This window comes from Rutidosis leptorrhynchoides, chromosome 7, assembly GCF_046630445.1.
Source record: "Rutidosis leptorrhynchoides isolate AG116_Rl617_1_P2 chromosome 7, CSIRO_AGI_Rlap_v1, whole genome shotgun sequence".
In the NCBI taxonomy this organism is placed as follows: Eukaryota; Viridiplantae; Streptophyta; class Magnoliopsida; order Asterales; family Asteraceae; genus Rutidosis; species Rutidosis leptorrhynchoides.
Window position 1 is genome coordinate 115,943,400 of NC_092339.1, and position 72,089 is coordinate 116,015,488.

At 32.8% G+C, this 72,089-nt stretch overlaps 4 protein-coding genes across 4 annotated transcripts; 2 read left to right on the forward strand and 2 right to left on the reverse strand.

The window, feature by feature from the left end:
- The first annotated feature begins 17,423 nt into the window (after positions 1 to 17,423).
- Positions 17,424 to 17,774, forward strand: LOC139859539 (uncharacterized mitochondrial protein AtMg00860-like). The gene has a single exon (XM_071848317.1). The coding sequence runs from the start codon at positions 17,424 to 17,426 to the stop codon at positions 17,772 to 17,774; it is 351 nt and encodes a 116-aa protein (XP_071704418.1).
- Positions 17,775 to 18,956: 1,182 nt separating this feature from the next.
- Positions 18,957 to 19,496, forward strand: LOC139859540 (uncharacterized). The gene has a single exon (XM_071848318.1). The coding sequence runs from the start codon at positions 18,957 to 18,959 to the stop codon at positions 19,494 to 19,496; it is 540 nt and encodes a 179-aa protein (XP_071704419.1).
- A 935-nt stretch (positions 19,497 to 20,431) lies between these two features.
- LOC139859541 (uncharacterized mitochondrial protein AtMg00810-like) lies at positions 20,432 to 43,874 on the reverse strand. Its single transcript, XM_071848319.1, has 2 exons — positions 43,826 to 43,874; positions 20,432 to 20,889 (listed from the first exon to the last, which is right to left on the reverse strand). Exons 1-2 carry the CDS (start codon positions 43,872 to 43,874, stop codon positions 20,432 to 20,434), a joined length of 507 nt encoding a protein of 168 aa, XP_071704420.1.
- An 11,140-nt stretch (positions 43,875 to 55,014) lies between these two features.
- Positions 55,015 to 56,225, reverse strand: LOC139858279 (ethylene-responsive transcription factor 1B-like). Its single transcript, XM_071847144.1, has 2 exons — positions 55,719 to 56,225; positions 55,015 to 55,150 (listed from the first exon to the last, which is right to left on the reverse strand). Exons 1-2 carry the CDS (start codon positions 56,193 to 56,195, stop codon positions 55,058 to 55,060), a joined length of 570 nt encoding a protein of 189 aa, XP_071703245.1. The 5' UTR covers positions 56,196 to 56,225; the 3' UTR covers positions 55,015 to 55,057.
- Between the last annotated feature and the right edge of the window lie 15,864 nt (positions 56,226 to 72,089).

Genomic DNA, 72,089 nt, shown 5'->3' on the forward strand with positions numbered 1-72,089 from the left:
GAACAAGCAACTGTTAAGGAGATGTCTAATGACATGCAGATGTTCATGGTCTACAACGTGTCGGATGCAATTACTATCCTTTGTAGGAGCAATAGTAAAGATCACCCTATAATTTTTCGGTCTGGCACAAGGTCCTATCTTCGACCATGCTATGCAACCAACGTTCTTACGGTTGACACCCGATTTGGTTCAGGTGACCTAATGAATTCCAGGTGAATTCCTAGGATTTTACGTTCAATGGTAATGAACGCATTGAAAATAGGTTTTCAGAAAACAAATCGGTTTTAATTTGATCAAAATATTTTCTCGTTCAAGCTCGAGTTTAGATATAATCGAATTCCATGAGTTTGTAATTCTCAATCTTTAAAGTCAATCTCAAGGATTGAGTAATATCAGTCTTAAAAGCTGATTTTTAATCTTTAAGGAGATTATCCTTTCTGGAGGTCTGATTCATTAGTCTTATCAAGCTAATTTGCACGGCGTCCTCCCCATTTTACGAGACAGATCCTCTCATGGATAGGATAAGTCTGACCACTTGGCGACCCTGTTTGATGCTGAGGTCCGTGGATTTCCTGCTGATTTTAGAGATGACTTTTCTAGATTTTTCGTCAACCTACAGCTGGTCTGGACGACAAATTCATGACCTAAATCAAGAAGCGCGTGTCTTTTTCGAAAGACTTTACTTCCTTTTAATGATGGAATTGATTCATCGTGTAGATCCATCTTTCATTACAGTAAATCGGGTAAACCAGTTAATTTAGTTCAAAATAAAAGCGCCTGCAATACTTTACAAAAACATGTGATAGATAGTTTTTAATTGAATAACTTGGTACATTCTCCCCACACTTGGCTTTTTTCATGCGTCTTTTTATATCTTAATAAATAAATTCAAGCGTTTTAGTTGTTTCTCAATTTATGTCCTTTCCGAGGTAACGATAATTTCGGTATTAACACCTAGTTTTCATCGTTCATAAATATGTATAAACATGATTTTGAATTCATTTAGTTGAAATTTTTTTTTTTTAAATTTTCACAAAATTTAGAAAATAAACCAAGTATAAAACCGAGATAATTTATAACTCTTCCCCACACTTGAGATCATGCAATGCCCTCATTTGCATGAAATCAGACTCTAATTATAAATTCATGAGGGTGATTAGTGTAGAAAAGTGATTAAAAATACCCAGTTTGTAATTACAAAGCTTGTCGAATGATAGATGGCGCGCCTCATCGTTCATCCCTTCTTGTTTTATCACACATGTTTTTTTTCTTCAAAAACTGCTGATTTTCTGAGCTGTTAGTTAATATTTAAAAATGCGTCTTTTACCCTAATTTATTATGCATGTTTATTAACGAGTTATGCACTAACCCGAACCCCAAATTTAACGTTAAGTGGGGTTAGACTTCCCCACACTTAGCTGATGACATGTGAAGTCGGTAGAATAAGTTCCACGAATTAAAATAGTGAGCCAGTTATTTACATCTCGGGTGGTGTATAATATATCAATGGGTTTAAAGTTTAGAACCACCCGATCTTCACTACTTAATTCTTTTTTAAGTGTAGCTTTTAGTAAATGGATACGTCTCTTTTCTGGTTCTTGGTCAAATGGATCGATATACACCGACATACATATTTCTATAGGGTGGACAATTCCTAACATTTCCTTCCGTTCATTCTCGGGATCAAAGTTTTCACCTCTATTACCCAATTGGGTGAAATTCGAGGTGTCAATATCTATTATAGCTTGTAGTTCATCTTTGGTAGATGACTCGTCTATTGAGAATATTGGGTTGGAAGGTTGTGGAATGGTGAATTTCGGGATCGAAGTAGATTCTTTTTCATTAACGGCACTTATCAGTCCCACCACTTTGGTCTCGGGGGTAAAGTTTTCAACGTTATTGTTTTCCCAAGAGTACCAATTTGTCACCCTTACTTCTTCTTCATTCATTGATTGATCGATGATTTCGTCGGTAGAGGCTAATGTGTCGATATGTTGTGAAATTGGTAAAGCTGAATAAAAAGTATCATCGAGATAATTGGTGATTTCGGAGCTCTCGAATTCATCAAAATTCGATGATATGAGATTTTCTTGCACAATACTCCTCAGATCAACAGGTGTGTAATCTGATAGATTTTCAGCTTGCCGATTTACAAACTCTCTCATTTATTCATTTTGAGCATCGAGTTCTTCGAGTTTGATTTTCATATTGTCTAAAAGATTTTCAGACACATAATTTTTCTCGCCTTCTGGTTGTTGAGTTTGGATATATTCTTGGGAATAATCCCAATTTGAATTGTATTCTTCATAATCGTTCCATTCAGGTTCCGTGGGTGCGTAATTTTCCATAGGAACGTAAAAATAACATTCCCATGTTGAGCGATAATCTCCACAGATTTCACAACCAGTTATTGTTTCGTTATTCGTGATCCAAGATTGACCGAACGAATTGTCATCAACATCCGTTTGAGAGTATTGATTAAATTGATTTCGGATGTCATAAAGAGTTTCCAAAATATTCTCCAGATTTTCCATAATGCGCTTATTACCAAATTTTAGCTACAATGTGGTGCATTTACTTAATTATCCTATTAGTTATAAAAATAAAAATTATATAAGTTATCAAATTAATAGACTTTTCTGCTTTTGTCCACGTTTCGAATAGCCAATAGATGCAGCAGGGAGCCAGAACCCTTTAAATCGAAAGCTCACAACTCAGCCACTAACAAATCCAACTATTACTACGAAGCAGAAAATTTGGATGTCTATCAATTTAACCGCTTAAAATAATTTTTCGTTTTTGAAATATTAGAGAAGAAATAGAAAATTCTTTGTCCTAAAAACTAGATCGTCGAGAAATAAGAAAGAAAAAGAACGCGTCGAAAAACGTCGAAAAAGAAAAGGGTTGAAAAATAAAAGGCGTCGAAAAATAAAAATAAGAAAGTAGCGTGTCGAAACTTAAAAAGGAACTAAAAACTAAAAATTAAAAGTTGCGTCTAAAAATATTAAAGTTTAAAAGAAAAACTATATCCCAAATGGCAATATCTTAAAAAGGTACTAAAACTTAAAAAGGGCGTCGCAAAATTCTAAAGCACCTAAATCTTAGTCTAAAGAAAAAGCACTTAAGGGATTTTACGGCAAAGCCTAAAAATCTAGAAATAAAAATAACTATGGCAAAAACTATGTCTTAAAACTAAATATGAACGGAAAATACAAATATTACGCTAAAAACAATTAAAAAGGAACAAAATATAAAAATATACTAAAAGTTGTAAAAATTACAATTTTTATAAAAATATTATTTTTATATTATTTATTTTTATAAAAGTATTAATTTTATAATTTATAAAACTAATTAAACTTAAAAATACAAATTAAATAAATAAAACTAAACTAATTAATATTAATTAACTAATAAACCCTAATTAGGGTTTTAATAATAATAATTAAAATATACTCCGTAATTAATGCAGTTGCAGAGTCAAACCTGGCGTGTTAGCTGGCTTCATGCGATCGCATGGTTTTAAGGCACCCGGCTCATGCGATCGCATGGGTCTGGGTTCCAGGTTTTTTTTTTTTTTTTTTTTTTCTAAAAATTATATACAATTATATTTTTACAAATATATATTAAAAATATAGCGTTTCACCGATTCCCCGGCAGCGGCGCCAAAAACTTGATAGTTAAAGCTAAGGGGTATAAAATACTATTAAATTTTACAAGGAAATACTATTAAATACGATACAATTTTACACAAGATATTTATTTATTTATTGAATGGATATACTTAAACCTTGCTACAACACTTATAGGCAGTGTACCTAATCGTACAGTAGTGTAGTTTTTAGTAAGTCCGGTTCGTTCCACAGGGAATCTTTTTAAACAAAGCTTAACGCTATATTAGTTTACTTTTATAAAAATACAAATATATATATATAAGTAATATTATTATTATAAAGGGGGGTTTTTACCGTTTAATGACCGGTTTGTCGATTTTAAAACTTTAGTCGCAGTTAAAACCTAATGTAAAATATTAAATAAATAAAAGACTTAATTTAAAGCGTAAAATAAATAACGATAATGAAATTGCAATAAATAAAAGTGCGATAAAATAAAATTGCGATAATTAAAAAGTACGATAATTAAAAGTGCGATTAAATAACAATAAATAAAAGTGCGATAATTAGAAGTGCAATTAAATATAAAATAAAGGAAATTAAATATGAAATAAAAGAATTATGCTTATTTAAACTTCCGTAATCATGATGTTTGACGTGTTGATTTTAGTTTTATGCCCATGGGTTAATTGTCCTTTGTCCTGGATTATTTAATATGTCCGTCTGGTTTTTGTCCATAACAGTCCATCAGTCATAAATATAAAGTGCGAGTGTCCTCGTCAAATTATCCTTATACCCGAAGTTAAATATTCCAACTAATTGGGGACTTAAACTGTAACAAGATTTTAATACTTTGTTTAATAATTACACCAGGATGTCGACTGAGTGTAACCCAAGGTTTTAATATTTTGTTATCAATTATACCAAGTGTCCTTGTACATAATTTCACCCCTGTTTTAAATATTCTAGTGGCTATTAATCCATTCCAGTGTCCGGTTAAATGAACGATTATTCGTACATATAAATACCCCGCCCATCGTGTCCGATCGAGTGTATATGGTAATTTATAGGGACGCCCAATTGTAAATCTTTATATTAACATTAACAAACTATCATTTAGTTAAACAAATATAAAGCCCATTAATAGCTCATAGTCTAATTTCCACAAGTGTCGTTCTTTTGTCCAAACCCCAATTATGGTACAAAGCCCAATTACCCAATTTTAGTAATTAGCCCAACATCATGATTACTTCGGATTAAATAAGCATAATAATAACTTAGCTACGAGACATTAATGTAAAAAGGTTGAACATAACTTACAATGATTAAAAATAGCGTAGCGTTACACGGACAGAATTTCGACTTACACCCTTACAATATTCGCTAACATACCCAGTTTGTAATTACAAAGCTTGTCGAATGATAGATGGCGCGCCTCATCGTTCATCCCTTCTTGTTTTATCACACATGTTTTTTTTCTTCAAAAACGGCTGATTTTCTGAGCTGTTTGTTAATATTTAAAAATGCGTCTTTTACCCTAATAAACATAATACCCTAAGTACTTGTGTCTATCTCGTAAACATTTATAAAAGCAGTGCATGTATTCTCAGCCCAAAAATATATATTGCAAAAGCAATTAAAAAGGGAGCAAATGAAACTCACCATACTGTATTTTGTAGTAAAAATACATATGACGACATTGAACAAGTAAAGGGTTGGTCTCGAATTCATGAACCTATATCATTAATATATATTAACACACGTAATCGAACAAATTTATATATATATATATATATATATATATATATATATATATATATATATATATATATATATATATATATATATATATATATATAAATTTATTAGTTATATCATTTTCATATTAATAACTTATATGTTTCATGTACTCATTTTATAGATTTTAAATAAATAAAAATATTAATTTTGTTATGTTATATAACTAAAAATCATTTGATAAAGTAATATTAATAATAATAAAGAAAAAGTTGTATTATTTTATAATAATAATATTAGTAATTATACTTAATAATGATAATAATAATAATTATGATTCTAAAAGTAATAATAAGTGTTCTAATAATAATGATAATAATAATGATAATCTAATCATACTTGTGTTAGTAATGATATTAATAATAATAATAATAATAATTAGAGTAAAATTACTACCTCAGCCCTAAAAAAATATGCCCAAGTCTGGGTTTGAACCCGCGACGTCCCGCTAACCCGTTAAAACCTTTAAACCAACGAACCAGCGATTTGTTTTGGTATTAACCCGCATGATTAATTAGTTCGTCTTCATCAAACACTTATCCTTTCATCATCATATTCATGATCTTCTTAATCATCATCGTTATCCTACTTTCATCATAACCATGTTATGTACACAATCACCCTCATCAATCTAACATAATTATCTAATCTCTACAATATTATGATCATCATCTTATCATCACGATCTACTTTGTGACTTCACCATCGAGTACTCGTCAACAACATCACATATATATTATCATTATAACTTTTCAATTCTTCACCCATCATCTAATTAATTTAAGGTCTCGGCCCAACAAGCTAAAAGAATTCGGCCCAATGTGTAACGATGGCCCATGTACAGCCTGATTACCTCACACAGCATATTGGTTATCTTATCCCACTTGTGAGTTCCAGTGCGTTGATAGAAATGGGTGGGGCTCGATCAATAAAGGAAAACAGAAGGAAGAGATAATGGCCACACAACAATTTAATAAACCCAAATTACATAAAGTGGAACTTAAATGATTCAGTATAATTTTTAATCACCATCCCTTTCCTTATTATAGTCTCTATCCCTAAACTTTTCTATCATAAACTAATCAAGGTCCCCACATGGAGAGATTAGTTTATTCGATCATGAACCAATTTCCTACACGAATATGCTTGTACTCGAACTGTATAACTTGCTTTGTGGAACGAGGGCCCGGATATGTTACCCTTTGATTAATTTATTGTGACTCTCTATTATTATATCACTATTATTACCGAACCCTTTTGTCAAGTGGAGGAAAAAGTGTCGGTCAATAAAAGAACAAAGAAAAATATGCAATCACCTTTTTTTTTTCTTTATAAACCCTACGGTTGTTTTGGTTTTGTTTAGTTCGAACAATAAGTCGTAGTAACATAACAATATAGCAGTGGCGATGGGGTGATTTATGGGTAAAACAGGAATCGAATAGGAAGCTGTAACAGCTAATCGAGTAGTAATAAGTGGTTTATAATGTTGATGGTTGATTTTAAGGTTGCAAAAACAGAAGCAAAATAGTTGGTGATTTTTAATGTTGAGATGATGGTTGTTTAGGGTTTACGGTGGTGATGGTTTTGGTTTACAGCAACAATATATATAGTAGTAGAGAATAATAGTAGTGACGGTGGTGATTGAGGTTTGGAGTTTGCAAGGTGAATGGTGGTTCAAAGGTGGTAGTGATAGAGGTGGATGGGTGACGGTTGTTATGATGGTGGTGAGGGCCGTAGGTGGTGATAAAGGTGACCGTTAGGAGATGGTTCAAGGTGGTTTATGTGTGACCAAAACAGAAAATACAAAGTGATGTTCTAGGTTTGGTCTTGTGCTCGAAACAGGAAAACAACTTGAGTGTTCGATGGGTTGTAGTGTATACAAAATTTGTAGAGAAAATACAAAGGTGGTTCGATGATGAAGATTTTGATAAATAGAAGACAGGAAGAAGCATAGCAATAGTTTTAACGAACATAAAAGTGGTGTAGCAACAATCGTGATTTTAGGTAGGTGGTTTGATAATGAGTTTGTTAGTTCTCTCCACTGGTACCAATAACGAACAGGAAGTGATCGAGTAGTAGGCGGGTTTGTATGGTGTTTGTTCATTATGAGCATATATATAATATATAATATATTATATATAGAGAAAAAGTTATAAAGGAAAACCAAGTCACGGGAATTGTAAGTAGCATTAATCAAGCATAGTAATATCCACAAAAGTAATCAATTAAACATAGTAATCGAACAGTAAAAGTTTCATTCAGTGCATCTAATTCATTATTTCACAATAATTACATTAATATCTTAAACATAAGGAACGTTCCTACAAAAATAATGATTGTACCGACAGTTTTTCACGGAGTGTTATATCGTGTTCCATTGTTTTAGTTATAGATAAAAGTCTACATATAAAATCTATAATTCTAAATTAAGTGTATATATATTCATTTATTAACAACTTAATTACATCATTTATTATTTTACAAATTAATTCTTTCAATTAGATCATATAACTATATATATATTTATATTATATATTTAAATATATATGTAACTATTTATAAATAGTGGTTCATGAATCGTCGGAAATAGTCGAAGTTCAATATATGAAACAGTTCAGAATTTTTGAGACTTCAACATTACAGACTTTGCTTATCGTGTCAAAAATACAATATCGTATCGAGAGTTTGATTTAAAATTAGTTGAAATTTTCCGGGTCGTGACAGTACCTACCCGTTAAAGAAATTTCGTCCCGAAATTTGAGTGAGGTCATCATGGCTAACAATAAAAATGTTTTTACGACGAATATGAATTGATAAATAGAGTTTTATCATCATTGAGTAATATGGATAAAACAATTCGATTACTTGAAGCGTATGAATGAATCTGTCACAAAAGATTGAGATAGAGATTTAACTCTTTGACGTAGTCACGGTGGATTTCCGGAATTCAAGGAATTTAAGGAAATCTTCTAATCAGAAAGGAATGTAATAGCACGATTTATTAGCAAACTGTTGGAATTACGGAAGAACAGAAATATCAAGGAAATATTTCCGTGATATGCTTACAAATTAAGTAGAATGAAAGAGTTGTGTAACATGGCACATGATGAGGATAAGGTATGTGATCCATCATCACGTTACATTAGAAATTTAGCATGACTTACTGCAATATAATCACGTTGGCCAAGTGTCATTATATTATACTAACTTATGCTTCAATTCTCAACACTTCTCCATAATTCACTCATAATTTATAATTAGATTTTACAGAAGTTTTCAATATAATGGAATACAGAAAACACGAAGAGGTAGATAATTTCGGACAAGAATATTTATAAAAGTATCCTCAGAAATATCGAAGATATTTATGATGATATTTTGGAATTTCTAAGTTCGAAGATTGATAAAGAAAAATTTTCCGCAAGATTTGAACATGTCTTCGGAACAAGATATTCTCTAAAGATTTCGGTGGATCCAGAATTACCTGGATTCTTTTGAAAATTAGCAAACTTGTATTTGTCCTTGGTCTCCTTCATGGTTAGCTCAATCCGTTTTTCAATATCAAATTTTCTATCGAGCGTTCCCAACACTCCATTCTTTATCATCAACCTCTTGGCCATTTAGGCCATCTACAATTTTACTATTTCGTCTGCATTTAATGCAGCCATATTTGAATCATCGATTTTCAATCTGAGGTGTTTTCAGAAGAATTGTGCTTTTAGATGATTAACCGTTGATGGTAGTATGGTGGAATATAAAAGATTCTCTGGTAACAATAAATGAGCACGCATATATATCAAGGTTATAATAAGGTTGTTTCGAACAAAAAGTTGGAGTTGTCTTGCTGGAGCTGTGACAAAATTGGCTATCTCGAACAGAAGTTGCAAAGTTATTTTTGGTAATGATAATGCTAAAAGAATTAGCACAGCTATGTGTTAACGTTTTCTCCGGTTCCAAGAATTTTTCAGGTGCATAACTATATGCATAAATCCTTCCTTCCGTAGATGAAGTGCGGTTGGTTCATTCTCTCGATTGAGGTGTTTTCAAGAATTATGAAAGGTTTGAACACGGATTAGAATCGTCAAGATTCAAATGATGTTTAAGATGAAATCAAGTGGCAAACTTGAAGAATTGTTTAGTTTCATATGTTATAATCAATATTTTAACTCATTTTAATTGTCCAATATTTGTAATCCACAGTTGATAGTCCACAATTAGCAGTTCAATAATTCATATATAGTTTAATATATAATATTCGAATTAATTAATACGTATCGTGACCCATGTACCGGTCTCAGTATTGATCACAACTCAGACTATATATATATATTTTGGAATCAACCTCAACCCTGTATAGCTAACTCCGTCATTTGCATATAGAGTGTCTATGGTTGTTTCAAGATAAATATATAGATGGGTTAATATGATATGTCAAAACCTTGTATACGTGTCCCGTTATTTAAAGTGCGAAAAATAAATACAGAAATTAAATGACGATAAATAAAATTGCGAGAATGTAAATTGCGAGAATGTAAATTGCGATAATTAAATTGCGGTAAATAAAATATAACCAGTTAGCTAGGAACAGTTAGCTAGGAACAGTTAGCGTGGATTCTTAACAAAATTCTTTATAATTAATTTGTTTGTTTCTAACAATTTTATTTTGTCCGATGTTTTCTTCATTATGCCACTTGTTGGATTTTGATAGGTCAAAATCCAAATATGAAATTGAACGAAAATGGTTATTCTGTGGTGAACGGATACATATATCGGTGAATGTAAATATGATAGTAAATGACTGTTGAATCAGATTCGAAGGATGTACAGTGTAACTTATTAATGTGAAATCTAAATATTCTTCGGGTATTACCTACCCGTTAAAATATTTTCACCATTAACAGTTTGTACAAAATTTAATTACAATCTTTATGAAAATATACATACATATATATATTTTCTTCAGATGTAATCATGGATTTTATGAGTTAATAAGATATTAAACTCATTTGATTTATCGTTAGTACTAGATTACATAATCTCTAAAACTTTAGAAATTACATAATCACCATGTCGAGCGAAGATAATCGATGTAGAACGGTATGTAGAACGAAGATCATACTCGAGGTGTAGATTATGATATGGCGGCGTGTGGTGTTGAAACTTGGGTTGTTGGTGGTACTGTTGGTGCCGGTGATGTTGCTGAAACTGGTAGGTTCTGCACCATATTTTCCAAAGCTACAACTCGAGCGTGAAATTTGTTGACTTCTTCTATTATTCTGGAATGATTGGCGGTTTGAACAAGGGAATGGATAAGGTTTAGAATTTGAGATATTATATAATCGTTGCGAGATATTCTGGAAATGAGAGTGAAGATGGTGTTTCGAACTGGTTCGTCGGTAAGTGCTTCAGGTTTTTTGCCAAGAGGTGAATTCGGTTGGTGGAAGGAAAGGATCGCCTTCTTCTCGTCTCCATTGATTAAGTCAACTACGAACACATCAGATGAATTGGGGATGGATGACTGGGTGATTCATTCTGGTGACGCTGCTTTTGGAGCTTAGGTGAAATTCCATATCGAAATCCGAGGGACTTGAACTAGTGGTGAGTTCCATTTCGTACGATTAGATAAAGGGTTTTTGATATGAAATGATTTTTCGAATATCGGATGATATTCTAATTACATAGAATACCTATACATAGTACAGGAGATCCCGTAGATTACGGAGGGAATTAAGAAAATGTGTCAGACAAGACTTAATGTGATGGGATGTGAATTTGTCTGTACACCGTCTATGCAATAATTGCAATAAGACGCGTCGAGATTGAAAATGACAAGTAGATATTTTTCGACAAATGGTGGTAAGCAAACGCTTTTAACATGCAGACCAGGTTCAAGTCTAGACTCATTAACATAACCTAACAACTACTAGGTCGAAGTCCAGACTCAATAATGCATCCTAACAACTACTAGTTAGACACACTAATGCAAGACCTGGTTCGCTACGACCACCGCTCTGATACCACCTGTAACGACCCGTCCTTATCCACCTGGACGAAGTCATCAACATTTGGTCCCATTGCGATGATCGACTCCAAGTAATATCCTTAAATTGAGCAAATGCGCAGCGGAAGACTTAATTCGTACCTGAGAATAAACATGCTTTAAAGTGTCAACCAAAAGGTTGGTAAGTTCATAGGTTTATCATAACAATCATTTCAATATTTTAATAGACCACAAGATTTCATAATAATAAACATAATACACTCGCAAGTATATGTAAAGCATTCTAAGTGGTTGAGCACTTGGTAACCATACTTAACATTTAATCACGTCGCATATTCCCTTTATTATGAAATCTCACTACACCGTACCAAGTGTAGTCACCGAAACGAAGTACTGTGCAACCGTTGAATACTGGTCGTCCAGTCCAGTTGGGGTTGTCAGGCCCGATAGATCTATCAACAGGATTCGCGTTTACAATACCACATGTAAATAGTAGTTACCAAGCTATTAGGGAAGATATGCAGAGTGGTACAACTCAACGTAGAATATATTTTAAGTACTTGTGTCTATCTCGTAAACATTTATAAAAGCAGCGCATGTATTCTCAGCCCAAAAATATATATTGCAAAAGCAATTAAAAAGGGAGCAAATGAAACTCACCATACTGTATTTTGTAGTAAAAATACATATGACGACATTGAACAAGTATAGGGTTGGTCTCAAATTCACGAACCTATATCATTAATATATATTAACACACGTAATCGAACAAATTTATATATATATATATATATATATATATATATATATATATATATATATATATATATATATATATGTGTATATATATATATATATATATATATGTATATATATATATATATATATATATTGATAAAGTAATATTAATAATAATAAAGAAAAAGTTGTATTATTTTATAATAATAATATTAGTAATTATACTTAATAATGATAATAATAATAATTATGATTCTAAAAGTAATAATAAGTGTTCTAATAATAATGATAATAATAATGATAATCTAATCATACTTGTGTTAGTAATGATATTAATAATAAAAATAATAATAATAATAATTAGAGTAAAATTACTACCTCAGCCCTAAAAAAATATGCCCAAGTCTGGGTTTGAACCCGCGACGTCCCGCTAACCTGTTAAAACCTTTAAACCAACGAACCAGCGATTTGTTTTGGTATTAACCCGCATGATTAATTAGTTCGTCTTCATCAAACACTTATCCTTTCATCATCATATTCATGATCTTCATAATCATCATCGTTATCTTACTTTCATCATAACCATGTTATGTACACAATCACCCTCATCAATCTAACATAATTATCTAATCTCTACAATATTATGATCATCATCTTATCATCACGATCTACTTTGTGACTTCACCATCGAGTACTCGTCAACAACATCACGTATATATTATCATTATAACTTTTCAATTCTTCACCCATCATCTAATTAATTTAAGGTCTCTGCCCAACAAGCTAAAAGAATTCGGCCCAATGTGTAACGATGGCCCATGTACAGCCCGATTACCTCACACAGCATATTGGTTATCTTATCCCACTTGTGAGTTCCAGTGCGTTGATAGAAATGGGTGGGGCTCGATCAATAAAGGAAAACAGAAGGAAGAGATAATGGCCACACAACAATTTAATAAACCCAAGTTACATAAAGTGGAACTTAAATGATTCAGTATAATTTTTAATCACCATCCCTTGCCTTATTATAGTCTCTATCCCTAAACTTTTCTATCATAAACTAATCAAGGTCCCCACATGGAGAGATTAGTTTATTCGATCATGAACCAATTTCCTACACGAATATGCTTGTACTCGAACTGTATAACTTGCTTTGTGGAACGAGGGCCCGGATATGTTACCCTTTGATTAATTTATTGTGACTCTCTATTATTATATCACTATTATTACCGAACCCTTTTGTCAAGTGGAGGAAAAAGTGTCGGTCAATAAAAGAACAAAGAAAAATATGCAATCACCTTTTTTTTTCTTTATAAACCCTACGGTTGTTTTGGTTTTGTTTAGTTCGAACAATAAGTGGTAGTAACATAACAATATAGCAGTAGCGATGGGGTGATTTATGGGTAAAACAGGAATCGAATAGGAAGCTGTAACAGCTAATCGAGTAGTAATAAGTGGTTTATAATGTTGATGGTTGATTTTAAGGTTGCAAAAACAGAAGCAAAATAGTTGGTGATTTTTAATGTTGAGATGATGGTTGTTTAGGGTTTACGGTGGTGATGGTTTTGGTTTACAGCAACAATATATATAGTAGTAGAGAATAATAGTAGTGACGGTGGTGATTGAGGTTTGAAGTTTGCAAGGTGAATGGTGGTTCAAAGGTGGTAGTGATAGAGGTGGATGGGTGACGATTGTTATGATGGTGGTGAGGGCCGTAGGTGGTGATAAAGGTGACCGTTAGGAGATGGTTCAAGGTGGTTTATGTGTGACCAAAACAGAAAATACAAAGTGATGTTCTAGGTTTGGTCTTGTGCTCGAAACAGGAAAACAACTTGAGTGTTCGATGGGTTGTAGTGTATACAAAATTTGTAGAGAAAATACAAAGGTGGTTCGATGATGAAGATTTTGATAAATAGAAGACAGGAAGAAGCATAGCAATAGTTTTAACGAACATAAAAGTGGTGTAGCAACAATCGTGATTTTAGTTAGGTGGTTTGATAATGAGTTTGTTAGTTCTCTCCAATGGTACCAATAACGAACAGGAAGTGATCGAGTAGTAGGCGGGTTTGTATGGTGTTTGTTCATTATGAGCATATATATAATTTATAATATATTATATATAGAGAAAAAGTTATAAAGGAAAACCAAGTCACGGGAATTGTAAGTAGCATTAATCAAGCATAGTAATATCCACAAAAGTAATCAATTAAACATAGTAATCGAACAGTAAAAGTTTCATTCAGTGCATCTAATTCATTATTTCATAATAATTACATTAATATCTTAAACATAAGGAACGTGCCTACAAAAATAATGATTGTACCGACAGTTTTCACGGAGTGTTATATCGTGTTCCATTGTTTTAGTTATATATAAAAGTCTACATATAAAATCTATAATTCTAAATTAAGTGTATATATATTCATTTATTAACAACTTAATTACATCATTTATTATTTTACAAATTAATTCTTTCAATTAGATCATATAACTATATATATATTTATATTATATATTTAAATATATATGTAACTATTTATAAATAGTGGTTCATGAATCGTCGAAAATAGTCGAAGTTCAATATATGAAACAGTTCAGAATTTTTGAGACTTCAACATTACAGACTTTGCATATCGTGTCAAAAATACAATATCATATCGAGAGTTTGATTTAAAATTAGTCGAAATTTTCCGGGTCGTGACATATATATAAGCGGGGTGATAGAGTTTTCAGAAAAACAAGTTAGACTAGATGGTTAGGAGTAGTGTATGGTGAACGAGAGGTCCTGGGTTCGAACCAAGGCAACTACTATAATAATTTTTTTTTTAAGGAAGCTGTCTGGGCCGTGAACTTCTGTTGTTGGGCCGAATGGGCCAGCTCAATGGGAATGGCAAAGATTAAAGGAATTTAGGGCCGAATTAAAAGAGAGAAATAGAATCGGAGTAGATGGTAAGGAGTGTTGCGAGTGATCGAGAGGTCGTGGGTTCGAGCCCTTTCTGAGGCATTCTTTTTAGGGAAAAAGCTTTTAAAGGTAGTTTCAAGTATTATTATTTTTATTGTTATTATTATTATTAATTGTTGTTGTTATTAAGTTAAGTACTATTATCACTAATATTAGTAATATGAATATTAGTATTAGTATAATTAATAGTATTATCATTATTATCATAAACATCATTATTTCTAAAACTATTATTATTAGCATTATTATGAAAAGTGTCATTTTAGTAAAAGTATTAGTTTTATTAAAAATTATTATTTTCAATATTTTAACATTTTTGTAAAATTATCATTTTTATTACTATTAGGATTATTATTATTATTATTATTATTATTATTATTATTATTATTATTATTATTATTATTATTATTATTATTATTATTATTATTATTATTATTTTAGAGACATTATTATTATTTTTATCACTATTATAATAATTATTACTCTAATTAATATTTTTATCAGTATTATTATTATTAATATTATCATTATAATCGAATACAACCTTTGTTACTATTATTGATATAAAAATATACTTATAGTAATATTAAATATATGTATGTACTAATCATATTAACATTTTTAACAAATTAGGTATTATTAATATATATATATATATATATATATATATATATATATATATATATATATATATATATATATATATAAATATATATATATATATATATATATATATATATATATATATATATATATATATATATATATATATTGATATAACTACATAAAGATTAATAATTTTATGTATATATGCAAATTAAATATATAATACATAATTTAAGATATAATATATAAATCTATTCGGTTTCGATTATATGTGTTAATATATATATAAATAATATAGGTTCGTGAATCCGAGACCAACCTTACACTTGTTCAATGACGTCATATGTATTTTTACTACAAAATACAGTATGGTGAGTTTCATTTGCTCCCTTTTTAAATGCTTTTGCAATATATATTTTTGGGACTGAGAATACATGCGCTTTTTAAATATTTTACGAAATAGACACAAGTAATCGAAACTACATTATATGGTTGAATGATCGAAGCCGAATATGCCCCTTTTAACCTGGTAATCTAAGAATTAGGGAACATCACTAATTTTGAGAATTAGTGCACCCCTAATTGACGCGAATCCTAAAGATAGATCTATTGGGCCCAACAAACCCCATCCGTTGTAGCGGATGCTTTAGTACTTCGAAATTTTATCATGTCCGATGGATGTCCCGGAATGATGGGGATATTCTTATATGCATCTTGTTAATGTCGATTATCAGGTGTTCAATCCATATAAATGATTATTTTTGTCTTTATGCATGGGACGTATATTTATGAGAAATGGAAATGAAAATCTTGTGATCTATTAAAATGATGAAAATGATTGTTTATGATAAACTAATGAACTCATCAACTTTTTGGTTGACACTTTAAAGCATGTTTATTCTCAGGTATGAAAGAAATCTTCCACTGTGCATTTGCTCATATTAGAGATATTACTTAGAGTCATTCATGAAATATTTCAAAAGACGTTGCATTCGAGTCGTTGAATTCATCAAAATTATTACTAAGTCAATTATAGTTGGATATTTATGAAATGGTATGCATGCCGTTAACTGTCGATGAAATGAAAGTTTGTCTTTTAAAAACGAATGCAATGTTTATAAAATGTATCATATAGAGGTCAAGTACCTCGCAATGTAACCAAATGTAATGTATTCATCCAGATGGATTAGGACGGGTCCCTTCAGCGTATGTGTGTCGATTATAGGGAGCTCAATAAGAACACAATTAAGGATCGTTTTCCAATACCGGTGATAGAAGAGTTGATAGATGAACTGAGTGGATCACAAGTTTTTTCGAAACTGGATTTACGCTCGGGTTATCACCAAATTCGAATGAATGAGAATGATATTCAGAAGACAGCTTTTAGATTGCACGAAGGTCATTACGAATTTTTGGTGATGCCATTTGGGCTCACGAATGCACCATCAACGTTTCAATCTTTGATGAATGAAGTTTTCAAGCCATATCTGCAAAAGTTTACACTTGTATTTTTTGACGACATCTTGGTATATAGTGCAACCATGGAGGATCATAAAGTTCATTTGCGCATTATTCTGGAAACTATGAAGCACCACACGTTGTTTGCAAAGAAATAAAAGTGTGTTTCGGAGTGCCTAAAGTTGAATATTTAGGCCACATTATAGCCAAGGAAGGAGTGTCCACGGATCCGTCTAAAATAGAAGCAATGATGAAATGGCCACAATCGAGTACACTTAAACAATTGAGGGGTTTCCTTGGTCTTACCGGGTATTATAGACAATTCAAAAGGGGCTACGCAAGTATAAGTCAGCCACTAACCAAGTTATTTAAAAAAGATTCATTTGTGTGGGACGAGGAGGCGGCTGTAGCATTTGAAAGATTGAAATTGGCAACGCAACAAGCTCCGGTATTAGCTTTACCGGACTTTAACAAAGAGTTCATTATTGAAACAGATGCTTCTGGAGTTGGTATTGGGGCGGTGTTACAACAAGGAGGCCATCCAATTGCCTTCTTAAGCAAGACATTGTCAACTCGTCACCAATCTTTATCAACGTAAGAGTTTCTAGCCGTCGTGCAAGTGCTGGAAAAATGGAGGGGTTACTTGTTAGATCGTCATTTCAAAATCAAGACCGATCACATAAGTTTGAAGTGTTTCCTTAACCAACGCATTACTACCCTTCCTCAAATGAAATGGTTACCCAAATTAATAGGGTTCGATTATGAAATTTTATACAAAGAGGGTAGCGAAAATGTGGTCACTGATGCGTTGTCAAGGATGCAAGGTAATGGTGAACTTTTTCATGTTATTGCATCGAGTATAAGTTCTGATCTCATATCTAGGGTGGCTTCTAGTATACAAGAGGATGTGGATATGCAACAGTTAATTGCTAAATTGCAGTCTGATCCATTCTGTTCGAAACATTATGATCTAAAACAGTCTGAGTTAAGACGCAAAGGTAAACTAGTTGTGGGAAATAATGTGCAGATCAGGAAAGATATTATACGCCATTATCATGAGGATTCAGTTGGGGCCTTGGGGGGGCATTCGGGTATCTCATCCACGGTGCAGAAAGTAGCATCCTGTTTTTATTGGAAACGGATGCGTAAACAAGTCAAATGGTTCGTTCGTGTTTGTGTTATATGTCAAAGAAATAAACCTGAATTGGTGAAAAGTCCAGTTCTGCTGCAGCTACTTCCAGTTCCAACTCGAATTTGGTCAAATATATCAATTGACTTTATTGAAGGGTTACCATTATCAAGTGGGAAAAGTGTGATATTTGTCGTTGTTGATTGATTAAGCAAATACACCCACTTTGTGCCCTTGTCTCATCCATTCACAGCCTCGCAAGTAGCTATGTTATTTTTAGATAACGTCTATAAGCTACAAGGAATGCCTCAAACCATTGTAAGCGATCGGGATAAAGTGTTTTTAAGAACTTTTTGGCGTAAACTGTTTAAAGTCCTCAAAGTCAATTTGCATTATTCTACCGCATACCACCCATAAACGGATGGTCAAACCGAGGTGGTCAAAAAATGTTTGGAATGTTATTTACGTTGCATGATGGGTGATAAACCAAAAGATTGGATAAAGTGGATCTCATTGGCCGAATATTGGTATAACACTAACTTTCATTCATCAATCAATACTACACCTTATGAGGTGGTGTATGGTCAAGACCCACCAATGTTAATCACATATGCAATGGGGACTAGTTTGGTAGATGCAGTGGATTGAACCATGGTAGACAGGGAACAAGTTACTGCCATGTTGAAGTACCATTTACAGAAAGCACAAGCTCGTATGAAACATTATGCTGACCTCCAACGCAGTGATCGAAGTTTTAACGTGGATGACTGGGTTTATGTAAAACTTCAACCCTATCGACAGGTTACTTTGAGAGGAGCTGCTCAACATAAGCTATCTCAAAAATATTTTAGTCCCTTTCAAGTGGAAGCCAGAATTGGAAATGTGGCATATAAATTGCGTTTACCATCCATGGTACAAGTTCATCCGGTTTTTCATGTGTCGCAACTCAAGCTTCACAAGGGAACACCACCAGATGCAATGGGTAACTTGCCCAGAATTGATAATGAAGGAGTGATTGCTGCAGCTCCGTCGAGGATATTGAAACGTAAACTAGTTAAACGCAATAATAAACCTGCAGTTGCAGTCTTAGTTCAATGGCAAGGAGGCTCAAGTGATGATGTAACATGGGAATTGATAAATGATTTTCTGCCGCGATATCCTACTTTCAATGTGCTGCTAACGGATTCTTGAGGACAAGAATCATTCGAAGAGGAAGAGTTTGTCATGAATTAAAAGGTCACGTGCTAAACATGTGCAATTGAGTTGCAATTGTGCAACAGAAAGCAACTATTCTCCAAAGTTTGTTAACTGCTCCAAGTTGGTTAGAAGGATCTGACGATTGACTGTAGCTATAAATAAGATTATAACAGTTTTAATAGTTAGTTTTTGATGTACAAATGTATTTCCCTCTCAATTCTCAATTTTGTAACAGTTTCAGTATTAATAAACACCCAATTTTTGATCTCTGTTTCTTCTCTTGAGTTCACGATTGAGTGTTGTTCATATCCAGTCACAATTGACCTAAAACGAATGTTATACTTCCCTAAATTTGTCAGGGCAACCAATTAATAGGTCAAGTTGGTGGTACTGAAATTACTGAAAAGTGGCGAGTTAACATATGAATAAAATTTTCAATCCAATGCACTTTCGAGTAATTATAGAGATTGTGTAAATCTCACGTTGAATGTGAGGCTTGTACATTGATCAAATATATATACTGATTATAAGAGAATATAGGGAATAATTAGCTAGCTACATAATAGGGATATACATAATCTCGATATACAATAAAAGATACACAATATATTTTCTATAAAGTAGGAAGTGGACTTATCCATTTCGTTACCCTCCGCAAGCTGAGTGGGGAAAACCGAAAATATTCTAAAAGAGGGCGCGGAAGACTCTTGGTAAAAATGTCACCTTGCTGAAGATGAGTAGACACGTATTTTATGTGAAGTTTACCCGCCAGAACATGTTCACGTAAAAAAATGATAATCTATGTCAATATTTTTTGCTCACTTATGAGATATCAGATTTTAACTCAATAATAAGGCACTTTGATTATCACATAGAAGAGTTGGTCATCCAGATGGTAATACATGGAGCTCACTATGAAGATGGGTAATCTAGATAATTTCAGAGGCCGTGTTAGCTAATGTCCGATATTCAGATTCACAACTTGAGCGAGATACAGTTGGTTGCTTCTTGGCAATCCAAGAAATAAGATTTTCCCCAAGAAAAATAGAGTAACCATAAGTAGACCTTCGAGTTTCAATACAGCGAGCCCAATCTGCATCAGAATAACCAAGAATACTAGGTTCCGGAACATGTAAGAATGAAAGAGCAAGGGATAAAGTTCCTTTAACATAACGTAGTATGCGCCGAACAGCTTGAAAATGATCCTGCATTAGAGCATGAAGAAATTGACTAACTTGATTCACTGCATACGAAAGATCCGACCATGTTATAGTGAGGTATTGGAGAGCGCCAACTAGAGAATGATACAAAGTAGGATCATTGAACGAGGTTCCTTGAATTGTAAAGTAAGCTGAAGTAGAAAGGAGTGTAGACATGGGTTTAGCACCTAAAAATGTTGAGCACGTGATAAAATATCATGTGCATATTTAGACTGGCTCAAGAAGATACCCGAATCATGATATGTTACTTCAAGTCCCAGAAAGTAATTTAATTTCCCAAGATCAGTAACTTGAAACTCCTTGTTTACTCGAGATATAAAGAAGCGAAGTAAAGAAACATTGTTGCATGTAAGAATTATATCATCCACGTACACAAACAAGCATATAACATATGAGTCTTTTTTAAACACAAATAACGACGTGTCGGCACAACTACATACAAACCTAAGAGTGACAATAAATGAACTGAGATGTTGAAACCATGCTCGTGGTGCTTGTTTTAGACTGTATAAAGCCTTTTTCAAATGGAAAACATGATTGGAAAAGTTTGAATTCACGAACCCCGAGGTTGCTCCATATAAACAACATCAGATAAGTCACCATTTAAAAAAGCATTTTTAACAACAGAAGGTGTGGGATGAGTGGTAGGTGGCAAAGGTATTTGTGGTGGTGAAACATCTTGTAATAAAGGTGTTGTAGTGGAGTATCAAGGCATAATTCACAAGGTGGTGTTACTCGAGAAACTAACTGTGATGGTTCAGATGTGGAGGGTGGCGAATTAAATGGAGGGTAATCATCACAATAGGTTGAAAGGGGTAACAAAGACGGTGGAGTAATAGATTTATTTCTTTGAAAGGGAAACGATCCTTCGTCAAATTGAGCATGTCGTGTGGTATAAATCCGTTTAGTAGATAAATCCAGGCACTTGTAACCTTTATGTTGGCAGCTGTAGCCGATGAAGATACAGGGAGTGCTACGAGGTGAAAGGTTGTGAGAAGTATAATCTGGAAGATAGGGAAAAACGCGGCACCAAAAAACTTGAATATTGCCATAATTTGGAGGAGAGGCAAAGACTAACTCATATGGTGACTTATAATTAAGTAGTTTTGTTGGTAAGTGATATGAGTTGTAGAACTAAAGGCGTGAGTACAGTGGGTTGGCTGGAATATGAGCATGGAACATGATAGCCAAACCAGTGTCAGTAATGTGGCGATGTTTTCGTTCCGCTCTACCATTTTGTTGTGGTGTATACGGACAAGAAAACCGATGATGTGTGCCATTTTTAGTAAAAATTATCGAACCTGATTGTTGTAAATTCTTTCCCATCATCTGATTGAAAAACCTTTAGTTTTCTTGTAAATTGTGCTTGTACCAACGAAACAAAGGCAACAAATACACTGAAGAAATCAGACTTGGCTTTTAAAGGATAAAACCAAGTAAACCTAGAATAATTATCCACAAAAATTACGTAATAATGATATCCATCAATCGAAGTAATAAGATATGGTCCCAATGTACTAGCTAGCACTAAACATATAAGTCATGAAAGTAGTTTAAAACAAATTGTTAGTAGAGGGAGACACACATGTGTTGGAGTACGAATCGAGTTAAACAAATTCAAAAATGGTTCATCAGGAAAAATTTGCGAGAGGGAAATTTTATCTGGATTATATGCTCGATGCACATCTCGCGATCGTGAGCTTACTCTAAGACAAAATTTCGCGAAAGCAAAAAAGTGGTCTGGCCGGGCAGAATTTGATTCGACTTTGGATTGCTCGCTGCATCGTGATTCTAACTTGTTTTATTGTCTAATTACCTGATATTACTCGATTTACACATGAATTACCTCACAATATCTTCCTCGTTTGACTCGTTTTTTAAGGTTATTGAGCTTGAAAGGGTTACATTTGATCAATTTGATGGTTCAAGGCTGGAAATCATTACTTGATGTAAAATTAACTAAGTTTGGCCTAAAAGTGAACCAATATGGCAAAAGCAAAGGAAATGCAGGAAACCAGAAAATGTGGCGCACCAAAAGGGCAATTGCGGCGCACCTGTAGTGTAAATTGGACCCTCTCGGTGACAGTAAGTCTCCCCACACAAAAATACGGCACATTACTCATAAAAATGCGGCGCATATGATGATTTGTAAGCAATTGCGGTGCACCTCTCATAAACGCAGTGCACCACTTGGCTGATGATAGATGTGGCACACCAGGAACTATATGCGACGCATTTTCGCTGTTTTTAGGTTAGAACTTGTCAGCTATAGATAGAAAAGAAGATTAGGTTTTGGGGGAGAGTCGCACTATTATCCTCGAACTTCACCCTAAAACTCTAATTTCATCATCTAGTAGGAGATTAAGGTGAATTTGAAGGATTAAGCTGAAATTTATGCAACACTAGTGGTAGATCTTCATCATACTTCTATTTGGGTTGTAATTCCCACCTTTGTTCTTCATTACTTCATCTTTCTTACTTATAAATTGCAATATGATGTTTGTTTACGCTAGCTTATCATTGATTAGTGTTTGTTTAGCCATGCTTAGCTAATTTGATTATGTTTGCTTGTCTATGAAACTCTAATGTATGGATTTGCCCTAAATTTATTGAGTAATTGTTGTTTGAATGAAATAATTGAGAAATTGTTGTTGAGTTAGCTAATGATCCATTGCTAGTATTTTTTTTGGACTTAATTTTTATGATATTAGTTGTTGATCATTTCTAAGTGATTTCATATCAGATTCAATTTGTACTTCGACATGTTTGCATGATCTAAACAATCAAGGAAAGGAATACAAGTGATTGTATCCTCTAATTGTATTGGTTTTCAAAATGTTCTTAGTCAAAACTAGTGGTGTTTAGTTTTCTTAGATGACTTTGATTACTAAAGGATTTTAAGTGACTATAATCTAAGCATAATCGCAAATGGCTTTCTCATGAATCAACTTGATCTTGTAATTCGATGCTTATGTGAATTTGAAAAGCTTAACTCGATTAAGATTTAATAGTGATATTAAACGTTTAATAGTTCAAAAACGTATGTGATAACAATTGGGATAAAAAAGGGTAATCCAAGCATAAAGCTGAATTAGACAAGTGAACACTTCTTAGTTATTTGATTTCTATTTCGAAATTTTGTTATTTGCTTGTTATTGCAAGTTTTAGTTGTTAGTCAAAATTAATAGAAACTCCCCAATCAAAACCTAGGATGATTATTAGTTTTCGATATTCAATTAAACCTACTCTCCTGGGACGAACTTGAATTGGATACTTACATGCAAACTACTATGATGATCGGGTCCTAGTTGCTCGTTAGTTATGTGCTTATTGTGGTATTTAAATCTAGTTTTTATTAAGAGTCTTGGAAACACATCAATACCCTCATATGTAACCTTTAAATTGTACCTGACAATTTAATCAGTAAGAATACTCTTTGGTTGGCTGAGGGTTAAAGTAATCACTTTGATTACATATAACATTGTTATATTCTCGTGTTTTTACAGTTTTTGCTAGTTTTCTTCGTATTCTTCACTATAATCTATTTATTGTCAGTTGGTTTGATAACGTTGGGTTATCATGTCTTGTTAGGGCTCACCCAATCGTTTCTAATAAGTGTTATAAGAGCTTAGGCTCGCGTCTTTTTTAGAACAATGGCGGATAATAGTGATGTGAAGATTGATCAGTTAGATGGGACTCATTTTAGCTTTTGGAAGATCAAAGTGGAAGACGTTATCTATCAAAAGAAGTGTAAGTAACTAGGGGGGAGGGGGTAAATAGTTGCTTAATGGATTACTGAAACTTTTTGGATGTGTTTAACATTTCTAGTTTAAGTTCGAGTGCGAAAAATTTGTGTTTGTTAATGCAAAATGTAAAGAATGTAAAATGCAACAAACATAAGGATTTATAGTGGTTCGGGTGGATGTTAACTAAACCACCTTAATCCAATCCTCGACACATCATGTCGAGATTTTAGCTTCACTAAGCTATTCTTCAAACCCGGTGGAGATCCGATTACATCACTTGTTCCTTAACAATCTGGTAGGACCCAAGATACATGAATATCGTATGAATGTATGAATATCATATGAACAAAGGTATGAATCTAGAGAGGAAAAGTCAATTAGTCAATATTGACTTTTCCACAACTCTCTTAAACTCGTTTAAGTGCTTTGGCTATGTGTGTGACTGCTCACTTCTAAGGATGCCTTGGTAGAATATTTATAGCCCTCGGCATATCCCACCACTCTAAGGCTTGGCACACTATTTATGCAATTCCTGGGATTCTAACAATCTCACCCTTTACATCAATAGTGTGCAAAACTTTAGCATCCTTACTAATTATATAAAAAAATCTAAAACTACTAGTCTAGTCTTTTATTTATGTATGTTGCCGTTGTTGATGATCTTGAATTTCTTGAATTTCAACGGACTTCTTGAGAATCTTCTTCAAATTGCTGAAGACCTCGTACTTTCCCTTATATCTCCCCCATAAAAAGTGATTAAATCTCTTAAGCATATTTTGATCAGAGATGGAAAGGGTATCAGAGCCTATGCAAAGGTAATAGATGTTGTATCTTCATGCATAGCTCCCCCTCGACGAATTCGTAAACTTGAACAAGGTATTAGAGTCGGGAATCGTGGTAAGCATGTGTGCACTCCCCCTAGAAAGAACAATCGTTGCTCCCCTAGAAGTAAGAACATTTTCTCTCCCTTGACAAATTACGTCAATCAAGGTACATGTGATGTTTAACATCTATTTGAAGAGCGGGTACCATACAGAACGATATGGAAATCGTAGTGAAGTCAAATCATCTTCTTTTAAAATACCACTTGTAGGTATTATCAATTGCATCTATAGATTCTTCACTCCACTTTGTTGGAATACTTTGTAGTGACCCGAACTTTTCCATGATTATATATTATATGAGATTAATATTTACAAGAATAAATGTTTCCAACATGTTAAGCAATCAAACTTGTTAAGACTTGATTATTTGAAATGAGTTTCATGTAGACAATTGACCACCCAGGTTGACCGGCGATTCACGAACGTTAAAACTTGAAAAAAACTACATGATGATATATATATATGGATATATATATATATATATATATATATATATATATATATATATATATATATATATATATATATATATATATATATATATATATATATATATATATATATATATATATATATATATATATATATAGTTAACATGAAATTATGATAAGTAAGTATCTCATTAAGTATATTAACAATGAGATGTATACATGAGAATGAAACTGTTGAATTAAGAAACTCGAAACGGTACAACGTCTTACTAAATACATATGTATCATATTAATTTCATGTTAACTATATATATATATATATATATATATATATATATATATATAGTTAACATGAAATTATGATAAGTAAGTATCTCATTAAGTATATTAACAATGAGATGTATACATGAGAATGAAACTGTTGAATTAAGAAACTCGAAACGGTACAACGTCTTACTAAATACATATGTATCATATTAAGATATTGTAACACTATATTTAACATGATAAAATGATAATTATATATATCATTAAGTATGTTAACAATGAACTACATATGTAAAACAAGACTACTAACTTAAGAATTTCGAAACGAGACATATATGATACGATTATCGTTGTAACGACATTTTAATGTATATATATCACATTAAGATATATTCATACATCATAATATCATGATAATGTAATAATTTAACATCTCATTAGATATAATAAACAATGGGTTAACAACATTAAATGAGATCGTTAACTTAAAGGTTTCAAAATAACACTTACATGTAACGACTAACGATGACTTAACGACTCAGTTAAAATGTATATACATGTAGTATATTAAGATGTATTAGTACACTTTTTAAAGACTTCATGACACATATCAAAGTACTTCTACTTAACAAAAATACTTACATTTACATTCTCATTCATTTTCATCAACAATTCTACTCGTATGCACCCGTATTCTTACTCGTACAATACATAGCTCCTAGATGTACATACTATTGGTATATACACTTTAATGATCAGCTCTTAGCAGCCCTTAATGAGTCATCAAACATGTGAGAACCATTCTTTGTAATCTAGTATGAATTATTTAGCAAGATTACAAAAATATTGTTAATCATTCATGACTTATTTACAAGAAAACAAACCTACACATCATTTATATCTAATCCATATATCACGACCTAAAACACATACAAACACCTTAATTCTTCAATTTTCTTCATCTAATTGATCTCTATCAAGTTCTATCTTCAAGTTCTAAGTGTTCTTCATAAATTCTATAAGTTCTAGTTTCATAAAATCAAGAATACTTTCAAGTTTGCAAGTCTACTTCCAAGCTTTCTAATCCATTCCAAGTAATCATCTAAGATCAAGAAACCTTTGTTATTTACAGTAGGTTATCATTCTAATTCAAGGTAATACTCATATTCAAACTTTGATTCAATTTCTATAACTATAACTATCTTAATTCGAGTAAAAAATCTTACTTGAACTTGTTTTCGTGTCATGATTCTACTTCAAGAATGTGATGACCCGGGAATTTCTGACCAAATTTAAACTTAATCTTTATATATTTCCGACACGATAAGAAAAGTCTGTAATCTTGAAGTCACAAAAAAAAAAAAAAAACTTTGAACTATGTTCGTGTATACATTTGACCTTCGTCTGTTCCCGACGATTCATGAATAATTGTTTGTAAATAAATATGTATATATATAAATGTAAATATATGTAGTAATTTGAAATTATAAAATATAATTTAAGCATTAAAATTACCTATGTAAAAAAAATACAAAATAAATAAATACAATTTAAAATGAATTTATATATATATATATATATATATATATATATATATATATATATATATATATACATATATATATACATATATATGATTGCCATTAATAATTATTACATTGTAACATATATAAACTCTATAAATGTTAACTATCCAAATATATTATTATATAGAATAAGTAAAACATAAGTAATAAAATATAAAGTTAATATATTACAAGTAAAGAATATGGTAGTTATAGTAATATTATTATTACTTTCATTACTATTATTAATACTAACGTTAATATTAATGATAAGTACCAGATGCTCTATTATAAATAATATAGATATGAAATTAACCACAATTAAATTGTTATATCATTATTATTATGACTAATATTATTATTATTATCTTTAGTAATTATTATTAACATCATTATCTTTATTATTACTTATTGTTATCATTGATGTAATTATTAATATTGTCATTAATGTTACTAGTATTATCATGATAATATTACCACTTTTATTATTAATATCTTTAACAATATTATCAATATTATTACTAATAAAATTGTATCATTAATAAAATTATTTTAATTAGTATTATTATTATTATTATCATTAATAATGTTATTATTAGCATTTTTTTATTATTATGATAATTAATATATTATTATTACTTATTAATATTATTTATTAATTTATGGAACTCACTGATTATGGATTAAGAAATATTATCTAAAAACATATTTTTTTAGTAATATTAACATATTATTATGTTTAATATATTTATTAATTATAGAAATTATTAAGATTAAAACATAATTTATGTAATATAGATATATACGTGTAACATTGGATACCAGTATCTGTTTTTATTATTTTTTTTCTTATTTTCTTTTGTCCTGTGATCTAATATCGACTTCTCACCATTTATATCATTCGATCACCTCAAAAAAAAAAATTATAAAACAGATTACTCCAAATTTATACTACCTACATTAATCTTAATTACCTTCTAATTTTTGTTTTAATTAAATTAAAAAGTCTTGAAACCATCCATTCTGCTGTTCGGTGACTAGGAGGATCAAGAAATCAAATTGGGTGAGTTATCAAAATCTATTAATGTAAAGATGTTAGAAATCGTTCATATAAACTCTCTGTCAAGTTTCAAATCCTAATTTTTGTTATCAAGTTCAAATTCCTGAGTCAAAGCTATTTATTCAAAAGTCAAATGCTATGTTCTTGGTTAAAATTCGATTTGGTTGTTAAGTTTTAGGATCAATTGACGATTCAAAAAGATTACATAAATGATTTCTAACCTTTTTTATGTTATAACAATTGTCTAAAACTTTCATAAAATCAAAATCAATTTTTTTTTCTTCTTCATTAGCGACGAGCAGTAGCTCTTTTTACTTTTTATTTTTTTTTATTTTTATTAATTTTATTTGGTTGTTTGTTGAGTCTATTGATGTTCAAAATTATAAATCGTTTTTTTTTTTTAAATACAGAACCAAGATTTGATTGTATTGATGTTTAATGGTTTCAGTCGATTGAGTCTTTGAAGGAGAGGAAAGGTGGAAGAAAAATAAACACAGTTTATATATTTGTAAAGGATAGATTAAAACAGAAAAGCAGAGAGGGACGATTGGTAGAGGGTGTTGCGGGTGAGCGAGTGGTCGCGGGTTCGAGTCCCGGCTCTGGCGGGTTATTTTTTTTAAGACTCCTAAGGTAGTCCCATGTTTTATTATTATTATTATTATTATTATTATTATTATTATTATTATTATTATTATTATTATTATTATTATTATTATTATTATTATTATTATTATTATTATTATTATTATTATTGTTGTTGTTATGATTAGTTATTGTTATTGTTATTACTAATGCAATTAGTAAATATTATTATTGTTATGATTATAAATACAAAACTGAATATTATTATTATTATTATTATTAAGATGTGTATTATTATAACTATCATGTTGAAATTATTATTATTATCCTTAAAAATTAGTATTATCATTATATTTATCATTACTATCATTGTTATTAATATAAATAAATATTATTAATAATATTACAATTAATATCACTAAAATGATTATCTATATCAATATGTTTATTATTATAGTTAAGTTAATTGTTAGTGAAACTGTAAAATGCGAATATGTATTATTATTATGTAATTACTAATATCATTATCATAACTATCATTAATAGAAAAATTAATATTTTTATAGTTATTATCATTAATATAATTATTATTATCACTAATAGAAATATTAACATTATTATTTTCTTAGAAAACTAAAGTATTATAATTATTACCATATTTAATATTATTTTAATATTGTTATAATTAATATTTTCATTAGCAACCAAATGATATATAAAAATATATATGAATATATGTAATACATATAACATAACAAAATTTATATTTTATATACAAAATGAATATAGGAAACATATACATATTACTAAAATAAATATGATAGAACTAATAAATTCACATATATATAATTGTTCAATTTCAAACATGTGTATTAATATATATACAAATGATATAGGTTCGTGAATCCGAGGCCAACCCTGCATTGTTCAAATGTCGTCATACGTATTTTTACTACAAAATACAGTATAATGAGTTTCATTACTCTCTTTTTATATATATTTTTGGGACTGAGAATACATGCGCTGCTTTTATAAATGTTTTACGATATAGACGCAAGTAATCGAAACTACATTCTATGGTTGATTTATCGAAGTCGAATATGCCCCTTTTTATTAAGTCTGGTAATCTAAGAATTAGGGAACAGACACCCTAATTGACACGAATCCTAAAGATAGATCTATCGGGCCCAACAAGCCCCATCCAAAGTACCGGATGCTTTAGTACTTCGAAATTTATATATTATATCAGAAGGAGGATCCCGGAATGATGGGGATATTCTTATATGCATATTGTGAATGTCGGTTACCAGGTGTTCAATCCATATGAATGATATTTTTGTCTCTATGCATGGGACGTATGTTTATGAGAAATGGAAATATGAAATCTTGTGGTCTATTAAAATTATGAAATGATTATTTATGATAAACGAATGAACTCACCAACCTTTTGGTTGACACTTTAAAGCATGTTTATTCTCAGGTACGAAAGAAATCTTCCGCTGTGCATTTGCTCATTTTAGAGATATTACTTGGAGTCATTCATGACATATTTCAAAATACGTTGCATTCGGGTCATTGAGTTCATCAAGATTATTATTTAGTCAATTACAGTTAGATATATTATGAAATAGTATGCATGCCGTCAACTTTCGGTGTAAATAAAAATTTGCCTTTTAAAACGAATGCAATGTTTGTAAAATGTATCATATAGAGGTCAAGTACCTTGCAATGTAATCAACTATTGTGAATCGTTTATAATCAATGTGGACTTCGTCCGGATGGATTAGGACGGGTCATTAGAAAGAACTTCCAAGCCATCGAAGATCCTTTGAAGCTCAAGTTTATTTTTGATCATTTACAGAAGGTTTATCTACTAAATTTGAGGTAGTAATGATGTTCATAACATCATTCAATTCATATATATAAATATCTTATTCGAAGATTTAAACTTGTAATCACTAGAACATAGTTTAGTTAATTCTAAACTTGTTCGCAAACAAAGTTAATCCTTCTAATTTGACTTTTAAAATCAACTAAACACATGTTCTATATCTATGTGATATGCTAACTTAATGATTTAAAACCTGGAAACACAAAGAACACCGTAAAACCTGACATACACCGTCGTAGTGAAACCGGGGGCTGTTTTGGGTTAGATAATTAAAAACTATGATAAACTTTGATTTAAAGGTTGTTCTTCTGAGAAAATTATTTTTCTTACAAACAAGAAACTATATCCAAAAATCATGGATAAACTCAAAGTGGAAGTATGTTTTTCAAAATGGTCATCAAGACGTCGTTCTTTCGACTGAAATGATTACCTCTTACAAAATTGACTTGTAACCTGTATTTCCGACTATAAACTTATACTTTTTCTGTTTAGTTTCATAAATTTCAGTTCATTATGAAACTATAGCAACTTGAATCACTCAAAATGGATTTAAAACGAAGAAGTTATGGGTAAAACAAAATTGGATAATTTTTCTTGTTGTAGCTACGTGAAATTTGTAACAAATCTATACTAACCATAACTTAACTAACTTATATTGTATTATACATGTACTCTAACATATTATGTAACCTTGATAGACCATAGACATGTATGCAATGATTTGACATATCATATTGACGTCATCTATATATATTATTTGGAACAACCATAGACACTCTATATGCGGTAATGATCGAGTTAGCTATACAGAGTTGAGATTGATTCCAAAATAATATATATACTTTGAGTTGCGATCGAGTCTGAGACTTGTATGCACTGGGTCGTGGATTGATTCTAGATAATATATATTGATTTATTTCTGTACTACTAACTGTGGACAATTATTTGTGGACTACAAACATTGGACTATCAACTTAACAAACTTAAATCGTTAAAACATAATAAAATATGGTATAATTATATTTCGATCATACTTTGATATGTATATATATATACATATTTGTTATAGGTTCGTGAATCGACCAGTGGCCAAGTGTTATTTTCCGACGAAGTGATAATCTGTGAAAGTGAGTTATAGTCCCATTTTTACTATCTAATATTTTGGGATGAGAATACATGCAGTTTTGTAAATGTTTTATAAAATAGACACAAGTACTTGAAATTACATTCTATGTTGGATTATGAATACTGAATATCACCCTTTTAGCTTGGTAACCTAAGAATTAGGGAACAGACACCCTAATTGACGCGAATCCGAAAGGTAGATCTACGGGCACTAACTCCCCCCATACTGGAAAATGGTATGCTTTAGTACTTCGAGTTATTAATACAGACGGATTTCTGTTTTGGGGATATTCTAAATGCATTTTGTTAATGTCGGTTACTAGGTGTTCAACATATGAATGGTTTTTTATGCAGTTCGCATGTTATTGAAAAATGGAAATGGAAATCTTGTGGTCTATTATTATGATTTGATAAATATATAGGTTAAACCTATAACTCGCCAACATTTTTGTTGACGTTTAAAGCATGTTTATTCTCAGGTGATTATTAAGAGCTTCCGCTGTTGCATGCTAATTTAAGGATAAGATTGGAGTCTGCATTCTTATATAATATTGTTTTAAAATTGCATTCGAAGACTTAAGTTGTTGTGTAATATTATTGTAAACCAATATGTAATGTTCGTGTGTAAAACGTTATCTTTTAGATTATCATTTCTTGATAATCTAAGTTATGGTTTTTGAACCTTTATCGATAAAATAAAGGTTATGGTTTGTTTTAAAAACGAATGCAGTCTTTTAAAAATGTCTCATATAGAGGTCAAAACCTCGCAACGAAATCAATTAATATGAAACGTTTATAATCGATATGAATGGGACATTTCAATTGTATCCGAGCGTTGGTCTTAGAGAACCAGAAATTTGCATTAGTGTGCCTAACCGAGTTTGTTAGGATGGATTAGTGAGTCTGGACTTCGACCGTGTTTACTTAAAAAACGATTGCTTAACACTTTTGTTGGAAACTACATATTTTTACATGTAAATATTATGTGATATATTAATCTCTTAACGTGTTTGATATTGTGTGATAGATGTCTACCTCTAGTACAAATCCCATCGACTCACCTAATAATAATGAAGAGCCGAATGTATTTTGAGAAGATTCACAAATTCCCGAAGAGGAACCGGAAGAAGAGGAACCCGAAGAGGAGGAACCGGAAGAGGAGGAACAGGAAGAAGAAGAGGTTTCGGAGGAAGAAATATTAATAACTACAGAAAAACGGTTAAATAAAAGAAAATCCTCAACCAATGGACAAAAGTTAAAAATGATCAATGGTGTTTCCGCCGAGGAAGAAAAATACTGGGAAAATTACCAATTTTCCGATGAATTGGATCCCGAAGAGGATTCCGATGATGTTATAGAAATTACCCCGCCTCAATTTAATAAGGCAAAAGAAAATAATAAAGGAAAAGGCATCAAAATAGAGAAACCTAATTCCAAACCCGATGAACTCTATGTTAACATGAAATATCCCGATGGGATATATCGTAAACACCCGTATTTCTTAAACTTTCACTATAACCCGGGAACATCTAAGCCACCAGGTTTTTCTAGACCATTTGTGAAAAGGACAGCTCGTATTAGAGGAGCACCATTTATCCCTAAAAAATTAGCAAAACGAAATGAGTCTGAAGAAGAAGAAACAAGTGAGTCGGAATGAAGAGTAGTAACCATGATGTGTAATATAAGTATTGAAGTGTGCTTGTACATTTATGTTATATGTAAAAATTGCTTGTATTGTTTGTTAATTATCTTTTACAAATCTAATCCTCGTCTATTTTACAGTATAAAAACACAATGGACGTTAAGGATAGACAACCAAATATTTTAGAAGACCTACCAGGGGATATGATTGATGAAATCTTGTCTAGAGTCGGTCAGAATTCATCGGCACAATTATTTATGGCGAAATTAGTTTGTAGGACATTTGAAAGACGTTCCATGAATGCCTTGGTTTATAAAAGGCTTTCCTTTAATAGACGGTGTATATCACATTGGGGAGAACCTAAGTTACGCCGTGTTTTCTTTAAGGCACTAAGTCCGGGAAACCCTACTGCAACTTTCCGCTAAGGGTTGAGAGCCTATTTTGACTCCACATATCCCAACATAGGACTTCGTTCTTTAGAAAGAGCTTCAAACATGCAACATAAAGAAGCATGTTATGTTTACGGGTTAGTGATGTTCGCTTCTCACCAAATTGAGAAAAAGAACATCGGGTTGCAACTCCTAAATAAAACATTCCCACAAGTGACGGATTCAGTAGTTGAAGTGAGAAATAAGGTTTTTAGATTGTTATGGGGCTGTTGGGCATTACGTAACCCTCGTCCTTTTGATGATGTTACAACATGCTGCCTAGCCAACGGCCATAACGGTTATTTTCCACAGGACCAAGGATGGGAAATAGTATTAGTAAAACCCGAATGCATGACTTGCTTCTGGACCTATGAATTACGTATCTTTATTGCCTTCGCGGAACGACTTGCGTTAAACTAGAATTGTCTTCGCAATTGCCTTGTATCAAAGTTATTGTGTGCTATATTTCATGCTATATGTAAAATAGCGGTATTGTACATTTGTAATTTATTGTATAAAAGTTTGAACGTGAAATTTATTGTAATCAGTTTTTCATATAGAATTGTAATAGTTGAATTGTATGTTAGCTACTAAGTATGAACTTGACGGGTAGGTACTACCCGAATTAAAACTTATAAAATGCTAATATGAAGAAAAAGCTTTTATAAATAAGTTCATATTATGCTACGAAATACTATTGATTACTCTTAATATTCTATATGATTAACTCAATTCTATTGGCTATTTTTGAAGGAAATGGCACCGACGACTCGTCAGAACTTAAACATGAGCGAGGAAGACTTCCGTGCTTTTCTTGCTGCGAACATAGCCACAGTGCAGGCCGCAATGCAAAATAACAACAATAACTCCGGATCTAGCAGTGGAATTAATTCCACAAGGAATCGTGTAGGATGCTCCTACAAAGAATTCACTGCCGGTAAACCTCTAGAATTCGATGGAACCAAAGGACCAATCGGATTGAAGTGGTGGACCAAGAAGGTCGAATCAGTGTTTACCATAAGTAAGTGCACTGAAGAAGACAAAGTAAAGTACGCTACGCATACCTTCACAGGTAATGCGTTAACATGGTGGAACACCTATCTCGAGCAGGTGGGACAATATGCTGCTTACGCATTACCGTGGTCAGCATTCAAGCACTTGATGAACGAGCTGTATTGTCCCAGAAACGAGGTCAATAAGCTCAAGGTAGAGCTTAGAGGATTACGAACGCAAGGTTTCGACATCACCACATACGAACGACGATTCACAGAGTTGTGCCTATTGTGTCTTAGAGCGTTCGAAGATGAAGAAGAGAAGATCGACGCATTTGTAAAAGGGTTACCAAAAAGAATTCAAGAAGATGTGAGTTCGCACGAACCCGCCTCCATACAAAAGGCAAGTCAAATGGCTCACAAACTCATAAATCAGATTGAAGGAAGGATTAAAGAACAGGCGGCCAAAGAGACCAACACGAAACAAGTCAAGAGAAAGTGGGAAGAAACCAGTGACAAGGGTCACCAATACAACAACGACAATAATCACAATCACAATCGCAACAACTATCCCAACAACCGTAACATCAACCGCAACAACAAAAATCGCAACCCTAACAACAACTATAACAACCGATTCAACAACAACAACAACCACAACAACAAACATCCCAACAATAATAACAAAAGGCAGAAGCCATGCCAGAGGTGTGAAGGATACCATCCGACTGGGTTCTGCCCGACCACGTGTACTAAGTGTAAAAGAAGTGGTCATGGCGCGATGAAGTGTGAAGTCTACGGACCGGTGATTAACAAAAATAATGCAACAAATAATGTCGAGACAAATAATGCCGCCTTTATTTGTTATGGATGTGGGAAACCGGGCCACGTTAAGAGTAAATGCCCAAACCAAGGGAATACAAATGGGCAAAGTCGTGGAAGAGTCTTCAACATCAATGCGGAAGAAGCGCAGGAAGACCCGGAGCTTGTTACGGGTACGTTTCTTATTGATGAAAAACCTGCTTATGTTTTATTTGATTCGGGTGTGGATAGAAGCTATATGAGTAGATATTTTTGTGCTAAATTAAGTTGTCCACTGACGCCTTTGGATAATAAATTTTTACTCGAATTAGCGAACGGTAAATTAATTACAGCAGATAATATATGTCGGAATCGAGAAATTAAACTGGTTAGCGGAACATTTAAGATTGATTTAATACCAGTAGAGTTAGGGAGTTTTGATGTGATAATCGGCATGGACTGGTTGAAAGAGGTGAAAGGAGAGATCGCATGTTACAAAAATGCAATTCACATTGTACGAGAAGAAGGAAAACCCTTAATGGTGTACGGAGAAAAGAGCAACGCGAAGCTAAATCTTATTAGTAATTTGAAGGCGCAAAAGCTAATAAGAAAGGGTTGCTATGCTGTTCTAGCACACGTCGAGAAAGTACAAACTGAAGAAAAGAGCATCAATGATGTTCCCGTCGCAAAAGAATTTCCCGATGTATTTCCGAAAGAATTAACGGGATTACCTTCACACCGATCCATTGAATTTCAAATAGATCTTGTACCTGGAGCTGCACCAATAGCTCGTGCTCCATACAGACTCACACTCAGCGAAATGATGGAACTTCAAAGCCAATTAGCGAAATGTTTAAGATTGATTTGATACGAGTAGAGTTAGGAAGTTTTGATGTGACAATTGGCATGGACTGGTTGAAAGAGGTGAAAGCAGAAATCGTTTGTTACAAAAATGCGATTTGTATTGTACGCGAAAAAGAAAAACATTTAATGGTGTACGGAGAAAAGAGCAACGCGAAGTTAAATCTTATTAGTAGTTTGAAGGCGCAAAAACTAATAAGAAAAGGTTGCTATGTCATTCTAGCACACATCGAGGAAGTCAAAACCGAAAAAAAGAACATCAGTGATGTTCTCGTCGCAAATGAGTTTCCCGATGTATTTCCTAAAGAATTACCGGGACTACCTCCACACCGATCCGTTGAATTTCAAATAGATCTTATACCGGGAGCTGCACCAATAGCTCGTGCACCATACAGACTCGCACCCAGCGAAATGAAGGAACTCCAGAGTCAATTATAAGAACTTTTAGAGCGTGGTTTCATTCGACCACGCACATCACCGTGGGGAGCACCTGTTTTTTTTGTCAAGAAGAAAGATGGTACATTTAGGTTGTGTATCGACTACCGAGAGTTTAACAAAGTCACCATCAAGAACCGTTATCCACTACCGAGAATCGATGACTTATTTGATCAACTACAAGGCTCGTCGGTTTATTTGAAGATCGATTTACGATTCAGATATCATCAAATGCGGGTGAAGGAGGATGATATTCTGAAGACTGCTTTCAGAACGCGTTACGGTCATTACGAGTTTATGGTTATGCTGTTTGGGTTGACTAACGCACCAGCTGTGTTTGTGGACCTCATGAACCGAGTGTGTGGACCATACCTTGACAAGTTTGACATTGTTTTCATCGATGACATACTTATTTACTCAAAGAATGATCAAGAGCATGAAGAACATTTGAGAAAAGTGCTAGAATTGTTAAGAAAAGAATAAATGTATGCCAAGTTTTCAAAGTGTGCATTTTGGTTAAAAGAAGTTCAATTCCTCGGTCACATAGTGAGCAAAGAAGGTATTCAGGTTAATCCGGCAAAGATTGAAACCGTTGAAAAGTGGGAAACACCGAAAACCCCGACGCAGATACGCCAATTTTTAGGATTGGCTGGTTACTACAGAAGATTCATCCAAGATTTTTCCAAAATAGCAAAACCCTTGACTGCATTAACGCATAAAGGGAAGAAATTTGAATGGAAGGATGAGCAGGAGAAAGCGTTTCAATTGTTGAAGAAAAAATTAACTACGGCACCTATATTGTCATTACCTGAAGGGAATGATGATTTTGTGATATATTATAACGCCTCAAAGCAAGGTCTCAGTTTTGTATTACTGCAACGAACGGAGGTAATTTCTTATGCGTCTAGACAATTGAAGATTCAAGAGCAGAATATTACGACACATGATTTGGAATTAGGCGCGGTTGTTTTTGCATTAAAGACTTAGAGACACTACTTATATGGGGTCAAAAGTATCATACATACTGACCACAAAAGTCTTCAACATATATTAGATCAGAAACAGTTGAACATGAGGCAACGTAGGTGGATTGAACTGTTGAACGATTACGACTTTGAGATTCGATATCACCCGGGAAAGGCGAATGTGGTAGCCGACGCTTTGAGTAGAAAGGACAGAGAACCTATGCGGGTAAAAGCTATGAATATAATTATTCGTAATAACCTTACTACTCAAATAAAGGAGGCACAGCAGGGAGTTTTAAAAGAATGAAATTTCAAGAATGAAATACCTAAAGGATGAAAAAAACATCTTAATATTCGGGAAGACGGGACCCGATATAGGGCCGAAAGAATTTGGGTACCAAAGTTTGAAGATGTGAGAGAAATGGTACTTAAGGAAGCACATAAAACCAAATATTCAATACATCCCAGAGCGGGGAAGATGTACAAAGACCTCAAGAAACACTTTTGGTGGCCGGGTATGAAAGCCGATATTGCTAAATACGTAGGAGAATGTTTGACGTGTTCTAAGGTCAAAGATGAACATCAGAAACCATCAGGTCTACTTCAACAACCTGAAATCCCGGAATGGAAATGGAAAAACATTACCATGGATTTCATTACTAAATTGCCAAGGACTGCAAGTGGTTATGATACTATTTGGGTAATAGTCGATCGTCTCACCAAATCAGCACACTTTTTGCCAATGAGAGAAGATGATAAAATGGAGAAGTTAGCATGTTTATACTTGAAGGAAGTCGTCTCCATGCATAGAATACCCGTCTCTATTATCTCTGATAGGGATGGCAGATTTGTTTCAAGATTCTGGCAGACGTTACAACAAGCATTGGGGACTCGTCTAGACATGAGTACTTCCTATCACCCACAAACTGATGGGCAAAGTGAAAGGACGATACAGACCCTTGAAGACATGCTATGAGCATGTGTCATCGATTTCGAAAATAGTTGGAATCGACATCTACCGTTAGCAGAATTTTCCTACAATAACAGTTACCATTCGAGTATTGAGATCGCGCCGTTTGAGGCACTTTCTGGTAGAAAGTGCAGGTCTCCGATTTGTTGGAGTGAAGTGGGGGATAGACAGATTACGAGTCCAGAAATTCTCCAAGAAACTACAGAGAAAATCATTCAAATTCAACAACGGTTGAAAACCTCCCAAAGTCGACAAAAGAGCTACGCGGACAGTAAAAGAAAAGATATAGAATTTGAAATTGGTGACATGGTCATGCTTAAGGTATCACCTTGGAAAGGTGTTGTTCGATTTGGTAAACGGGGGAAACTGAATCCAAGGTACATTGGACCATTCAAGATTATAGATCGTGTCGGACTAGTAGCTTACCGACTTGAATTACCTCAACAACTTGCCGGCGTACATGATACTGTTCACGTATTGAATCTGAAGAAATGCTTAGCTAAAGAAGATCTCACTATTCCTTTAGACGAATTTCAAATCAATGAAAAACTTCAATTCATTGAAGAACCTGTCGAGATAATGGATCGTGAGGTTAAAAGACTTAAGCAAAACAAGATACCAATTGTTAAGGTTCGATGGAATGCTCGTAGAGGACCTGAGTTCACCTAGGAACGTGAAGATCAGATGAAGAATAAATACCCGCACCTATTTCCAGAAGATGCGTCAACACCTCCAACAGCTTGAAATTTCGGGACGAAATTTATTTAACGGGTAGGTACTGTACTGACCCGAACTTTTCCATGATTATATATTATATGAGATTAATATTTACATGAATAAATGTTTCCAACATGTTAAGCAATCAAACTTGTTAAGACTTGATTATTTGAAATGAGTTTCATGTAGACAATTGACCACCCATGTTGACCGGCGATTCACGAACGTTAAAACTTGTAAAAACTATATGATGACATATATATGGATATATATATATAGTTAACATGTTATTATGATAGGTATGTATCTCATTAATTATTTTTAACAATGAGTTATATACATAAAAATGAGACTATTGAATTAAGAAACTTGAAAACGATATATATAACGATATATATATAGTTAACTTGAAATTATGATAAGTAAGTATCTCATTAAGTATATTAACAATGAGATATATACATGAGAATGAAACTGTTGAATTAAGAAACTCGAAACGGTATATATAACGATTATCGTTATAACAACGTCTTACTAAATACATATGTATCATATTAAGATATTGTTACACTATATTTAACATGATAAAATGATAATTATATATATCATTAATATGTTAACAATGAACTACATATGTAAAACAAGACTACTAACTTAAGAATTTCGAAACGAGACATATATGTTACGATTATCGTTGTAACGATATTTTAATGTATATATATCACATTAAGATATATTCATACATCATAATATCATGATAATGTAATAATTAAACATCGAATTAGATATAATAAACAATGGGTTAACAACATTAAATGAGATCGTTAACTTAAAGGTTTCAAAACAACACTTACATGTAAAGACTAATGATGACTTAACGACTCAGTTAAAATGTATATACATGTAGTATATTAAGATGTATTAGTACACTTTTGAAAGACTTCATGACACATATCAAGGTACTTCTACTTAACAAAAATGCTTACATTTACATTCTCATTCATTTTCATCAACAATTCTACTCGTATGCACTCGTATTCTTACTTGTACAATACACAGTTCCTATATGTACATACTATTGGTATATACACTTCAATGATCAGCTCTTAGCAGCCCTTAATGAGTCATCAAACATATGAGAACCATTCTTTGTAATCTAGTATGAATTATTTAGCACGATTACAAAAATATTGTTAATCATTCATGACTTATTTACAAGAAAACAAACTTACACATCCTTTATATCTAATCCATATATCACGACTTAAAACATATACAAACACCTTCATTCTTCAATTTTCTTCATCTAATTGATCTCTCTTAAGTTCTATCTTTAAGTTCTAAGTGTTCTTCATAAATTCTATAAGTTCTAGTTTCATAAAATCAAGAATACTTTCAAGTTTGCAAGTCTACTTCCAAGCTTTCTAATCCATTTCAAGTAATCATCTAAGATCAAGAAACCTTTGTTATTTAAAGTAGGTTATCATTCTAATTCAAGGTAATACTCATATTCAAACTTTGATTCAATTTCTATAACTATAACTATCTTAATTCGAGTAGATAATCTTACTTGAACTTGTTTTCGTGTCATGATTCTACTTCAAGAACTTCCAAGCGATCGAAGATCCTTTGAAGATCAAGTTTATTTTTGATCATTAGTAGGTTTACCTACTAAACTTGAGGTAGTAATGATGTTCATAACATCATTCGATTCATATATATATATATATATATATATATATATATATATATATATATATATATATATATATATAACTATCTTATTCGAAGATTTAAACTTGTAATCACTAGAACATAGTTTAGTTAATTCTAAACTTGTTTGCAAACAAAGTTAATCCTTCTAACTTGACTTTTAAAATCAACTAAACACATGTTCTATATCTATGTGATATGCTAACTTAATGATTTAAAACCTGGAAACACGAAGAACACCGTAAAACCGGACATACGCCGTCCTAGTGAAACCGGGGCCTGTTTTGGGTTAGATAATTAAAAACTATGATAAACTTTAATTTAAAAGTTGTTCTTCTGAGAAAATTATTTTTCGTATGAACATGAAACTATATCCAAAAATCATGGATAAACTCAAAGTGGAAGTATGTTTTTCAAAATGGTCATCATGACGTCGTTCTTTCGACTGAAATGACTACCTCTTACAAAATTGACTTGTAACCTGTATTTCTGACTATAAACTTATACTTTTTATGTTTAGTTTCATAAATTTTAGTTCATTATGAAACCATAGAAACTTGAATCACTCAAAACGGATTTAAAACGAAGAAGTTATGGGCAAAACAAAATTGGATAATTTTTCTTATTGTAGCTACGTGAAATTTGTAACAAATCTATACTAACCATAACTTAACTAACTTATATTGTATTATACATGTACTCTAACATATTATGTAACCTTGATAGACCATAGACACGTATGCAATGATTTGACATATCATATTGACGTCATCTATATATATTATTTGGAACAACCATAAACACTCTATATTCGGTAATGATCGAGTTAGCTATACAGGGTTGAGATTGATTCCAAAATAATATATATACTTTGAGTTGTGATCGAGTCTGAGACTTGTATGCACTGGGTCGTGGATTGATTCGAGATAATATATATTGATTTATTTCTGCACTACTAACTGTGGACAATTATTTGTGGACTACAAACGTTGGACTATCAACTTAACAAACTTAAATCGTTAAAACATAATAAAATATGGTATAATTATATTTCGATCATACTTTGATATATATATATATATATATATATATATATATATATATATATATATATATATATATATACATATTTGTTATAGGTTCGTGAATCGACCAGTGGCCAAGTGTTATTTTTCGACGAAGTGATAATCTGTGAAAGTGAGTTATAGTCCCATTTTTACTATCTAATATTTTGGGATGAGAATACATACAGTTTTGTAAATGTTTTACAAAATAGACACAAGTACTTGAAATTACATTCTATGTTGGATTATGAATACCGAATATCACCCTTTTAGCTTGGTAACCTAAAAATTAGGGAACAGACACCATAATTGACGCGAATCTGAAAGGTAGATCTACGGGCACTAACTCCCCCCCTACTGAAAAATGGTATGCTTTAGTACTTTGAGTTATTAATACAGACGGATTTCTGTTTTGGGGATATTCTATATGCATTTTGTTAATGTCGGTTACCAGGCGTTCAACATATGAATGGTTTTTTATGCAGTTCACATGTTATTGAAAAATGGAAATGGATATCTTGTGGTCTATTATTACGATTTGATAAATATATAGGTTAAACCTATAACTCACCAACATTTTTGTTGACGTTTAAAGCATGTTTATTCTCAGGTGATTATTAAGAGCTTTCGCTGTTGCATGCTAATTTAAGGACAAGATTGGAGTCTGCATGCTTGTATAATATTGTTTTAAAACTGCATTCGAAGACTTAAGTTGTTGTGTAATATTATTATAAACCAATATGTAATGTTCATGTGTAAAACGTTATGTTTTAGATTATCATTTCTTGATATTATACGTTATGGTTTTTGAACCTTTATCGATAAAATAAAGGTTATGGTTTGTTTTAAAAACGAATGCAATCTTTGAAAAACGTCTCATATAGAGGTCAAAACCTTGCAACGAAATCAATTAATATGAAACGTTTATAATCGATATGAACGGGACATTTCATACTTGGTTTACCTTGTGAGAATAATTCTGGTGGCACTGAAGGGAATGAAATTTTAGCCATAATCACTGACCTTGGCTTAAACTTGAGCAACTCTTGAAAAGAGTATTAGGTTGGTGATGAAGAATCTGGTGTGGTGTCATTTTTTATTGCGCCTTTATCACTTGACACATGTTTCAGAAAATGAAGCTTTGAGGTTTTAGAAACAAGGTCAACTTTAGGGGTTTTTTTCGGACCTATGAATGGCTTCTTGGATTTTTGTGGAAACCAACCATATTGATTGCGATAACCCGTAATATCTCCATTCTCCCCGTATGTGGTTTTTAGAAACGGATGATTCGTATTGGTCTCATAACTGGAATATATCTTTTTGCTTGAGGAAAATGATTTCTTGGGTTTAGGAACTATACGAGTGGATTCCGTCTTGATGACATTCTTCTCAACCGTTTGAGGAGAATTCGGAATGGAAATCTTTGGTTTATTCACTACTGATATCGGATCAGTATTAACTCCTATTTACACTATCTCGGTTTTCAAATGTGATAATGTTTTTCCCGTGAAGAATTCTTAGATAACTTGAACTCCATCTCGGAATTTGATCTTTTAATTCAAAAATTTTAAAAAGATAATCTTCTTTTTCCCTTTTGAGTCCTTTGATGATTAGCATGACACACGCATTTTGCTCTTTATAAGTTCTTTGTTGTTGATCATAGTTTTTTTGTAGTGTACATACTCTAGCTTCTAGCTTTTCTTCTCTCACTTTGCTTTGAGAAAGAAGTGAACTCATATTCGTAATATGAGCTTTAAGCTTAAAAATCTCTGCATCAGTCTCGGAATCAGTTGACATCATTATGTAAAGTACGCGAAACGTCGAACAATTATCAAGAATGATCACTTTTTCTCCCCTTCAAAATATGATTCTCGTGAATCAAATTTTGAATTTGACGTTTCGTTAGTGATCGTTAATTGTTCATTAGATTTTGTTAACCGTCGTTAACTTTTAAACTGTTGAAAACTTGTGCAAAGGAGGTACAGATTCGGACAACGACCACCCTTGCAAAATAGTAGATCCTGAGAGGGACTGAAAGTGAAAAGTGTCAGATTCTGATGTGTCAGATTCTGTCAATGTATCAGATTCTCTCACAGATTCTGTTACTTTGTTGGGCTTTAGTGATTCGGATGGCCAAGTAAGGAATTTAAAGTAACAGGAAATAAGAGAAAATAGGACAAGCTTAATTCAGATAAGTAATTGGGCTTGGATAATTTGGACAAACAAAGTTTAATAAGTAGAAGTCCGAATCAGGAAAATCAACTGTGTAAATTCAATATGATATCCGAATCTAATTCTTCAACCTCATCAGAATATGATTCAATGTGATGAACACCGATTTCAATTAGAAGGAATTCGATCCCGAAATCACTTCCATGTGCTTCCCTATGCGGCGATTAAAACTTTTTGTGAAGGATTCAGAATCAAAACAAAAGCAAAACTAAAAAATCAGTGAAGAACATCAGCTTCATATGCATAAGAACTTGAAATCGAAATTGTTAATTGAGTCACTTTCAAGCTATGATTCCTTGAAGAAATATGTAGCAAATCAACCATACTTAATCTTTGTCGATCATTAACATAAGCATAAACAATTCAGAAACTTCGAATTTGATGATGAACATAGTCGATATTCTTCATAAAAGCTTGAAGATCAAACTCAAATTCTGGATAGCTTCAGCTGATGATATTTGAATCAAAACTGCTTAAAATCATCAAATGATTGCTCGACGTTAGTTTTTATCACCTGTGTATCTAAGATCCAGGCTAATAAAAACTTTGACCAAAAATCTCTTAAAAGACTTTGAGAATTTAAATCACGGTGATGTTTTGCAACATGATTATATGCTTTACGAAGCGCGATTGATCGATAAGGAACCTGAATATGAGATCAATTTGATCTATGAATAATCCGTTTGTTCTATAGTCCAAAATCGATACACGATGAAGACGAATGAAGAACTTGAACTAATTCGCCACGACTTTGTTGAAGTTAATTGATATTGAATGATGAATGAGATAGAAGATGAATATGATTATGAACGATGTCGATTAAGATCTGATGTAATATTGTTGTCGTGAGAAGATGAAGGTGACAGAATTGATAAATCGTATAGTCTAACAACATACACAACACATAAGTCCAAGAGTCCATCCTTTTCTAAAACCAATTGGTGATAGAGGGACTTCCCCTTACACTTAAATGCATACATTTGTTTTGTCCCATGGCCGATGTGGGATAACTTCCCAATACGCCCCCTCACATCAAGGCGTGGAACGGTTGTAGATATGGCGGCAAGAAGAATGCCTGACTCAATCTCTTTGTAGCGATGGTGGCACACACATGAGGGCCTGACTCGGGCTCGCTGTAGAACAAACCGTCCACCTAAGCTCTGATACCATGACAGAATTGATAAATCATATAGTCTAACAACATACACAACACATAAGTCCAAGAGTCCATCCTTTTCTAAAACCAATTGGTGATAGAAGGACTTCCCTTTACACTTAAATGCATACATTTGTTTTGTCCCATGGCCGATGTGGGATAACTTCCCAATAGAAGGTTCGATGGATTTAGGATTGAATCTGATTGTTTATTTGTGATGAGAGAGAAGATGATTAGGAAGGAGTATCAATTTTCAATTCATACAGATACTATGTAATAAACAATCATGAATCTGAATATTTTGTTTTTGTGATTTGTGAAATATAGAATCTGAAATAATATGAAATTGTTGTTGTGAAGTTGTGATTTGAATTTGTTATGTGAAAATTTTTGATGTCTTTGTTGAAGATGAAGGATAAAAGAGATCGATGTCTGATGTTTAGTTGATGATAGAGGGAGTGATATCCAAATCTTATGTTTTTATCATAGAGAAATAGATGAGATTGATGTTTGTATGTATCTGATGAGAAAGAGAGATCGATGTTTGATATTTAGGATAGAGAATGTTAATATTCGGATATAGATCACGTGTGTGTACTGTTCTCAGATTCTGACTTGATTTGTTTTTATTTTTAATTTTCTATTTCAGTTTTTGGAAAATAGAAAATGAATTTTGTAATTTTTGTATTTTTTATGAGAGATTCGGACAAATTTAGATGAAATTTGGTTTGGTTATGAATTTTGGATTCGGTAATTTTAGGTTCGAAGATATGAAGATTCAAAGTTTCGGATGAATATTCGAAGATATGTATGAAGATACGATAAAGATTCGAATACGAGTATGAAGGAAGTTTGAAGATTGGTTGATGGTTGGATGAAGATACACACACACAAACACGATATTTAATATGGATCAGGACTAGAAGAGATTTAGCACCCGCCCTGATACCAATTGTACGACCCAAGATACATGAATATCATATGAATATATGAATATCGTATGAACTAATGTATGAATCTAGAGAGGAAAAGTCAATTAGTCAATATTGACTTTTCCACAACTCTCTTGAACTCGTTTAAGTTCTTTGGCTATGTGTGTGATTGCTCACTTCTAAGGATGCCTTGGTAGGGTATTTATAGCCCTCGTCATATCCCACCACTCTAAGACTTGGCACACTATCTATGCAATTTCTAGGGTTCTAACAAATCTTACTTTGATAACTCACATCTCAAACATAAGATGCGGATTGTTCCCACCAAATGAACAATCGATTTCCCAAGTCCCTTTAAGGAAATTAGTTATCTTGGGAAGATGGTATTTTTGTTACAATTACAAAAGTCACTACCTTGATAACCCCAAGTTAGAAGCACACACATACATTACAAGAATAATACAAGTAATGTCATATGCCACTTCTTTAACACGTTTAAAGAAGCGTCTTACAATGGGAACTAGCTAATGATAAGAATTAGTTGCTCAGTTTACATTGACTCTATTTTCAGTAGAAGATACCGTGTCCCTCTAACTAATCACATATCTTTGGATATGACTTGAAGCACAATGTGATCTTCACTGAATTTGAATGATGTTCTTGAGGGATTGGGCCAACAGCCTTATCATCAAGCTTTGATTTATTTTCCTTTTATAGTTGAAGAGCTGAGCTTTACAGATGAGTAACGGTCATATCTACTATCGAATGTGACTATGACCGTTGGCAACAGTCTAAATGAGGTAGCCGTTTGAGCAACATTTCTTCTCATATAAATGTGTTGGATTGGTGTTGCCTGCAGAAAGTGTGCAATAGCCCAGACAAGAACTTTAGGCTTAAAGTGTTTGAATAATCTTGGACTTAGCTTTATGAAAGTGACTTGTCACAAACACTTTGGGCAAGTCTTAGTTTTTTGGCATTCCATCATTAATCCCAACTAAGCTTAGTGTTAAAACACTTCCAAACTATGAGACAAACCTTGGTCAATGTAGCCGTAGGTTGTAGGTTGACAAAGAAACTTTTGCTAGAATCATAAACTCGATTTTACAACCAAACGGTTATGAGTTTTAAATCGTTTACCTTAAGCCTAAGCACACACATGATCTTATATTCTTACCTTATTAAAATGTACAAGTCATTTATGCAATGAGTACAACAGTATTAAATGCATATGCAAATGACTACGGATTAGGCATAAGATTATTCACTTAAACCAACATTCATTAGTTTGTTCAAGTGACTAAGCAGGTAACATATATTGATCGTTTTAAGTGTAAAGAAAATAGCATGCATTGATCATTTAGTCCTTAAGCATAAATCATGTTTAAAGTTAATTAAAATGTAAGTCTGTATGATTTAGCTTAGTAAGTAGCATACAATTAGCTTGCTGTTTCAAATCACTTAAGTATGTAATCATATAAACATGTAATTAGCTTGTTGTTTCAAATCACTTAAGTATGTAATCATATAAACATGTTGATTAGTACACTTAGATGAATATATATGTATGATAAAATCATGTTCTAAAGGTATTAGATAATTAAGGATGTATGGTTTTATGTTGGGTTTCCCATGTCCTTAGTCAAGTACTTTACTTGACATCATATGATTTTTATAAATCAATAAGGACATGATTTAAGATTGTTACAAGTTGTCAAAACAATAAATATTTTGAGTATATAATCGTGTGATTTGATCTTGGAATAAGTATTCATTTAAGCATGTATACTTGTAACAATCATGCTAGACATATTAACTAAGCATGCTAAATAAATATTTAGTTACATGGTAGTTAATCATGTTAGTTCCTAAACATGATGCAGTTTTATAGTAACTAATCATGGCAATGTCTAAGCACATTGCAACTAATCATGTTAATCATTTATGCACATAGTAGATAATCATGGCAATGTCTAGTAGCATATTAGTTAAGTATGGAAATTCCTAAGCAACTAATAATATCTAAACACATTGCACTTAATAGCTAAACACATAATGTATAAGTGTACAATAATTTACAACTCATGTTTAAGAAGGAGCTTCTCCTAATTGAGACTTGATGACATTTCTTAAGATGTCTAGATAGATTCTAATAATACAAAAGTCATCAAAAACTTATGTGTTCTTAAGATGTTTAGTTATAAGTCATCAGTTTGACTAGTCGTGATAATTATCTTCAAATCTGAAAGTAGTTGAACCTCGTTAATTACTTTTTGAAAACTCATGTAATTATGCATTAGATTGAGTTTAAACCATTAATAGTGTCAAACCATTACTGATCATTAGATTTGAAAGTTGTGTTTTAATCAGTTAAAAATATGGTCGATATATGGCTTAGCCGTGATGTTGACCGTATGTATACAAAGCATAGACGGTTTATCCAACGGTCCCACCGTAATAATTGTCGTATGCATGCTTTGATTAAAACAACCTTCTTCTTGTTTTATCATTGTGTGGTTTGGTCATTTGCTATAAAAGAAGTAAGTTTATGAACTTGCATTTTTACTTAGACATTACTTGTCATTGCTTACGATTATTGTCATCATCAAAATCTAGATTAACATTTGAATATTAACATTGGATCTTAAACCAATAAGAAGCTTCGTTTACCTTAAAGAGAGTTATACCGGAAGAGATGGGGCAAGGAGAGTGAGATTTATTTGATAGGAAAGCCCTAGGGGTTGTTCGACTTTCTCTGGCTAAGAACGTTGCTTACAACATTGTGGGTGAAGCCACAACTGCGAGATTGATTGCGGCATTATCGAACATGTATGTAAATCCATCAGCTTTGAACAAATTTTTCTTGATTCGGCAATTAGTGAATGCTAGGATGATGGATGGTTCCTCGGCGGAGGATCATGTTAATGAGTTTAATTCAATTTTAAGTCGTTGAAATCAGTTAGTATTAAATTCGATGATGAGCTTAAGTCATTGTTTTTGCTATCTTCATTGCCCGATAGTTGGGCTGGTACGGTTACGGCTTTTAGTGGTTTATCTTGAACTACTAAGCTCCCTTTTGAAGGAATCCGTGATTTGATTCTTAGCGAAGGTATTTGTAGCAAAGGTTCAAGAGGGAGTTCGGGTTCGGTTCTAAGTGTTCGAGGAAAAGCTAGGTCAAGGAGTCCATCAAGGAGCAAGAGTGTTGTGTGTTGGAATTTTCAACAAGTTGGTCATTATTCAAGTAAGGTTCGAGTTACGAATGGAGTACTCTTGATGTTGCGGGTATTGCTGTATCTTGTGGTCCGACATTTGGATTGTGCTTGAATCTTGAGGAATGTGAGGTTCATTCCAAAGCTCGAGAGTAGATTGATCTCGGTTGGGCAATTGGATGATGATATGTATCATTTTCTCTTTGGGGATCAAATGTGGGTAGTGTTTTAAAGAGATTATGTTATTGTTTAAGGGTACAAAACTAAAACCATGTACATGGTTGATGTTCCTTCCGAGGAATGGCTAGGTGGTTTTGTAAGTGCTAAAAATCCTATTGTGTTAATGCGTTATGAGATTGTTGATGGGTCTTTTTTGAGTGGGAGCTCAAGTGAAGTTAAAACTAGTGAAAATTCGGGTCGAATTAGGTACACTAGAGTCTTCGTTTCTTCGGGTAGATCTTCTCCAATGTCAACTTTGTTACGATCTATCGAAGAAGATGAACAAGAGGTTTTTCTAGGAGTCACAGTTAATGATACATTCGTACAATATGTGTTGGCACCGGGTGAAAAATCTCGTTTATCGGAAATTGTGTGAACGTATGGGTCGGTGTTCCAACAGTGAAAAAAAATGATGTAAAGTGGACGATTAAGTGTGCGAAAGCGTTCTTGTGTAAGGTCTTAATCGGTAATGTCCATGCTTTCGTTATACCTGACGATTTATTCTTTGTTGGAAAGGTAAATTGGGTGGATGATATTGTGTACGGGTGGGTTGCTTCGTCAATGGGGGCGATTGGGTCGGGTCAGGCTCAAATGACCCGATATCTCCTAAATTAAGGAGATAGGTGTCATATCCAAAGAGTAGTTCTTGGACCCAAGCTACTAACGAAAGATCGAATTATAGTTCGGCGGTTTTTTGTGTCAAAAGACTTCATTTGCTCGTGAGTTAACGAGTGAAGTGCGACGTTATTCGGGTGCCAATCCGGCGGTATCTAAAGGAGGTGTAATTAGCGGGTCAGGTTGTTGTTGTGGGATGAAAACAGGTTAAAGTTGGATGTTGTTTAACGTCTCTTCGAGTGAGAGATTGTTGGAGTACTAAGGGAGTTAAGCAAAGTAAAAAATGGTTCAACAAGCTAAATTCGCGAGAAGGAAATTTTCTCTTGGGACTGGATTATATGCTCGATGCCCATCTCGAGATCACGAGCTCCCTCCAAGGCAAACTTTCGCGAACGCTTAAAGAGGTATAGGTGGGCAGAATTTGATTCGACATTTGACTCTCCGTTGTATTGCGATTCTAACTCATTTTATGGTATAAATACCCCCATATGTAACCTGTAAATTCTACCTATGAATTTTATCAATAAGAATACTCTTTGGTTGGCTGATGATTAAAGTAATCACTTTGATTACATATAATCTCGTTATATTCTCGTATAATTACGTTATTTTGCTAGTTTTCATCGTATTTTTTCATCGTAGTTTTCATCGTATAATAATTGTCGCATGCATGCTTTGATTAAAACAACCTTCTTCTTGTTTTATCATTGTGTGGTTTGGTCATTTGCTATAAAAAAAGTAAGTTTATGAACTTGCGTTTTTACTTAGACATTACTTGTCATTGCTTACGATTATTGTCATCATCAAAATCTAGATTAACATTTGAATATTAACATTGGATCTTAAACCAATAAGAAGCTTCGTTTACCTTAACGAGTGTTAAACCGGAAGAGATGGGGCAAGGAGAGTGAGATTTATTGGATAGGCAAGCCCTAGGGGTTGTTCGACTTTCTCTGGCTAAGAACGTTGCTTACAACATTGTGGGTGAAGCCACAACTGCGAGATTGATTACGGCGTTATCGAACATGTATGTAAATCCATCAGCTTTGAACAAATTTTTCTTGATTCGGCAATTGGTGAATGCTAGGATGATGGATGGTTCCTCAGCGGAGGATCATGTTAATGAGTTTAATTCAATTTTAAGTCGTTGAAATCGGTAAGTATTAAATTCAATGATGAGCTTAAGGCATTGTTTTTGCTATCTTCATTGACCGATAGTTGGGCTGATACGGTGACGGCTTTTAGTGGTTTATCTAGAACTACTAAGCTCCCTTTTGAAGGAATCCGTGATTTGATTCTTAGCAAAGGTATTCGTAGTAAAGGTTCAAGAGGGAGTTCGGGTTCGGTTCTAAGTGTTCGAGGAAAAGCTAGGTCAAGGAGTCCATCAAGGAGCAAGAATATTGTGTGTTGGAATTTTCAACAAGTTGGTCATTATTCAAGTCAGGTTCGAGTTACGAATGGAGTACTCTTGATGTTGCGGGTATTGCTGTATCTTGTGGTCCGACATTTGGATTGTGCTTGAATCTTGAGGAATGTGAGGTTCATTTCAAAGCTCAAGAGTAGATTGATCTCGGTTGGGCAATTAGATGATGATATGTATCATGTTCTCTTTGGGGATCAAATGTGGGTAGTGTTTTAAAGAGATTATGTTATTTTTTAAGGGTATAAAACTGAAACCATGTACATGGTTGATGTTCCTTCTGAGGAATGGCTAGGTGGTTTTGTAAGTGCTAAAAATCCTATTGTGTTAATGCGTTATGAGATTGGTGATGGGTCTTTTTTGAGTGGGAGCTCAAGTGAAGTTAAAACTTGTGAAAATTCGGGTCGAATTAGGTACACTAGAGTCTTCGTTACTTCGGGTAGATCTTTTCCAATGTCAACTTTGTTACGATCGATTGAAGAAGATGAACAAGAGGTTTTTCTAGGAGTCACAGTTAATGATACATCCGTACAATGTGTGTTGGCTCCGGGTGAAAAATCCCGTTTATTGAAAATTGTGTGAACGTATGGGTCGGTGTTCCAACAGTGAAAAAAATGATGTAAAGTGGACGATTAAGTGTGCGAAAGCGTTCTTGTGTACGGTCTTAATCGGTAACGTTCATGCGTTCGTTATACCCGACGATTTATTCTTTGTTGGAAAGGTAAATTGGGTGGATGATATTGTGTACGGGTGGGTTGCTTCGTCAATGGGGGCGATTGGGTCGGGTCGGGCTCAAACGACCCGATATCTCCTAAATTAAGGAGATAGGTGTCGTATCCAAAGAGTACATCTTGGACCCAAGCTACTAACGAAAGATCGAATTATAGCTCGGCGGTTTTTTGTGTCAAAAGACTTCATTTGCTCGTGAGTTAACGAGTGAAGTGCGACGTTATTCGTGTGCCATTCCGGCGGTATCTAAAGGAGGTGTAATTAGCGGGTCAGGTTGTTGTTGTGGGATGAAAATAGGTTAAAGTTGGATGTTGTTTAACGTCTCTTCGAGTGAGAGATTTTTGTAGTACTAAGGGAGTTAAGCAAAGTAAAAAATGGTTCAACAAGCTAAATTCGCGAGAAGGAAATTTTCTCTTGGGACTGGATTATATGCTCGATGCCCATCTCGAGATCACGAGCTCCCTCCAAGGCAAACTTTCGCGAACGCTTAAAGTGGTATAGGTGGGCAGAATTTGATTCGACATTTGACTCTCCGTTGTATTGCGATTCTAACTCGTTTTATGGTATAAATACCCCATATGTAACCTGCAAATTCTACCTATGAATTTTATCAATAAGAATACTCTTTGGTTGGTCGATGATTAAAGTAATCACTTTGATTACATATAATCTCGTTATATTCTCGTATAATTACGTTGTTTTGCTAGTTTTCATCGTATTTTTTACTATAATCCGTTTATTGTCAGTAAATTTGATAACTTGAGGTTATCAAATCTTGTTAGGACTCACTTAATCGTTCCTAACAACATAGTATACGTGTTTGCCTTGACATTAATATATATCGTTTGCACCCAACATTACCTTTAGCGAAGTTTGAAATATCGTTATGGATCTAATTTAATTATCTTATGTGTCCCTATTATTTTACTTGATTTAAGAAGTTCAGGGGCGTCTTAGAGGGTGTTTGAACATGTGCAATCGATCAGGGCCTAAAAGTTCAAAAGGGCAAAAAATTTTGAAAACTCCAATATAGATACTTGTTTTTCTTATTGGTTCTAGAAGAGAAGAATTACAACCATAAAACAAACTTTTTATTTGCTTCGGTTGAAAACACGATTATATATTGAGAATCTTAACGTTATAAGGACCCATATTTTATATTGGAACAGGGTCCTATAAAGTAATGAGACGATCATGAAGAAGTTATAAAGATGTTAGCCGAAGTAAGGCTTCACCATTAATGAAAATAATTTGTCATTGAAGGAAATTCTCATAAAAGAAATTTTTTCTCAGTAAGTATAGCCTGAACATATTCATCGAATTCAATCTTTACTCGCCTATTGTATCGGTGTGTTCCTCTATTTAATTTCGAGATGCATAGTGTCTACAACATTTGTTTCTTTTTCTGTGTCAAATCTATAATCAGTCACAACAGTAGTACAACTTCAACTAACTAAAATCATAGTCGTATTAAACCATAGTAAATTTACTATAACTTATAGTTATAGTAAATTTATTTGGAATAAGTTATTTATTTATTATTATTAATTTTTTTTTTTATAAAGAGGAATAAGTTATTTTCACTCCTTTGAGTTTCTTTTTTTTCAACAAAAAACAATAATATAAATAATCTATATGAAGATCAACCAAGGTATAAAACCGAATAATCGAAAATCAGAAATCTAGCCTAAAAAAAACCACACAAAGCGGAAACAAACAAGCTAAACCAAAGGAAACAACCACCACCGACAGGGTGGATAAGAGTTAGCCAAAGTTGTACCTGATGAATAAAAAGTAAAGGAAGATGAAGAAAGGGACCTGCTAATGACAAGACAGAATATGATATAATCAAGCCAAATCTATGAATAGTTGCTTGAAGCTGAACTTTCAGATCATGACCTAGCTAGTGATTAAAAAAATTGCAAAAAATGGATAAAAATGAGTATTCACAATATATACTTCATCTATTCACAATTTATCGTCCACATTTTGTGAATACCTTAACTTTTACCCACATTTTTATAACATAGATAGAATTAAAGAATTAAAATAAGAATAATATAAGAACTACAGTTAATTCTTAAATTTTTTTTTTTTTTTTTAAGTATACTATTAACTTAAAATTGTTCAAAAAGTGAAAAAGTGACTACAAATTAAATATTTGGCTGTGTAGGAGTAATAAACTGAATCTATGAACATGTACTAGTACTAGATCTAGAGCTAGAACATTCAGATGTACCCAAGAGTTGTTCTAGTAAATCAGATCCTAAATCTTGAAACACAACAGGAGTTCTAAGACATTCTTGATTCTTATTGTTGTTCCTTCTATTTTTAGAAACTTTTCTTACCCTATATGTCTCTTTAATGGCTGCTGCTGGTGAAGATCCATCTTTGAAAAAGCAATAGCTTTTTTCTTTTAAAGACTCTTTCACTCTCTCCATTGAGAAGTTGAGTTGAGCCGATGAACCCCTCATCGAAAATGCAGCTTGATCGTAAATTAAAGCGGCCTCTTCAGCACTATCAAATGTCCCTAACCAAACCCTAATTCCGTTTCTTGTCGAATCTCTAATTTCGGCTGCAAATTTTCCCCATGGCCTTTCTCGAACGCCTATAAACCGCTTTTTATGGACTTCAACTGCATCTTTTGGCTTCAAATTCATGACTTCTATCATTTCTGTGCTCTCATTTTTAATGTCTAGATCTTTATTCAGATCTCTTTCGGACGAATATTGTTCGAGATTCGCTTCTTCTTCTTCTTCTTTGATTTGAATTCGTGAAAACGTATCGTAAGAGAAGAGAAGCTCATCCCAAGAACAAGGAGACATTGGGAAAAATTCTAGATTGGAATATGAAGACATTTGTGAAGGAATTATTTTTCAAGTAATTTGGACTAAGATATGATATGATAAGTTATATAGACGACGACTTTAGTTTGAAATTTCTTTGAAGTAGTTGTCAATGGTCCAAGTTGTCCAACACTGTTCTTGCCTTTACAAATATTTGGATGGAGTTTTAGCTGGATTAACCTCTATTATTTTCATATATTTAATAAGGGTTAGTATATATGACTTAATTACATATTTGGCCTTTATTTCTCAACTATATACACAGTCCTTTGAAGCTCATTTCCAGCCCTACATATACAGTTAGTTTAATAAATTTTCTAACCTTGCGACACCTTTAGTTAAATTAATGGTTATCTAGTACTAGCCAATCAAAGATCTATAGTTCCTATATACTAGAATACTAGTATATCTAGCTAGGGAGATTTTATGTTTTAATATAATGTTAATAGGTTATAGGTTATAGGTTATTTAGGTTATGGCTCACACTAAGGGAAATTTAAATTATATATAGTACTCCTTAGTCCTTACACTTAAAACACAACTATTACTTTATTATAACATTTAGAAGTAGATTAAGAGTGCATATAAAAGTGCCAAATTATAATGGCTCCTACCTCAATAATATGATCACTTATCACACAATATAATATGCCAAACCGGTGAAAGGGACTCACAAACCCTACACTATACTATAGCTTTTCTGTGAGGAATACTTTTAAACACAATTTGAATTTTGTTGATAATATATATATATATATATATATATATATATATATATATATATATATATATATATATATATATATATATATATATATATATATATATATATATATATATATATGTCTAATTAACATGGAAGTGGATTTTATGAGGCAAAGGAGAAATATTGTTTTTAAGTTAGTTATGAATGTTAAAATCAGATGATAATATGACCATTTAAATACATTTAGTGATAAATGTTATTATTTTTACCAGTAAATGCTCGAAAATTAACATTCATCACAATGAATTTTATACATGACGTCATCAAGATAACATTTATAATGATGAATGTTATTATTTAAGCGTTTTCTGATCAAAACAATAACATTCATCACAAAGTATCTTTTTAAAATTTCATATTTTCACCTGATCTTAATGTTTGTGAAATTTAAAATATAAAAAAAATTTAGTTCCCCCTCCCATCTTGACTGTTATTTCTATATAACCGTAAAGGTTGTGAAAACAATCGATACTTAATTAGCGTAATTAAATAACTTAATTGGTGAAGAGGTAATACCACCAAAAATATTAGGGACAATGTTTCTTTAAGTGTGAGATATACGACATTTTATACCATAGTTGTGGTTTGAGTAATAATAAGGGCTAAAACCATTTGCTGCGGTAAAAGCCATATGTTTTTGATAAAAAAAATCTTCAAAAAAAACCTAAAGTTTTGCCATTTTCCGAAATAAAAAGAATGAAAAACTTTATTTTTATATCAAATTTCGATAAAAAAAACACAATAATACTAATAATAATAATAATAATAATAATAATAATAATAATAATAATAATAATAATAATAATAATAATAATAATAATAATAATAATAATAATAATAATAATATGTGTCTAAATGACTACCTTAGTGGATGTGTCTAAATGATTGCCCCCACTAAAAACTTAGCAAAGAACGAAATAAGATCTTAAAGGAGGTATTCACACGACTAGGCACACGACCCCTACTAAAAATGTGAGGTATTCCGAGATAAAAAGCATACATCTTTGAATGCTTCTCCATAAAAATGAGTGTGTCGGTGTTGTATCTCAAATTAGAACTTGTTCAGCGTATGCACTTTTGGTATTTGGAAATAAGTACCATACGTGGTATAGGTGCAATTAAATGACCTTGACATATCTTAGGATAAATCACCCAATAAAACTTTCTCATACTAAACCCTTTTTCCAGCACTTACCTCAAGTGTTGATGATCCAGTTTGAAAACACTTTGAGCATAAACTTTTCAATTCCTTAAAACCACAAAAACATAAAACCCTACTCCAATAAATAAAATTGCTATCAATAAAAGAAGTTCTAACATAATTAATGATACGCATATCCTCATGCTTATGCGGAATACGCATCCAAGTCCTAACATGCGTACTAGATGCCACCATCCACGTACGCTAAGTATAAAACCAAGGGTATAGCCGCGCTCCTTATGCGCCTATACCAAGATGCAGTCTCTAATGACTTGGTCAAATGCTTACCTTGCACGCTAAGCTAAACGATTAGACCAACCTTTATTCGATTTCCTTAAATAATGCCTGTTAATTTGGAAAAGAGATCACGATTATAAGGGGATAGGGTCTTATTCAAACTTAATCGTTAGCTTATAAATACATGGCTCTAAAACCTTAAGAGATATACGTTACAGTCTACGTAACATAAAGCATACTCTCACGTACGAATTACATTCCTACTATCCTCATCATCGGTTCAAGGCTTTCAGCTAAGTTCATCGAACTATGAATCCTTCATGTCTTGAGGGCCACTCAACCTTGTATGCTAGGTTGTTGGTGGACTCACGATCGGCCACCCCATCGAGATCATACTGGCTCCGGTGCAGGTTATCCACGACTATCATTGGAGGTTCAAATATCGTTTGTCCTTAAACCCTAATTATTTCACTCAAGCATAGGTTCACCCAAACCCCATGAAAATATGCTTGATCATTTGGCCATCCGTGGGACCGATTATAGACAAATATACCTGGAAATTAATATGTGTTTTCTATGACGTTTTTCTGTAAAAATTTTAGTTTAATTAATCGGTTACTTTCAGGTATTTTAACAAAAAATCTTCGATCATCATCAATGGGAGCAAACAAGAGCTCAAAATCGCCGCAGACTGGAAAAGATTCTTTAAAGGGTTCAGGATTTCACACACTTGTAACCATGTCTAAGACCCCACAAACACCGGTTGCACCAGCTAAGGGTACGACAAAACCTCCAGCATGTAATGACCTGAACTTTTCCATGTTTTTATATATTAAATGAAATTGTTATTTACATGATTAAGTATTTCCAACATGTTAAGCAATCAAACTTGTTAAGACTTGATTAATTGAAATAGGTTTCATATAGACAATTGACCACCCAAGTTGACCGGTGATTCACGAACGTTAAAACTTGTAAAAACTATATGATGACATATATATGGATATATATATATATATATATATATATATATATATATATATATATATATATATATATATATATATATATATAGTTAACATGTTATTATGATAGGTATGTATCTCATTAATTATTTTTAACAATGAGTTATATACATAAAAATGAGACTATTGAATTAAGAAACTTGAAAACGATATATATATAACGATTATCGTTATAACAACGTCTTACTAAGTACATATGAATCATATTAAGATATTGATACACTTTGTTAAAAATGTTAAATGATAAGTAAATATATCATTAAGTGTATTAACAATGAACTACAAATGTAAAAACAAGACTACTAACTTAAGGATTTCGAAACGAGACATATATATAACGATTATCGTTGTAACAACATTTAACTGTATATATATCATACTAAGATATATTAATATATCATAATATCATGATAATGTAATAATTTAACATCTCTTTAGATATAATATACAATGGGTTAACAACATTTAACAAGATCGTTAACCTAAAGGTTTCAAAACAACATTTACATGTAACGACTAACGATGATTTAACGACTCAGTTAAAATGTATATACATGTAGTGTTTTAATATGTATTCATACACTTTTGAAAGACTTCAAGACAATTATCAAAATACTTCTACTTAACAAAAATGCTTACAATTACATCCTCGTTCAGTTTCATCAACAATTTTACTCGTATGCACCCGTATTCGTACTCGTACAATACACAGCTTTTAGATGTATGTACTATTAGTATATACACTCCAATTATCAGCTCTTATTAGCCCATGTGAGTCACTTAACACATGTGGAAACCATCATTTGGAAACTAGCATGAAATATCTCATAAAATTACAAAAATATTAGTAATCATTCATGACTTATTTACAAGTAAACAAAATTACACATCCTTTATATCTAATCCATATACCAACGACAAAAAACACCTACAAACACTTTCATTCTTCAATTTTATTTATCTAGTTGATCTCCCTCAAGTTCTATCTTCAAGTTCTAAGTGTTCTTCATAAATTCTATAAGTTCTAGTTTCATAAAATCAAGAATACTTCTAAGTTTGCTAGCTTACTTCCAATCTTGTAAAGTGATCATCCAACCTCAAGAAATTTTTCTTATTTACAGTAAGATATCTTTCTAATACAAGGTAATACTCATATTCAAACTTTGATTCAATTTCTATAACTATAACAATCTTATTTCGAGTGGAAATCTTACTTGAACTTGTTTTCGTATCATGATTCTGCTTCAAGAACTTTCAAGCCATCCAAGGATCCTTTGAAGCTAGATCTATTTTTCTCATTTCCAGTAGGTTTACCTACTAAAATTAAGGTTGTAATGATGTTCATAACATCATTCAATTCATACATATAAAACTATCTTATTCGAAGATTTAAACGTGTAATCACTAGAACATAGTTTAGTTAATTCTAAACTTGTTCGCAAATAAAGTTAATCCTTCTAAATTGACTTTTAAAATCAACTAGACACATGTTATATATCTATATGATATGCTAACTTAATGATTTAAAACCGGAAAACACGAAAAACACTGTAAAACCGGATATACGCCGTCGTAGTAACACCGCGGGCTGTTTTGGGTTAGTTAATTAAAAACTATGATAAACTTTGATTTAAAAGTTGTTCTTCTGGGAAAATGATTTTTCTTATGAACATTAAACTATATCCAAAAATCATGGTTAAACTCAAAGTGAAAGTATGTTTTCCAAAATGGTCATCTAGACGTCGTTCTTTCGACTGAAATGACTACCTTTACAAAAATGACTTGTAACCTGTATTTCTGACTATACACTTATACTTTTTCTATTTAGATTCATAAACTTAAGTTCAATATGAAATCATTGCAACTTGAAACACTCAAAACGGATTTAAAACGAAGAAGTTATGGGTAAAACAAGATTGGATATTTTTGCTTGTTGTAGCTACGTGAAAATTGGTAAAAAATCTATATTAATCATATCCTAGCTAACTTATATTGTATTATACATGTATTCTAATATATTATGTAATATTGGGATACCATAGACACGTATGCAAATGTTTTGACATATCATATCGACCTATATATATATATATTATTTGGAACAACCATAGACACTCTATATGCAGTAATGTTGGAGTTAACTATACAGGGTTGAGGTTGATTCCAAAAATATATATACTTTGAGTTGTGATCTAGCCTGAGATGTGTATACACTGGGTCGTGGATTGATTCAAGATAATATATATATATCGATTTATTTCTGTACATCTAATTGTGGACAACTAGTTGTAGGTTAGTAACGAGGACAGCTGACTTAATAAACTTAAAACATTAAAACGTATTAAAAATGTTGTAAATATATTTTGAACATACTTTGATATATATGTACATATTTGTTATAGGTTCGTGAATCGATCAGTGGCCAAGTCTTACTTCCCGACGAAGTAAAAATATGTGAAAGTGAGTTATAGTCCCACTTTTAAAATCTAATATATTGGGATGAGAATACATGCAGTTTTATAAATGTTTTAAGAAATAGACACAAGTAATTGAAACTACATTATATGGGTGAATGATCGAAGCCGAATATGCCCCTTTTGCTTGGTAACCTAAGAATTAGTAAACCGATCTACTAATTGACGCGAATCCTAAATATAGATCTATTGGGCCTAACGAACCCCATCCAAAGTACCGGATGCTTTAGTACTTCGAATTCGTTTTTATCATGTCCGAAGGATTTCCCGGAATAATAGAGGATATTCTTATATGCATCTTGTTAATGTCGGTTACCAGGTGTTCACCATATGAATGACTTTTATCTCTATGTATGGGATGTATATTGAAATATGAAATCTTGTGGTCTATTATTACAATTTGATAAATATATAGGTTAAACCTATAACTCACCAACATTTTTTGTTGACGTTTTAAGCATGTTTATTCTCAGGTGATTATTAAGAGCTTCCGCTGTTGCATACTAAAATAAGGACAAGATTTGGAGTCCATGCTTGTATGATATTATGTAAAAACTGCATTCAAGAAATTTATTTTTGATGTAATATATTCTTATTGTAAACCATTATGTAATGGTCGTGTGTAAACGGTATATTTTAGATTATCATTATTTGATAATCTACGTAATGCTTTTTAAACCTTTATCGATAAATTAAAGGTTATGGTTGTTTTAAAAATGAATGCAGTCTTTGAAAAATGTCTCATATAGAGGTCAAAACCTCGCGACGAAATCAATTAATATAGAACGTTTATAATCAATATGAACGGGACATTTCAGTTGGTATCAGAGCGTTGGTCTTAGAGAACTAGAAATTTGCATTAGTGTGTCTTATCGAGTTTGTTAGGATACATTAGTGAGTCTGGACTTCGACCATGTTTTCTTTAAAAACGATTGCTTAACACTTTTGTTGGAAACTATATATTATTAACATGTAAATATTATGTGATATATTAACCTCTTAATGTGTTTGATATTGTGTGATAGATGTCTACCACTAGTACAAATCCCATCGATTCACCTAATAATAATGAAGAGTCGAATATATTTTGGGAAGATTCACAAATTCCCGAAAAAGAACCAGAAGAAGAGGAACCGGAAGAGGAGGAACCGGAAGAGGAGGAACCGGAAGAAGAGGAACCGAAAGAGGAGGAACCGGAAGAAGAAGAGGTTCCGGAGGAAGAAATATTGATACCTATAGTAATTCGATTAAATAAAAGAAAATCCTCAACCAACGGACCAAAGTTAATAATGGTCAATGGTGTTTCCGCCGAAGAAGCAAAATATTGGGAAAATTACCAATTTTCCGATGAATCGGATCCCGATGAGGATTCCGATGATGTTATAGAAATTACCTTGATCCAATTTAATAAAGCAAAAGCAAATAATAAGGGAAAAGGTATAAAAATAGAGAAACCTGATTCCAACCCCGATGAACTTTATATGTATCGGTAACGTCCGTATTTCCTAAATTGTAACAATAACCCGGGAACCTCTAAACCACCAAGTTTTTCTAAACCTTTGTGGAAAACGACGGCTCGTATTAAAGGAACACCATATATCCCTAGAAAATTAGGAAAACGAACCAAGTCTGAAGAAGAAGAAACCAGTGATTCAGATTAGAGGGTTGTAATCATGTTGTGTATTATATGTATTGTAGTGTGCTTGTACTTTTATGATCCATGTAAAAATTGCTTGTATTGTTTGTTAATTATCTTTTACGAATCTAATTCTTGTCTATTTTACAGTATAAAAACAAAATGGAAGTTAAGGGTAGACAATCGAATATTTTAGAAGACCTACCAGAGGATATGATTGAGGAAATCTTGTCTAGAGTCGGTCAGAATTCATCAGCACATTTAGTTATGGCGAAATTAACTTGTCAAACATTTGAAAGACTTTCCAGAAATGCCTTAGTTTATAAAAGGCTTTCCTTTGATAGGTGGGTATATCACATTGGGGAGACCGTAAGTTACGCCGTGTTTTCTTTAAAGCGTTAAATGCGGGGAACCCAAATGCAATTTTACGCTACGGGTTAAGAACCTATTTTGACTCAACATATCCCAACATAGGATTTCGTGAGTTAGAAAGAGCTTCTAACATGTAACATAAAGAAGCATGTTATACTTACAGGTTAGTGATGTTCGTTTCTTACCAAAGTGAGAAAAAGAACGTCGGATTACAACTTTTAAATAAAATTTTCCCACAAGTGACGGATTCAGTAGTTGGGGTGAGAAACAAGGTTTTTAGATTATTACGGGGTTGTTGGACATTACGAAACCCTCGTCCTTTTGACGACGTTACAACATGCTGCCTAGCCAATGGTCATAACGGTTACTTTCCACAAGACCAAGGATGGGAAGTCGTCTTAGTAAAACAAGAATGCATGACTTGTTTCTGGACTTATGAATTACGTGTCTTTATTTCTTTTGCTGAACGACTTGAGTATTAACTAGAATTGCCTTTATAGCTGCCGAGTAGCAAATTTTTTATGTGCTATATTTCATCCTATATGTATAATAGCGGTATTGTAAGTTTGTAAATTTTGTATAAAGTTTGAACGCGAAATATTATTGTAATAAGTTTTTCATATAGAATCGTAGTAGTTGAATTGTATAATAGCTGCTAAGTATGAACTTAACGGGTAGGTACTACCCGAATTAAAACTATAAAATGCTAATATAAAGAAAAAGCTTTTATAAATAAGTTCATATTATATTATGAAATACTATTGACTACTCTTAAATTCTATATGATTAACTTAATTCTTTTGGCTATTTTTGAAGGAAATGGCACCGGCGACTCGTCAGAACTTGAACATGAGTGAGGAAGACTTCCGTGTTTTCCTTGTTGCGAACATAGCCGCGATGCAGGCTGCGATGCAAAATAACAATAACTCTGGATCTAGCAGTGGAACTAATTACACAAGAAATCGTGTATGATGCTCCTACAAAGAATTCAATGCCTGCAAACCTTTGGAATTTGATGGAACCGAAGGACCAATTGGATTGAAACGGTGGACCGAGAAAGTCGAATTGGTGTTTGCCATAAGTAAGTGTACTGAAGAGGACAAAGTTAAGTACGCTACGCATACCTTCACAGGTACTGCGTTAACGTGGTGGAACACCTATCTTGAACAGGTAGGACAAAATGCTGCTTACGCACTACCATGGTCGGCATTCAAGCAATTGATGAACGAGCAGTACCGTCCTAGAAACGAAGTCAATAAGCTCAAGGCAGAACTTAGAGAGTTACGAACACAAGGGTTCGACGTTACCACATATGAATGACGATTCACAGAGTTGTGCCTATTGTGTCCAGGAGCGTTCAAAGATGAAGAAGAGAAGATCGACGCGTTTGTAAAAGGGTTACCGGTAAGGATTCAAGAAGATGTGAGTTCACACGAGCCCGCTTCTATACAGAAGGCAAGTCTAATGGCTCATAAACTCATAAATCAGATTGAGGGGAGAATTAAAGAGCAGGCGGCCGAAGAAGCAAACACGAAACAACTCAAGAGGAAATGGGAGGAAAACGGTGACAAGAGTCACCAGTACAACAACAACAACAACAATTACAACTACAATCGCAAAAACTATCCCAACAACTTCAATAACAATCGCAACAATAACCGCAATCCTAACAATAACTACAACAAACATCCCAACAACAACAATAACTACAACAACCATTTCAACAACAATAACAATCCCAACAACAACCTCAATAACAACAACGGCAATAAAAACCAAAAACAGCCATGTCATAGGTGTGAAGAAAATCACCAGGGGTTTTGCACGACATTTTGCAATAGGTGTAAAAGAAATGGTCATAGCACGACAAAGTGTGAGGTCTACGGACCAAAGTTTAACAGAACTAAAGGAATAAATAGTGTCGAAACAAGTAATGCCGGAACGAATAGTGTTGGAGCAAGTAATACCACGCTGTTTGTTATAAATGTGGAAAACCGTGCCACATTATTAGAAATTGCCCGAATCAGGGGAATACTAATGGGCAGGGCCGTGGAAGAGTTTTCAATATTAATGCGGCAGAAGCACAGGAAGACCCGGAGCTTGTTACGGGTACGTTTCTTATTGACGATAAATCTGCTTATGTTTTATTTGATTCGGGTGCGGATAGAAGCTATATGAGTAGAGAATTTTATGCTAAATTAAGTTGCCCATTGACGCCTTTGGATAGTAAATTTTTACTCGAATTAGCAAACGGTAAATTAATTTCAGCAGATAATATTTATCGGGAGAGAGAAATTAAACTGGCGAATGAAACGTTTAAAATTGATTTAATACCAGTCGAGTTAGGGAGTTTTGATGTAATAATTGGTATGGACTGGTTGAAAAAGGTGAGAGCAGAGGTTTGTTTGTTACAAAAATGCGATTCGCATTATGCGTGAAAAAGGAAAACCTTTAATGGTGTACGGAGAAAAGAACAACACGAAATTAAATCTTATTAGTAGTTTGAAGGTGCAAAAACTAATAAGAAAAGGTTGTTACGTCATTCTTTCACACATCGAGGAAGTAAAACCTGAAGAAAAGAACATCAGTGATGTTCCCATCGCAAAAGAATTTCCCGATGTATTTCCGAAAAAATTACCGGGATTACCCCCACATCGATCCGTTGAATTTCAAATAGACCTTGTACCAGGAGCTACACCAATAGCTCGTGCTCCATACAGACTCACACCCAGCGAAATGAAAGAATTACAAAGTCAGTTACAGGAACTTTTAGAGCGTGGTTTCATTCGACCAAGTACATCACCATGTGGAGCTCCTGTTCTGTTTGTCAAGAAGAAAGATGGTACATTTAGGTTGTGTATCGACTACCGAGAGTTGAACAAACTTATCATCAAGAACCGTTACCCATTACCGAGAATCGACGACTTATTTGATCAACTACAAGGCTCGTCGGTTTATTCGAAGATCGATTTACGTTCTGGATATCATCAAATGCGGGTGAAGGAGGATGATAGTCCAAAGACTGCTTTTAGGACGCGTTACGGTCATTACGAGTTTATGGTTATGCCGTTTGGATTGACTAACGCACCAGCTGTGTTCATGGACCTCATGAACCGAGTGTGTGGGCCATATCTTGACAAGTTTGTTATTGTTTTCATCGATGACATACTTATTTACTCGAAGAATGATCAAGAGCACGAAGAACATTTGAGAAAAGTGGTAGAGTTGCTGAGAAAAGAAAAACTGTACGCTAAGTTTTCAAAGTGTGCATTTTGGTTGGAAGAAGTTCAATTCCTCGGTCACATAGTGAACAAAGAAGGTATTCAGGTAGATCCAGCAAAGATTGAAACCGTTGAAAAGTGGAAACCCCGAAAACTCCGAAACACATACGCCAATTTTTAGGGCTGGCTGGTTATTACAGGAGATTCATCCAAGATTTTTCTAAAATAGCAAAACCCTTGACTGCATTAACGCATAAAGGGAAAAAATTTGAATGGAAGGATGAACAAGAGAAAACGTTTCAATTATTGAAGAAAAAGTTAACTACGGCACATATATTGTCATTACCTGAAGGGAATGATGATTTTGTGATATATTGTGATGCCTCAAAGCAAGGTCTCGGTTGTGTATTAATGCAACGAACGAAGGTAATTGCTTATGCGTCTAGACAATTGAAGATTCACGAGCAGAATTATACGACGCATGATTTGGAATTAGGCGCAGTTGTTTTTGCATTAAAGACTTGGAGACACTACTTATATGGGGTCAAAAGTATTATATATACCGACCACAAAAGTCTTCAATACATATTTAATCAGAAACAACTGAATATGAGGCAGTGTAGGTGGATTGAATTGTTGAATGATTACGACTTTGAGATTCGTTACCACCCGGGGAAGGCAAATGTGGTAGCCGACGCCTTGAGCAGAAAGGACAGAGAACCCATTCGAGTAAAAGCTATGAATATAATGATTCACACTAACCTTACTACTCAAATAAAGGAGGCGCAACAAGGAGTTTTAAAAGAGGGAAATTTAAAGGATGAAATACCCAATGGATCGGAGAAGCATCTTAATATTCAGGAAGACGGAATCCGGTATAGGGCTGAAAGAATTTGGGTACCAAAATTTGGAGATATGAGAGAAATGGTACTTAGAGAAGCTCATAAAACCAGATACTCAATACATCCTGGAACGGGGAAGATGTACAAGGATCTCAAGAAACATTTTTGGTGGCCGGGTATGAAAGCCGATGTTGCTAAATACGTAGGAAAATGTTTGACGTGTTCTAAGGTCAAAGCGGAGCATCAGAAACTATCAGGTCTACTTCAACAAACCGAAATCCCGGAATGGAAATGGAAAAACATTACCATGGATTTCATCACTAAATTGCCAAGGACTGCAAGTGGTTTTGATACTATTTGGGTAATAGTTAATCGTCTCACCAAATCAGCACACTTCCTGCCAATAAGAGAAGATGACAAGATGGAGAAGTTAGCACGACTATATTTGAAGGAAGTCGTCTCCAGACATGGAATACCAATTCTATTATCTCTGATAGGGATGGCAGATTTATTTCAAGATTCTGGCAGATATTACAGCAAGCATTAGGAACTCGTCTAGACATGAGTACTGCCTATCATCCACAAACTGATGGGAAGAGCGAAAGGATGATACAAATGCTTGAAGACATGCTACGAGCATGTGTTATTTATTTCGGAAACAGTTGGGATCGACATCTACCGTTAGCAGAATTTTCCTACAACAACAGCTACCATTCAAGCATTGAGATGGCGCCGTTTGAAGCACTTTATGGTAGAAAGTGCAGGTCTCCGATTTGTTGGAGTGAAGTGGGGGATAGACAGATTACGGGTCTGGAGATAATACAAGAAACTACCGAGAAGATCATCCAAATTCAACAACGGTTGAAAACCGCCCAAAGTCAACAAAAGAGCTACGCCGACATTAAAAGAAAAGATATAGAATCTGAAATTGGAGAGATGGTCATGCTTAAGGTTGCACCTTGGAAAGGCGTTGTTCGATTTGGTAAACGAGGGAAATTAAATCCAAGGTATATTGGACCATTCAAGATTATTGATCGTGTCGGACCAGTAGCTTACCGACTTGAGTTACCTCAATAACTTGTGGCTGTACATAACACTTTCCAAGTCTCGAATTTGAAAAAATGTTTTGCTAAAGAAGATCTCACTATTCCGTTAGACGAAATCCAAATCAACGAAAAACTTCAATTCATCGAAGAACCCGTCGAAATAATGGATCGTGAGGTTAAAAGACTTAAGAAAAACAAAATACCAATTGTTAAGGTTCGATGGAATGCTCATAGAGGACCCGAGTTTACATGAGAATGAGAAGATCAGATGAAGAAGAAATATCCGCACTTATTTCCAGAAGATACGTCAACACCTCCAACTGCTTAAAATTTCGGGACGAAATTTATTTAACGGGTAGGTACTGTAGTGACCCGAACTTTTCCATGTTTTTATATATTAAATGAAATTGTTATTTACATGATTAAGTGTTTCCAACATGTTAAGCAATCAAACTTGTTAAGACTTGATTAATTGAAATAGGTTTCATATAGACAATTGACCACCCAAGTTGACCGGTGATTCACGAACGTTAAAACTCTTGTAAAAACTATATGATGACATATATATGGATATATATATATATATATATATATATATATATATATATATATATATATATATATATATATATATATATATATATATATATATATATATATATATATATATATATATATATATATATATATATATATATATATATATATAGTTAACATGTTATTATAATAGGTATGTATCTCATTAATTATTTTTAACAATGAGTTATTTACATAAAAATGAGACTATTGAATTAAGAAACTCGAAAACGATATATATAACGATTATCGTTATAACAACGTCTTACTAAGTACATATGAATCATATTAAGATATTGATACACTTTGTTAAAAATGTTAAATGATAAGTAAATATATCATTAAGTGTATTAACAATGAACTACATATGTAAAAACAAGACTACTAACTTAAGGATTTCGAAACGAGACATATATGTAACGATTATCGTTGTAACAACATTTAACTGTATATATATCTTACTAAGATATATTAATATATCATAATATCATGATAATGTAATAATTTAACATCTCTTTAGATATAATAAACAATGGGTTAACAACATTTAACAAGATCGTTAACCTAAAGGTTTCAAAACAACATTTACATGTAACGACTAACGATGATTTAACGACTCAGTTAAAATGTATATACATGTAGTGTTTTAATATGTATTCGTACACTTTTGAAAGACTTCAAGACAATTATCAAAATACTTCTACTTAACAAAAATACTTACAATTACATCCTCGTTCAGTTTCATCAACAATTCTACTCGTATGCACCCGTATTCGTACTCGTACAATACACAGCTTTTAGATGTATGTACTATTGGTATATACACTCCAATGATCAGCTCTTAGCAGCCCATGTGAGTCACCTAACATATGTGGGAACCATCATTTGGCAACTAGCATGAAATATCTCATAAAATTACAAAAATATTAGTAATCATTCATGACTTATTTACAAGTAAACAAAATTACACATCCTTTATATCTAATCCATATACCAACGACCAAAAATACCTACAAACACTTTCATTCTTCAATTTTATTCATCTAATTGATCTCTCTCAAGTTCTATCTTCAAGTTCTAAGAGTTCTTCATAAATTCTATAAGTTCTAGTTTCATAAAATCAAGAATACTTCCAAGTTTGCTAGCTTACTTCCAATCTTGTAAAGTGATCATCCAACCTCAAGAAATCTTTCTTATTTACAGTAAGATATCTTTCTAATACAAGGTAATACTCATATTCAAAATTTGATTCAATTTCTATAACTATAACAATCTTATTTCGAGTGGAAATCTTACTTGAACTTGTTTTCGTGTCATGATTCTGCTTCTAGAACTTTCAAGCCATCCAAGGATCCTTTGAAGCTAGATCTATTTTTCTCATTTCCAGTAGGTTTACCTACTAAAATTAAGGTAGTAATGATGTTCATAACATCCTTCGATTCATACATATAAAACTATCTTATTCGAAGATTTAAACTTGTAATCACTGGAACATAGTTTAGTTAATTCTAAACTTGTTCGCAAATAAAGTTAATCCTTCTAACTTGACTTTTAAAATCAACTAGACATATTTTCTATATCTATATGATATGCTAACTTAATTATTTAAAATCAAAAAACACGAAAAACACCGTAAAACCGGATATATGTCGTCGTAGTAACACCGCGGGCTGTTTTGGGTTAGTTAATTAAAAACTATGATAAACTTTGATTTAAAAGTTGTTCTTCTGGAAAAATAATTTTTCTTATGAACATGAAACTATATTCAAAAATCATGGTTAAACTCAAAGTGAAAGTATGTTTTCCAAAATGGTCATCTAGATGTCGTTCTTTCGACTGAAATGACTACCTTTACAAAAACGTCTTGTAACATGTATTTCTGACCATAAACTTATACTTTTTATATTTAGATTCATAAACCTAAGTTCAATATGAAACCATAGCAACTTGAAACACTCAAAACGGATTTAAAACGAAGAAGTTATGGGTAAAACAAGATTGGATATTTTTGCTTGTTGTAGCTACGTGAAAATTGATAAAAAATCTATATTAATCATATCCTAGCTAACTTATATTGTATTATACATGTATTCTAATATATTATGTAATCTTGGGATACCATAGACACGTATGCAAATGTTTTGACATATCATATCGACCCATATATATATATATATATATATATATATATATATATATATATATATATATATATATATATATATATATATATATATATATATATATATATATATATTATTTGGAACAACCATAGACACTCTATATGCAGTAATGTTGGAGTTAACTATACAGGGTTGAGGTTGATTCCAAAAATATATATACTTTGAGTTGTGATCTAGCCTGAGATGTGTATACACTGGGTCGTGGATTGATTCAAGATAATATATATATCGATTTATTTCTGTACATCTAATTGTGGACAACTAATTGTAGGTTACTAATGAGGACAGCTGACA

Excerpts from the sequence above, each read along its gene's own strand:
- LOC139859539 (XM_071848317.1), top strand. The coding sequence starts at position 17,424 with ATGATGAAATGGCCACAATCGAGTACACTTAAACAATTGAGGGGTTTC.
- LOC139859540 (XM_071848318.1), top strand. The coding sequence starts at position 18,957 with ATGGTAGACAGGGAACAAGTTACTGCCATGTTGAAGTACCATTTACAG.
- LOC139859541 (XM_071848319.1), bottom strand. The coding sequence starts at position 43,874 with ATGGCTAAAATTTCATTCCCTTCAGTGCCACCAGAATTATTCTCACAA. Across the intron at positions 20,890-43,825 it reads ACCAGAATTATTCTCACAAG|GTGCTAAACCCATGTCTACA; the intron begins GTAAACCAAGTA and ends CAACATTTTTAG.
- LOC139858279 (XM_071847144.1), bottom strand. The coding sequence starts at position 56,195 with ATGTCTCCTTGTTCTTGGGATGAGCTTCTCTTCTCTTACGATACGTTT. Across the intron at positions 55,151-55,718 it reads CCATTAAAGAGACATATAGG|GTACAACTTTGGCTAACTCT; the intron begins GTAAGAAAAGTT and ends TTTATTCATCAG.